Source organism: Lytechinus pictus, chromosome 7 (genome assembly GCF_037042905.1).
Source record: "Lytechinus pictus isolate F3 Inbred chromosome 7, Lp3.0, whole genome shotgun sequence".
Taxonomy (NCBI): Eukaryota; Metazoa; Echinodermata; class Echinoidea; order Temnopleuroida; family Toxopneustidae; genus Lytechinus; species Lytechinus pictus.
Window position 1 is genome coordinate 49,549,982 of NC_087251.1, and position 72,089 is coordinate 49,622,070.

General features: G+C 37.1%; 3 protein-coding genes across 3 annotated transcripts; 2 read left to right on the forward strand and 1 right to left on the reverse strand.

The window, feature by feature from the left end:
• Positions 1-14,102: 14,102 nt before the first annotated feature.
• On the reverse strand, positions 14,103-14,525 carry LOC135154672 (uncharacterized). Its single transcript, XM_064101535.1, has one exon. The coding sequence runs from the start codon at positions 14,523-14,525 to the stop codon at positions 14,103-14,105; it is 423 nt and encodes a 140-aa protein (XP_063957605.1).
• Positions 14,526-14,998: 473 nt separating this feature from the next.
• On the forward strand, positions 14,999-31,253 carry LOC129264081 (protein MEMO1-like). The gene is made up of 6 exons (XM_064101536.1): positions 14,999-15,101; positions 20,032-20,110; positions 23,865-23,933; positions 25,774-25,886; positions 29,413-29,524; positions 31,025-31,253. The coding sequence occupies exons 1-6, from the start codon at positions 14,999-15,001 to the stop codon at positions 31,251-31,253; spliced, it is 705 nt and encodes a 234-aa protein (XP_063957606.1).
• A 9,896-nt stretch (positions 31,254-41,149) lies between these two features.
• Positions 41,150-47,251, forward strand: LOC129264254 (protein MEMO1-like). The gene is made up of 3 exons (XM_054902103.2): positions 41,150-41,317; positions 46,133-46,237; positions 47,029-47,251. Exons 1-3 carry the CDS (start codon positions 41,165-41,167, stop codon positions 47,164-47,166), a joined length of 396 nt encoding a protein of 131 aa, XP_054758078.2. The 5' UTR covers positions 41,150-41,164; the 3' UTR covers positions 47,167-47,251.
• The last annotated feature ends 24,838 nt before the right edge of the window (positions 47,252-72,089 follow it).

The window sequence follows — 72,089 nt, forward strand, 5'->3', positions numbered from 1 at the left end:
TGCCCTAAATAAGTTTATTTTTAAATTAAACGGAAGTACTCCCCAAAGTGCAAATTTTGTAATTAATTTGAAGTAACTATGGTTCACATTATTTTTGCAATTGTGAAGTAGTTCTCGGCTCCCCATTTTGACAACTGATACATACAATAATAAACATGATTTTAGTTTTACCATGACCAATTTTGAAAACTGACTATTTGGAGTATCACTTGATAAGTTTTTGTCCTATTTATTTTTACTGGCTAAATATTATATATTTATTTGTAAATTCAAAGATGTTTTACCAAACATCGAGGCCTTTAAATTGTTTGTTAAAAACATAAAGACTTGGAATACTCCTCAGCATGGGCGGAAATCTCTCCTTGAAGGTATAAGGGGGGACACAATTGAGTTTTCCGTTTTTATGTTCTACAGAATTACTAACTCAAACATATATATATATATATACAGTATATATATATATATATCTATACACATGTATATATGTATATTTACATGTATGTATATATATATATATATATATATATGTATATATGTATATATACATGTATGTATATAAATGTGTGAAGTTATACATGTACAACAGCTTTGGCAACTCTTTTTATTTAAATATTAACCCGACAAAGGAAATTATAATTGGTATAGTGTCGAAAATATGTCTATCTGACGGTTAATCGGATCGGGGTCGCCCAAGCCACTAACCCGTCTCTGTGGTCTAGTGGTTAAGGCACCGGCGTTCAAAGCTGGGGGCCCGGGTTCGATTCCCGGCAGAGACATTTTTCGGCATTACCAATTTTTCCAAAGGGTAGATAGCTCTGGGGAACCTTGATTTAAGCTACGCCTATACCATTGTTCTCTTCATCCATTTCTTTATTACATGTATGTATATATATATATATATACATATATATATTTATATATTTCAAGAGGGGATGTATTCATATATAACTATAGATGAAAGGCCTCAATAAATAATGCGAGCGCGAAGCGCGAGCCCAAATATGTTGATATTTCATATTGTGACCTGGAAATTGAACATTCTGAACATTCTTTGTAATCATTAAAGGTCAAGTCCACCCCAGAAAAATGTTGATTTGAATAAATAGAGAAAAATCAAGGAAGCATCATGCTGAAAATTTCATCAAAATCGGATGTAAAATAAGAAAGTTATGATATTTTAAATTTTCGCTTATTTTTCACAAAACAGTGATATGTACAACTCAGTGAAATGCAAATGAGACAGTCGATGATGTCCCTCACTCACTATTTCTTTTGTTTTTTATTGTTTGAATTATACAATATTTCATTTTTTACAGATTTGACAATAAGGACCAACTTGATTGAACCATATAGTATTAAACAATTCTAATTGCACATGTTCAGGGAGGAATAAATCATTGTTTCACACGACAATAGGGCAAAAATGGGATATTTCATATTTCACATAATAAAATACAAAAAAAAGAAATAGTGAGTGAGTGATGTCATCAGTCTCCTCATTTGCATACCGACAAGGATGTGAATATAACTGTTTTGTGAAATTAAGCGAAACTTTAAAATATCATAACTTTCTTATTTTGAATCTGATTTTGGTGAAATTTTCAGTGTTATGCTTGTTGGACTTTTCTCTTTTTATTCGAATCAACTTTTTGTTGGGGTGGACTTGTCCTTTAACTAGATTCGAACCTACCTAAACCATTAATGCGAGCGCGAAGCGATAGCTGAAAGTTTTTGATTTCCAACCTAAAAACTAGACATTCGTAACACTATTTCAAATCATGAACAAAATAGGAATTCAACTAAATAATAGATGCGAGCGTGAGCTGAAAGTTTTTGATTTTCTAACCTAAAAACTGGACATTCGTAACACTTTTTCAAATCATGAACAGGATAGGAATTTAACTAAATGATAGCTGCAGCGAGCGCTAGCTGAAAGTTTTTATTTTCCAACCTAAAAACTGGACATTCATAGCACCTTAAAAAAATATGAACAGAATAGGAATCTAATCAATGCGAGCTCGAAGCGCGAGCTGAATTTTTTTTTTGATTTTCCAACCTAAATACTGGACATTCTTAGCACTTGATAATGAACGGAATAGGAATCTAAACAATGAATTCAAGCGCGAAGCGCTAGCTGAAAGTTTTTATTTTCCAGCCTAAATACTGGACATTCATAGCACCTTAAAAAGAATATGAACAGAATAGGAATCTAATCAATTAATGCGAGCGCGAAGCGCGAGCTGAATTTTTTTTCATTTTCCAACCTAAATACTAGACATTGTTAGTACTTTAATTAAAAAAATTATGAACAGGATAGGAATCTAAACAATTATTGCGAGCGCGAAGCAAAAGGTGAAAGTTTTTGATTTTCCAACCTAATATACTGGACATTCATAGTACTTTGAAATATGAACAGGATAGGAATCTAAACAATTAATGCGGGTGCGAAGCGCGAGCTGAAAGTTTTTATTTTCCAACCTAAAAACTGGAAAATCGGAACATTTTTTCAAATCATGAACAGGATAGGAATTTTACTAAACAATATTAGATTCGAGCGCGAAGCGTGTGCTGAAGGTATGTCATTTCCGGCCTAAAATTGGTATTATTAGCATATTTTAAAACGAAGGACAGGTTAGCTATTTAACTAATTTTAATTAATGTGAGCGCGAAGCATATCCTGATTTTTTTTTTCCGACCCAAAAAATCATTTTCTTTTTACCTTATAGCAATAAACAGGATAGTATCTGACTCAACGATATTACTGATGCGAGCGCGAAATTGATTTTTTATATTCAGATTTATATGTCAACAGGCGTATCCCGCCACAAGCATGTGCTTCTAGGGACCTACGCCTTCTTCTGTACACATAAGCTGTATATATTTATATTCTTTATGGTAATTGATTTCTTATGAATTCTTGTTAACAAAAATGAAGAAATTTTGTAAAATGGAGGAAAATAAATGTTTATTTGAAATGAAAACTGGATCTTTCAAGCACTTTTGAAATAAAGAACAAGCAGTTTATCTCAATAAGCAATGCGAGCGCAAAGCGCGAGCTATTTTTTTTAAAGATTTAAACCTACAAATTATGAAAAAGATGGATATCTTCCTAAATAAATTATTTGATTTTATATATTTCGATCTAAAAAGTGAACAAAATTCTAAGCACGTGTTGAAATAAAAAGATGGCTGTGTATTAATGCAAAGCGCGAGCGAATTTTTTTATTTTTGTACTATGACCTGAAAGTTTTTTTTTTTCCAATTATCCTCTCCCTTCCATCATTTGAGGGGCCCACATTGTACAAGCACTGCTTTTTAGTGGGTCCCCCCATTTCCATCTTAATTTAATTTCTATTGAAAAATTAGTATACATATTTAAAACCTACAATGTGTTGCCGAAATTGTCTAAGTGTTTTTTCACAACATAATGTATCATTAATTTTGTTTGCAACGGATACAAATATTTATATTTATACATGGTATACAATTTGTTTTTGTTTGATGGAAGTGAAATAAATAAATTTGAATTTGAATTGAATTTGAATTTAATTTTCTTCCTCGTCCTATCTTTCTTATTTTTCTTCTCACCTTCCAATTTTAATAAATGATTTGTAATCCAAAAGTAAAACAAAGAAAATCGGCCTCTTTGAATATGACTGGTTATCTATAGCACATGTTATCCCAACGACCTAGATTTTAGCTTTTAATCATTAATACCTGTTAAAAAGTTTAAGGCCTCCTCTCGCTAGGAGTACAAGTGTGAGAAAGTTCAATGGGGGTGCCGGGCGTGGAGCCTAGCATGAGAGATGCGTAATAAGATTAACACAATAGAAACGCTGTTTAACTTTTAAACAGCGTTTTTACAGTGAGGGGTATGATAGTCACGTAACAGAAGTGTATACGAGAAACAAGGTGGGCCCCAAAAATGTCCCGACTAAATAATTCATTGATAGAAAATTTAGAATCAATAAGCGTTAAAGATTAAACATCAAATTTATAACTAAAAAACTAACAATATACCATTTTTTTTTCAATCTGAAAATGACTGCCCAAAGGTTTTTTCAAGAAAATCTTATATTTTCTTTCGTTTTTTAATGAGAAATTTGGTACACTTACTCTTAATAATATAAGGAACACTATTAACCAAAAGATTTTGTGAAATAAGAAGAAATTCATGTTAAATCTTAACTCAAATTGTTAGGTGCGCAGACTTGGGGCCCACCATCATACAATGCTATATTGTTAGTGTGTTTGCATGCCTAGTATTATTTGGGTTTTTTTTTTGTTAAGCTAAATTTATTTTTGTTGATATTACTTTTTGTCACAATAACTTTGATCTGTCTCAATAAGTTGTAAAATTACAACATTTACAACTTATTAAACATACAAATATAAAAAAAAAAGTTTTCAACCTTATTTTCTCTTTCCTTCTTTCTTGGTCTCCAAAATACGCTCTCTACGTTCGACGTTTTTCTTCTTCGCGACTAATCTTACCGTAATAATAATATAGAGCTAGGTATCCTTTGTTTTGTTTGGGAAATTAGAGCTACTGCAGTCAGCAGTTATTTATCAAAATGGAAACCAGTCGACGAGCAACACATTGTGGTACATGGTATTCCAGTTCAGGTATGTATTCTTTATCTTACTTTGGATTGATTTAAATTACTGCTTCATTTGGCTTAATTCATCGTCGACATCGGTGACATTGATGCCGATGATTTATCCTACCGTCACGCAGAAGGCCATTCCCATTACTAGCGTGTACGATTTCTTATACACAAAAATAAATAGGCGATAACACATTTCCTTGAATCATTGAGCGTAAAAAGAAAAATCACTGGCTGTGGAAGTGGCTTAGGAAAGACTTCTTTACTATTCAATTCATTTATTTGACATCCTTTAAAAACATACAAACATATATGGTTGGAACTACCCCTTATCGACCACCTAATTTTCTAAGCATCATATCTGCGAAAATATTTATCAGTTTTACCTAGTTTTCGTCTCATTTGTCATTTTGTGCAGAAAATTGAGCAGATCAGATTCCCATGTTTCGATCGGCGACTCCGATTCAATTCGCGTATATATCGGCGAACAACGAATACGACGGTTTTAAATTTGCTCATTTGCACCCTTCTTTTGAAACCGACCACCCGCGATCCACTAAGTTTACGGCCGATTCTCGTCGCGGTGGCGAAATATTTTGACTCTTCCAAATCAGTTCTGTGATGTCAACATGCTAAATGATCGTCGCACTACTTACTTACTTGGATTTACTTGGATGTAGAGATGTAAAGCTTGTAGCTTATTTGCCCCTCGTCACGTTGGATAGTCTCTGGTAGGGTAAAAACTTTAGTGGATGGTTTTTCCAGTGCCTCTCATTCTCAATAGCTGATTTGAACATATTGACACTTGATGCTGAAACTGCTTCCTCTGGTAAAGCATTCCAGTTATTTACACTCCTAATTGAAAAGGCATTTTGCCTTATTTGCAATTTGCATCTGTTTTTTCTTAATTTCATGCTGTGACCTCTGGTTCTACTGCGAGCTCTGGCATATGATTCGACGATTGACGACGGATATTTGTTCTAAAGCCGTTTCCTATCGGAAACGGGGGCGGGTTTGGGTCGAGTCAAAACAATTTTGATAAATTCTACTAAATTTTTACCATTTCCCCCTTCTTTTTCTCTCGTAAAATCGATTCTTACCGTTCATATGGACACTGCGCCTACTCTCCCGCGCGTATCGTTTGTAATACGCAATAATTTTAATGCGCGCAAGGTGGTCGGTTTCAAAAGAGGTGGTCGATATGTGGTGGTCTCACTATACAAGTATAATATGATACAACAACAAAGGAGTAGAAGAATTTAAATCACAGTAAAATGGTAGAAATATATATAAAAGAAATGAAAAGAAAAATGTAGCGGATGTAGGAAGGAAGTCAGAAAGGCCATTGACCTGTCAAAGCCGACTCCCTTGATTATTTCATTATTATGGTACGATTAAAACAAATAGAATAGTGGCAAAAAAATATAACAGACATGAACATATTGGCATCACCCCCCCCCCCCTTTAGATAGGCAGTTGGAATTTTATCTTAACTATATAAGTAGACAGTTGGTTTCAGGTGTGTGAGAGTTCAGATTTTTTTGTTTTGAATTTCAGCTTAATTTTAGCTTATATTTGGCCTTCCTCTGTACAAAAAGTATTGGAGCTCTTTCTATTTCAGACTTTTTCAACACTCTTCAGCTTTTTTCAGTTTTTTTTTATTCGTGACCACTCACACCCCTGGTTGGTTTTGTTTCAATCTATGTTTCAATGATTAGGATGTAACAGACAATTTTAAAGTATCGGGTAAATTATTCCACAAGCTTGGTCCTTTTATAACGAATTGTAGATTAAAAAAGTGTATAACGAAAGAACGGTATATATAGTTTGTTTGAATTTCTCGTAACATAATTATTTATACTGCTATTAAATATAAAATAAGTATTAAAACAAGATGGAAAAGTAGAATTTAAATTGAAATATTTGTACGTAAATGAAATAATTTGTGATTCATAAAGTTCATTTAGCTTTAAAATTTTGAGCTTAAAAAATAAAATCTGTGTATGAGCTCTAAAAAAAGAATTTTTTATTACCCTTATTGCACGTTTTTGAATCACATATATCCTTTGGAATAAATATGGTGCACAGCCACCCCAGATAATCAGACAATAATTTAAATGTGGCAAGATCAAGTATTATATTTACAAGGATGCGTAATGGTAAAAATTTTTTGACTCTGTTCAATACTCCAATTACTCTAGAAATCTTTTTACAAATCTATATGATATTTCCATGTCATATTTTCATCAAGAATTACTCTACATGTATGGGTACAATTGCCTCTGTTTAGTGTAATCTTTGTACGAGTTTCGTTCTCAAGTAGTTTTTTGATAATTTGGAAAAATATTCTCTGAACACTTTTGTGCCAGCCAAATATGTGTCATCTACTGATTCATAGACGCAGTGTGATGTAACATGAAGAAATAAGAGTAAATTATAGAATCAGATGAGGCTTTATTGCTTCAAACAAGTTTTCAGCAATCAAATTTGCATAAAAGGTGTACTGGCTATCTGTTATGTTACCAGAATAATCTGAAGATTCGGACACATCAAAGTCATCATTGTCAGTCTACACTGTCAAAATTGAAACCATGAGGTCATAATTAACAATAGATTGATTTATCTCCTAAGACTTTAATTAATTTGTGCTTTTCCTTTTGAAATTTTTGCAGCTTCTTTTTTTTTTTGAAGGTGTAACCTACAACTATATAGTTGTATTTTTATTGAAGGTGTAACCTACAACTATATTTTATCTCTCCTCATTTTCTATACATTAGACAGGCACAATTTCTATCGTGTTAATTTCATGATTTACATCAATTAATTATACTAATTAGCTTAATAAGGTATCCTTTAAACTTAAAAGTTCTAATTTGGCCCATTTATGATTAGAGAATAAGCCAGTGAGCTCCAAAACTATTCATATTTAGGTCCTGTGATGTTACATATTTAGTTTCTTAATGAAATAAAAATTTATGCTCACCTCGTCATGTCTACCACTATGCAAAAATGGCAAATTGATGTTACATAATCGCTAATTACTGGTAAATGAAGTAATCTCAGTTATTTCTTTTTCTTTCCAGTAATTGGTATAAAGATTCCCTTTGATGTGATACCAAATATACCCATGTTGCACATGTATTTAAAGTTAAATTATAACATTAATCATTTCTGTGCTTGTCGTGAAAATGTAAAGATACCACCTATTTGCGGGCCCAACATAAAACGCATGGCCTAATAACTTTTCAATAATAACAATGGAGTCCCTCTAATTTCATAAAAATACAATTTATGGAATAAAATATTAAAATCAATTCAATCAAAAGCTTTTGATAGATCTAAAAATATACTGATTAAAAATTCATTGCACTCAAAAGCCTGAGATATGCTATCAACAAATTTAAAAGTGCATGGCAAGTAGTATGGTTTTTTTCTAAAACCAAATTGCTTTTCGAATAAGATGTTATTACTTTCAATAAAAGCAAATATTATATATGAATTTTTTCAAAGACCTTACTGAAAATTGATAGTACTGGTATAGGTCTATAATTATTTAGTGAAGATGTATTACCACTTTTAAAAACCAGAGTTACTCAGGCGATTTGAGTGCATCAGGAAATATACCATGGTTCTATGGCCAAGTTAATGATATTACAAAGAGAAGTCAAGACTATATGAATAGATTTCTTCAAGACTTTGGGGTGAACGTTATCATACCCTGGACCTCATATCAAGTTTTAGGACAATGTTTAAAATATCCCTCTCCGTAGCAGGATGTAAAAACAACGACTTTTCAAAATTACCAGTCATGCACTCTCTAAATTAATTTTCTATGCTATTTCCATGATTACTGTTGATGTTTTCAATTAGCTTCACACCTACTGAAGTGAAATGGTTATTGAACTCATTAACTATTTCCTGTTGATCAGTTATTGTATTACCATTTATTTCTAACTCTCTTACAATTGTTTTCGATATATTTCTGCTTAAAGTCTGGTTTATAACATTCCATGTCCCTTTCATATAACATGTACCTTGTAGTTTGGCACATTTCGTGTGAAAATACTCGCGTTCCTTTTCTCTTATCAAGTTACTGAGATCATTACGGCACCTTTTATAGGCGTTTTCACATGTATCAGATTTACTCTTAAGGTATTTTTGGTACAAAGCATTTTTCGTTTACTTAGGTTTATGATCTCTTTCGTTATCCATGGTTTTCTTTTTAAGTTTACTTTCTTTTTCTTTATCCTTGCACTAAAATATTGATTATAAACATCTCTATATAGCTTCAGAAAACAATCATACCTTATGTACATTGTGTTCAAAACATCCCAATTTACTTTGCTTAGTTACAAAATAGGTTTATATTTTCATCACTGTAGTCTATTTTTTCAGTTTCAATATATTTTTCCTCATTAAAGTTATTATTTTCCAGTACAATAAATGGTGACAGATGATCACTAACGTCCGTAATTACAATACCACTTTGAATAACTTTGTCAGAAAAGTTATGAAATATATTATCGACAGTCATCGCAGTAGTGTTGGTAATTCTTGTTGGGTTATGAATAAAAGGTAAGTATGAGAAAGTAACAAAGCTATTGAAAAAATCTGCAGTGTCAATGTCTTCATTTCTTTTGAGAAAATCGACATTAAATTCCCCTATTATTATGCATTCTTTATTTTCTCCTGCAATCTTACCCATACTTCCACTAATATCGTTTAAAGCATCTACAATTTTCCGATTTGGCGGACGATACATCGCAGCTACAATATTATTCTTAATCTTATTTGGGATTTCAGTGAACAGGCTTTCAATATTTTATGTCCCCTTCACTAATAAAAAAAACACTTATCTCCGAAACCCCCTTCTATCATCATTCTCTTCTTTTTTTTTCTTCATGTTCTTCTGGTTGGGAACTTGGTGGAAAAAGATTTAGCTTGGACGAAAGCTAGACCTGGAAACTTGGCTGCAGCTTTCTGCATTTTTCCAGTACATGCGGTATTAAATAGGTAATAGGTTGGTTGGATTTGAACCTGTCGCTGCAAAACTAGGCATCTCCTTTCTGTCGCCTTAGCTCACTGAGCTTAGACAGCTGGCTGCCGTCTGTTTCGAGGAGTTTTTGTCTCGCCTGCATAGCAGAGCGAGACTATAGGCACCGCTTTTCCGACGGCGGCGGCGTCAACATAAAATCTTAACCTAAGGTTAAGATTTTGAAATGACATCATAACTTAGAAAGTATATGGACCTAGTTCATGAAACTTGGGCATAGGGTAATAATCAAGTATTAGTGAATATCCTGTGCAAGTTTCAGGTCACATGACCATGGTCAATGGTCATTTAAGGTCAATGAACTTTGGCCGTGTTGGGGGTATTTGTTAAATTACCATCCTAACTCTGAAAGTTTATGGATCTAGTTTATAAAACTTGGACATAAGAGTAATCAAGTATCACTGAACTTCCTGTACGAGTTTCAGATCACATGACCATGGTCAAAGGTCATTTAAGGTCAACGAACTTTGGCCGTGTTGGGGGTATTTGTTGAATTACCATCCTAACTCTGAAAGTTTATGGATCTAGTTCATAAAACTTGGGATATAAGAGTAATCAAGTATCACTGAACATCCCCTGTGATTTTCAGGTCACAAAACCAAGGTCAAAGGTCAGTTAAGGTCAATAAACTTAGGCCATGTTGGGGTAATTGTTGAAGTGCCATCATAACTTTGAAAGTTTAAGGATAGAGTGAATGAAATGTGGACATGGGTGTAGTTGACAGTCTTAAGTCTCCGTTCAAATGTCATTTATGGTCAATGAACGTGGTATTATGCCATTATATGAATGGTGTTTTTGTGAATGATTATTTTATAGTAGTTTTCAAAGTTAGCACTGCTGCTATATTAAATCGCGTAATGCAGGCGAGACTGCCAGAGGCGTTCCACTTGTTTAACATTTTTAAACATTTTTTATTTCTCCTCGTACACAGACGGCTCGCTATCGTGCAGCCACCATTACATACCTTGTAACATACCTTGTGGGCTTAAAGTTTTACCTATAAAACTAAAACTTGTTTGCCCCTCTCCTTCCAATTTCTTGAAGTCAGTAAAGTGGAAGATAGACTGGTACTGGTTATATGGCGATGTGTGGTTTCAGCAGATTAAGGTATTAATGAGAGCATGGGCAAGTAAAAGATTGGTCAGGGTTAAACTTTTCCTTTTTGAGCTCCCAAGTTTTCTCTAGATTTGACTTAGACGGGTCAATATACCAAAAATACCCTTACCCAGAACAAATTGCAACAAATGATTTTTCAATGGTTTTTTGTACTATTTGACCTCAGGAATAACATACTAAAAATCTACCAATATCCACATCCGGGAAAGTGGTTATTTTCAAGATGGCGTCCAAGATGGCCGCCATTCACTGAAAATGGATACAACGGACTCATTATCCACCCTACACTGTAGAATCCTATTTCGGTTCACATTCTATGGTCTAGGGGTTAGAAAAATGGTTGATACAGGCTAGAGTGAATTATAAGCCCTCCAGTGTACCTGAAAATCCAAGATAGCGCCCAAAATAAGCTGCCGTTGGCTAAAAAATCCACAATTCATCTAAGTGGCTTTAATTTGGTTTTTATTCAATGATTTAACGGTGAGGTAGTACATTAGAACAAGTTACAAGGGCAGCCAGTGGTCTGGTGTGTCCAAAAATCCAAGATGGCTTCCAAAAATGAAGTTTAAAATGGCTGTTGATAATAAAAATGGACATAGTTCATTTCATATCTGCCTGGGAAATAATGATTTTGGTGTCTAGACCATGTTTTCAATGGTCAAATAAGACATGGGACAAGTTACAAGGACATTCAGTGGTCCAGTATGTTAAAAATCCAAGATGGCTTCCAAAAATGGAGTCTAAAATTACTGTTGCTACTTTAAAAAAAAACGACATAGTTTGCTCAATATCCAGAAATATGATGTTTGTATCTATACCATGGTTAAATGGGTTAAATAATACATTGGGACAAGTTACAAGGAAAGTCAGTGGTCTGGTATGTGCAAAAATCCACGATGGATTCCAAAACTTGATTCTGAAATGGCTGCTAATACTTAAAGCGGACACAGTTAATTTCATTTTGGCCTGGGAGATGTAATTTTTATGTCAAAACCACTGGTTTCAAGGGTCAAATAATTAGACCTCCCAACATTTCCGCTTTTGGCAGAAAATTTATGTTTTTTTATTGTTTTAGGATTTTCTGATAATTGTCCATTATTTTCCGCAAAATAAGAATTTTGAGCAATGTACATGTACATGCCTTTATCGAAAGAGGGCAGTAGACATATTCATTCAGCAGGTTACGGTTGTATAGCACGTATGCACGCGCACGCCATATGGCGAACACTGAACCATACCACTACGTACCATAGTGTACCATAGTGTACCATATAGTATTAAAACAATGCTAATTCCACATGGTCAGCGAGGAATTAGTCGTCGTATCTTTGACAATGAGGAGAAAATTAGAATATTTCGTATTTCATATAATAAAATACAAAAGAAATAGTGAGTGGATGACATCATAGTCTCCTCATTTGCATACCAGCCAGGATGTACATATAACTGTTTTGTGAAATTAAGCGAAACTTTAAAATGTCATAACTTTCTTATTTTACATCCGATTTTTACTGAAATTTTCAGTGTTATGCTTGTTGGATTTTTCTCTTTTTATTCAAATCAACTTTTTGTTGGGGTGGACTTGTCCTTCAAAAATATCACTGACCTCAGATTTTACGAGCGGGCTTATCGTGTTATGTAAGTGGGCTCTTACCTTCGCCTGGCGGCTCGCCGATTTATGTTAGATATTGTTCCTTCGCCAGAAGGAAGCGATAACAAAGGATTAACAGAGGAATGGAAGAAGCATAGAGCTATTATTAGCTCCATGGAAGAAGGATCTCCTTCTGTGTTTTATACATGTAGCTTCATGATGTATCCAAGTCCCCTGGTGGCTAAATTCATATCCCTGCAAAATCTCGTGAATTATGAGACTTTTTTCTCAAAGAATTTAACCATGTTCTCCTTGAGTAAAATTGAATATTTTTGTACCATAGGAAACAGTAAATGTTACTCTTTTATATTGGTTATTTCTTTTGAATAATATATTTTGATAAATAAGTGAATTTCAGGCCTGAAAAGATGCCTCAAACAGAGTTTTCTTCCTCTGTTTTCTCTTGCAAATTGTTTTGGGCACAAACATATCATCAGAAAGCTCAAACTCTACACATTCTTACAATGTCACTCTTGATATGTGTCACCTTTTAGATGGGTCAGCAGCTTGCCTTTTCTATCAAGATGCAAGACGAGATTTCAGAAATTTCAGAGTAGCATAAAATCTAGAGTTCTGATTGGCTGAATGTTTTCAAAACAACAGGCACGGTTAATTTGAAGAGATTACCACATGGTGAGTGTGACCTTGCAGAGGCCCAGTGTGGGGAACATTGGAATTTGCGTGGGTGTGTGGTCTCTATGACCAATCAGAGCGCAGTATTCTTGTTTTTGAGCTGCTAAATGTACTTGGCCTATTAAAAGCTGACTGCTGACCCATTTAAAATACCTCTTCTTAATTATAGAATTATATCATATTAAAGCTTAGATCTTCAGCTTTATCATAATCTAAAAATCATTTGGGCTCAAACAGAAATTAAGTGTAAAAACAACATCTTTAAGAGAGAGTTCACAACATTTCGTTGGCTGCTGCTCAACTTTGTCAAGTGATGGAGACTTCGGTGCAAGGGCGAAGGTTATAGCGAGTATGCGGACGTCGGAGGGATCTGGCCGAAAGGAAAGTGGGGGAGGTTGCCGTACATCGGTATGCAGACATGGGTGACGGCTCGGTGTTGGTGTTGTCGGCGGTGGTTGTTGTTGGTCGGTTGAGGGCGTTCTTCTTCTGTGGTGTTGTCTGATACAGCGCATCCATGATTCGGCAATCTCGAAGCCTACGTCTCGATTGAGTGTGTTATAGTGTAGTCGAATCTGGATGGCTTCCTTTACACGTCTGGTATGCCACCGCTGTGCAGAGTCAATGCATCTGACGCCAGACCAATCGGGTTGGTGTTGTTGTTCCCATGCATGTTCTGCTACTGCCGAAAGTACAATGTTCTGCTGCTTAACGTCTCTCTGATGTTCAGTTAGCCTCTTTTTTACTGGTCTGCCTGTCTCTCTGACTTATGATAAATTGCAGTCCTTGCATGGTATCTGGTAAACAACACCGTCTCTCCTGTGATTTGGTACTGGATCTTTGGCTCTGATGAGTTGGTTCATAAGAGTGGTGTCCGGCTTGAAGACAGCGCGGATGTTGTGTTTCTCCAATCGCCGTCGCAGCTGATGAGCTATGGAGGAGACGTAGGGCAGAACTATTGTTGAAGTGAACTGCTTCTCCTCTAAGATAATCCGCTCCTTAGGTTTGCTAGACTTCTTGAAAGCCTTGGGGTAACCATTCAGAGCTAGTGCCGACTGGAGATGGCGCTGTTCTGGTGAAAAGTCCGATGGTTGAGAGACAATTCTATTTGCCCTGTCGTAGAGGCATTTGACAGCATGTGGGTGGTGAAAGTCGTAGCGTAGATACTGCGAGTGGGTTTTCTGTAGACCGTCGTCTTGAGGGTGCCGTCTATCTGCCTGTGTACCTCAGTGTCTAGGAAGGCTAACGATCCGTTTGATTCATGTTTGGCGGTAAACCTGATGGTGGTTTCCCTTCTGTTCATGAAGTCCATGAGATCGTTTGAGCTGTGCTTGTTGACGGTGATGAAGGTGTCGTCGACATAATGTTTCCAGATCTTAGGCTTGAGTTTCAGAGGGCAGTTGTTGGCAGTATTTTCAAAAGCTTCCATATACATGTTGGCGATGACGGCTGATACTGGGCTACCCATGGCGGCGCCCTCTGTTCGTAGAACTTGCCGTCGTAAAGGAAGTAGGTAGACGAATTCTAGAAGAGGTTATTTCATCTGGTGTCAGGCTGGTCCCTGCGGCAAGCTTGGGATCTGCTGTGAGGCGATCCCGGGCGACTCTGCATGCTCCTTCGATTGGGACGTTCGTGAATAGAGACTCCACATCGAAAGAGATCATTGCATCGTCATCTTGTATCGATTGTGTGGCAAAAAAGTCTGCGAAGTCTGCGGAATTCCGGACGGTGTGTGGCGAACCCCCAGTGAGGATGTTGGCTAAAAATTTGGATAACTCATAGGCAAAAGAGCCGATGCAGGATACGATGGGGCGTAGCAGGACGGCTGGTTTGTGTATTTTTGGCAAACCATAGATCCTTGGTGGTTGTTTCCGTTTGGGTCGTTGAATTCCGTTGTTGCCTCTCTATGCATTTGCTGAAGATGTCATTGCAGACGGCGTCATGTGTCTGGAAGACAGCCTCGGAGTCTTGAGAAGAGAGTGTGGTTCGAATTTCCTTGGTGGTGGAAATGACTTCTCTTCTGGCTTCATTCTTGGTAAGACGGGTAAGAAAAATTCTTGCCCGGAGAAAACGTAGAGATGCGTTGTCTGCTGCTCTCCTTGCTCCCCTGGTGTGGACCGCAACTGGTGTGGACAACAACTTAAGTTGCATGAAAATAAATATTATGTTTCATGTGTTAAATAAAAAGTTTCCCCTATGTTACAACATCCTTTTAAAAATCCAAACACAAGATCTGGTAGAATGATTTTTCTTCTTTATAAAGATACCAAAAACATGAAATTTGGTCAATATTTAGAGCAGCAATGGCCGAATAAAAAGAGGTGTTTTGGCCCGCACCAAGCTCATTAACAATGCAAAAACCCTCTAGCTATGAATATCACTTGGATAAAAGAAGCTACTTTTTGAGGGCTTGCCGACTGACTGAAAGCTTTAACTCAAAATCATGATACTGATTTTATAATCAGAAATATTATATATCAAGTTAATTTAGTGGATTGGATGTTTTTAATTAGTCTTAAAGAGACTAATTGCATTTTGAAGAAAAAAACGTGATTTGACTATATTAGGATTATAATAATAGCTGGATTTATAAAGCACTTTTTGCCTGAGAATACAAAGCGCTGCTATTATTACCCCGGCTTTAGCTCGAGCTACCATCCCAGGCGCTCAGTGCATGCAAGGAATTACTCCTGCCGGGTACCCATTCACCTCACCTGGGTCGAGTGCAGCACAGTGTGGATAAATTTCTTGCTGAAGGAAAACACTCCATGGCTAGGATTCGAACCCACGACCCTCTGTTTCAAAGGCGAGAGTCAGAACCACTAGACCACGGCGCACCCACAAGTAGAAAAATGACCCTGGTGGAAATTTGTCACTGGTGACTTATTTCACGATACTGCCAAAATTACTTATAAGTTACAGAAATTCCATATTCTGAAATAGTAGCAAAATAGATCATTTTCATATGCAAAAAATACGTAGAAGAAATTGTACCTCGCTTAACTCAGGGGCGGATCCAGCTTTCGCAAATAGGGGGGCTGAAAAAAAATTTCACCCATGCTTTCCCTGATCGGTTGCTCAAAAGTTGATTTTTGTTTGTTTCTTTGAAGGGGTAGTCCGAACAGTCACTTCTTAGCTTTATTCTTACGATATATAAATAAATCATCTCATATAAGCCCTTATTGAATAGTGTGAGCGCGAAGCGCGAGCAAATTTTTTTGGAAATTTCATGTACATGTATTTTGTCCTGGAAATTGAGCATTTCTGAGCATTTGTGATCATGAACAAGATATGTAACTAAATAATTACTGCGAGCTTGCTTCGCGCTGAAAATTTTTGACATCCTGACCTAAAAATTTGACATTCTAAGCACTGGATATGGATCGCACTTAACAAATGATGAGAGCGCAAAGCGCGAGCTGATTTTTTTCACGCCTTCATAGCAGAGCAAGACAATAGCGGCGTCAGCAATATTGAAATCTTAACCAAGGTTAAGTTTTTGAAATGTCATTACTTAAAAAGTATATGGACCTAGTTCTTAAAACTTATACACATAAGGGTAATAGTGTATCACTGAAGATCCTGCCTGACTTTCAGGTCACATGATTAAGGTCAAAGGTCACTTAGGGTCAATGATCTTTGGCCATGTTTGGGTTATTTGAGGAATTGTCATCATAACTTTAAAAGTCTTTGGATCTAGTTCATGAAACTTGAACATTAGAGCAACCACGTATCCCTGAATATCATGTGCGAGTTTAAGGTCACATGACCAAGGTCAAAGGTCACTTAGGTTCAACGAATTTTGGCCATGTTCGGGGTATCTGAGGAATTGTCATAACTTTAAAATTTTATTGACCTAGTTCATGAAACTTGGACATGAGAGCAGCAATATATCCCTGAATACCCTGGGCATGTTTCAGGAACATGGCCAAGGTCAAAGGTCATTTAAAGGTCAATGAACTCTGGCTGTGTTGGGAGTATGTGTTGCATTGGCATCATAACTAGTTTATGGATCCAGCTCATGAAACATTGACATTAGGGTTATCAAGTATGAATGATTGTTTTGCACATGTCTTTGGTCACATGATCATGGTCAAAGATCATTTTGGGTCAAAGGACATTTTCTGATATAAAGGACTGAAAACGAGGTATTTTAAGCATTTTCAAAAAAAAAATTGTCTTACGGCCTACTTGAGAACATATGGTAATCCTCCTATGCAGAGCTACTCAGCCGTTGATGAAGTGCAGGAAACCCATGCGCAGGAGAATCCATTGATATGGGTGCGCAGGTGCGGTATTCGCGTGGTTTGCGTACATGTGAACCAACAGATTGCGATGCCAGGCGAGTAGGCCTTTTTTGGGATCGGGCCAGCAGCCTCTACCGGGCCGTAAATTAAACATGGGTATAATACCTCCTTCGTACATTTCAGCTTTTCTTTAAAATAAAAAAGGACACCTTTTTTGGGGGGGTACCTGAAAATAGGGGAGTCGGCTTGACCCCCCTTAGATCTGCGTATGTAACTGTATGTTGCACGGATGCGCCTACGCACGTTCATGACGTAAACTGATGTAATGTACCTATTTCGTGTGTAAACATTGCGCCACACGTCAGCGAAAATCCATGAACTTCCTAATGCAAGCGTAGACCCTATGGCCCGTATTCTGAACTTGAATTCAATTTAAATTAAACCCTGGTTTAACTATGGAGAGCCAATAGGGGCACAAATCCCCAACAGTACACATAAACTCATTTGACTCTGAAATTCTCCATAATTGTCTGTGAATGATATCTTAAGTATTTTTTTTCAAAAGGAAACATAAATATAAATATAAATCATAAACAAACTTTTTGAATTTTTGGCTACCCATAATTTCATTGCCGAGTTAGACCGTGGTCTAAGTTAAACCTGACTTCAGAATACGGGCCTGATATCTATGACTTCAGTGTGCATAGGGCGATTCCCTGCGCAGGTCTATTACGGCTCACATCGAAACTTAATCAATTCAAGTTTCGAAAATGATCCATATTTTTGCACCCATTCGCACCCAAAATTCATAAAATGCAAAAAAAAAATTGCAAAACGTAAAATGAGCTGTTGGATTCTCCGAATCATCGATAGCTTTGAGCTTATTTTGAGCAGATTACGCTGGACTTTGAAGTTACGTTTGGTAACAATGCCGCCGTATGCATTGTACAGGGGTACAATCACAGAGGGGGAAATTGAGTATCCCTCTGCCCTGCCATAGTCTTTAACATTAGTGATTCAACGCGATATTGGCATCAACGCATTGACAAGCGAACCAATGCACCTATACAAATTTTGTGCACATCCGCAAGAGCGCGCTATGGCCGTGCCTAGTCTTATGCCCAGTCATCAAAAAGTAGTCTGCTAGGGCCCACCCATGGTTGCATTACTGCCGCCGTGGACGGTAAAATCAAGGCATGTAGCATGTAACTCACTCTATGAGCTGATCCTTCCATAGAATTTGGAGATTCCTGGAGTCCAGATTAACCACTTCCATGCACATAGCCGAATCGATATTGCTACATCTATTATTATATCATAAAAATTATTCCATTTCACTTACCGATCCATATGAAGTCCATTTGGAGACTTATTTGAACACTCTATTCCCCTCTGTTCCTCATCTTTTCTTGCTCTTGACGTCGCGCGGCTTGTTGAACGACAACATCAATTTTTGGCCTAAAGAGGGCGCGCGATTTATATTCATATCAAAGACATGACAAGGGAAAGACTAGGCACCTTAACTATTTTACACACAAATCGACGCAAAGCATTACGCGAAGTCCGTAAAGTGACCAATCGTTTCATCGTATAGACTTCGGTAGACCGTATTGTTGACGTTCATTATAGCTTGTACTGCTGGTTTCGCTAAAAGTACGTAGATTTTTTTTAATTTTTTTTTTATTAGTCATCGTTTTAAATTATTTGCAAAAAAGTGTTATCATCGCCAATAATAATCTTGAATTATGTTTATGAAGGTATTCCATTTATTGGTGCCCATAATTAGTCAAGTAATCATAAGAATTGCGCATTCAAAGAATTTAGATACGGTTATAAAATTACCGAGGAGCTGAATCAAGGTTGTGAAATTTATTAGCGCCACCAACGGGCTTCCTTGTATTTCCGTAGAAGAGACATGCAAAGTCACTTTCCAGGCCGAGGTAAGCGAATTTGCTCTTTTTTGTACGATTTCGATTTTCAATTACAATATAAAAATTATTATTGTATTGCTACTTACCGGAAAGAGCCCCGATGAGTAGCGAGAAGGAGTTTCGGCAAATATTACTTCTGCAATGAAGCGATGTTTGCCAACTACTTAGAAATCCAGGGTCAAACGCGGTACGGTGTACGAGGTTAGTATATACTAACCTCGTACTAGTGTGAGTGGCTAGGGCCTAGCCCTAGATGCTATGGCTATGCCTACCATGGCATTGTGTTTTTTAATTTTTTTTTATCATGTTTAACTTTCTAAGTCTTGGATGAGAATTCTGATTATTGTTGGGTCAATTTTTTCATATATATCTTCAACATATTGGGGGGTGGGTGCATTTTGTTTCCAAAGCTGTAAAGGGATTTGATTAATGGGTTTGATCATATGTCGAAAGAATTAATTGAATGTTGACCTTAACTTTCATCATAATTCCATATCTTGCAGGTTGGTGGCTTAATTAAGCAGACCAATTAATGCTGTTATTAGCAGGAATGTAATGGAGGCAACATTCCGCCGGTCTTTGCTTTGCTTCGGCCTCGGTCATGAGAAAGTTTTATCCAGCGGCCATGCAACTCGTAACTTTTGAGTAATAGGCCTTGACTACAATCCCTGTTTGATACTGTGTGTGGGGGAATTAAATGGATAAGAATAAATCAAATTATTATAAGCATTGAATTTGACAGATGAATTGTTAACCTTTTCACTCTTTCTTTTTATTGTTAATTTATCTCCCACAGTTAAAACATTGAGTGGGGAATTAGATGGATGGCTGAGTAAAGCAGACCAGTGCTCTCGTGCGAGGGCTATTATTGCTCCGTAAGTTGATCAGATTTTCTTTTGTAAAAATCAGAATTTGTAAGTAATGTTCAGGGGAGTGTTCTTGTCAGTGATTTTCACTAACTAATTTGCTCTACAAGCCAATCAGATGCAAGGATTTCAGTAGCTTATGACAACTGTCAGTGAAAAATCATTGACTATTTGTTTCATGCAATGTTTCCTTGTTCGGGGGGGGGGGGGGGGGTACTTAGTATAAATGAATGATACCTATGTGCCGTGGTTAAGACCCCCATTTTCAGCCTAAATTTTCGTTCCAAAGTATCACTAATTCAGAAAGCCATAGAAATCTCTGTTTTTTCTGTAACGAAGACCCTCAAATTTGTGATTTCTCGTTCCAGTGCACATCATTATGAACTGACTCATCAGCCGGTCAGAGCAGCGAGCTCGATCAGCGCATAGCCATAGCGGCGTGCTGCTGAAGCTCCAGCACCCGTAGCAAGCATGCGCTTGCCCTACATGAATCTAGCAAGACGCATGCGCGTTCTTGTCTCACCTGCGAAGCAAAGTGAGACTTTATGCGCCACTTTTCTGACGGCTGTGGCATCAACACCAAATCTTAACCAAAGGTTAAATTTTTGAAATGACAGCATAAGTATATGTTCCTAGTTCATGAAACTTGGCCATAAGGTTAATCAAGTTTCACTTAAGGTCCTGTGCGAATTTCATGTCACATGACCAAGGTCAAAGGTCAATGAACTTTGGCCATGTTGGGGTATCTGTTGAATTACCATCATAACTTTGAAAGTTTATGGATCTGATTCATGAAACTTGGACATAAGAGTAATCATTTATCACTGAACATCCTGTGCGAGTTTCAGGTCACATGACCAAGGTCAAAGGTCAATGAACTTTGGCCATGTTGGGGATATTTGTTGAATTACCATCATAACTCTGTAAGTGTATTGGTCTAGTTCATAAAACTTGAACATAAGAGTAATCAAGTATCACTGAACATCCTGTGTGAGTTTCAGGTATCTTGACCGAGGTCAATGGACTTTGGCCATGTTGGGGGTATTTGTTGAATAACCATCATAACTCTGAAAGTGTATGGGTCTAGTTCATAAAACTTGGACATAAGGTTAATCAAGTTTCACTGAAGGTCCTGTGCGAATTTCATGTCACATGACCAAGGTCAAAGGTCAATGAACTTTGGCCATGTTGGGGTATCTGTTGAATTACCTTCATAACTTTGAAAGTTTATGGATCTGATTCATGAAACTTGGACATAAGAGTAATCATTTATCACTGAACATCCTGTGCGAGTTTCAGGTCACATGACCAAGGTCAAAGGTCAATGAACTTTGGCCATGTTGGGGATATTTGTTGAATTACCATCATAACTCTGTAAGTGTATTGGTCTAGTTCATAAAACTTGAACATAAGAGTAATCAAGTATCACTGAACATCCTGTGTGTGTTTCAGGTAACATGACCGAGGTCAATGGACTTTGGCCATGTTGGGGGTATTTGTTGAATAACCATCATAACTCTGAAAGTGTATGGGTCTAGTTCATAAAACTTGGACATAGGAGTAATCAAGTTTCGCTGAACATCTCATGCGAGTTTCAGGTCACATGACCAAAGTCAAAGGTCAGTTAAGGTCATTGAACTTTGGCCATTTTGGAGGTAATTATTAGATTGCTGTATTAACTTTCAAAGTTTATAAAATGTGGATATAGGGGTAATCAAGTCTTAGGTCGCACGATCAAGGTCAAATGTCATTTATTGTCGATGAACGTACTATTGTATCATTAAATGAATGTTTTTTTTGTGAATAATTATTATTTAGTAGTTTTCAAAGTCAGCACTGCTGCTATATTGAATCGCGCGGTGCAGGTGAGACTGCCAAATGGCGCTCTACTTGTTTTACATAGCTGCTACCAATTACGCCTACGATCTCGTGAGTTCTGGACACGCCGGTTTTTTAGGTAGTAAGTTCCGGAGCTTTGCATTTTTAGCAATTGTAGATTCAAGAGCCGTTCCGGAGACCCTTGTTTTAAAACCATATTTTAGTTCCAGAGCCCCAACTTTCGACTTTGGCGCGGCACATAGGTTTCATGTTATAATTTGAGTGCTCCCCCCACCCACTGGCTTCTTGGAAAGGGGCAGACTTTTTTGTCAGCGTTCACACTCATGTCAGTTATACCTTGGTCACATTTGCTCTACGGCGGCTGTACGGTGAGTCGAAAACAGCCGTTTTAACATTTATGTACGAGCTACATATAGGTGGTTTGTATAAAAATGAATAAAACAGCTTTTTTTTACTTGCCGTACGGCCGCCGTAGAGCAAATGTGACTGAGGTATTAGTAAAAAAAATTGTCATGAAAACTCCATCCTACATCTCAAACTTGATTTGTAGGCACAATGCAGTATGTACACTCAGGGACGTGAGAGGGTACGCTTTGGTTCTGTTCACAAGTTTTCTCACATTATACCCAGTTAATTTAAAACGTACCTCTCCGCCCTTATAAGAAATAGTTTTTTCCTTACTCAATTTAAGAGCACTCTGAAGATTAGCTTACCCAAGACCCACCTTTTTATTTCCTAATATGAATGCTTTGAACTCTTATTAGCCGCTGAAATAAAGGCCTGGTCACACCGTGCAAACTTTGTTGGAGCGTTCCTTGAATGGTAGGGAGAGGGTGCCGAATTTCGACAATGCTCGTCACCGCGCAAAAAATGGGGGGGCAAAATAAAAAACATGTGGTGCACCGCTGAAGCCGGCGTTGCTTTAGCGTTGGTTTAACGGTAGCAAACATTGGTTTAGCGGTGACACGAGCATTAAGCGCCAAACCAAAGTTCATCACTGCAATGGATCGCTGCTTCAATATTTTGTGCAGCTCAAAACTTTCGGAGTGGTAGCAGGGACCATCAGCGGTGGCCGAGCGTATACGGCATTGCCTTAACGGGGACCAACTTCTGTTAAACGGTGGTGAACGGTAACGAGCAGTGATGAATTTCTTTCACTGCTCCAGCAATTCTCCAGCAAAGTTCTGTCGGTGTGACCATGCCTTAAGTTAATTGTAAAGAGCATTCCAAATCCAGCTTTTACTCTCATGCACATAATAAATTTTGCATTTATTATTATTATTATTGTTATTATTGTTATTGTTACTATTATTATCATTATTAATTTTTATTATTGTTATTATTATAATTCTTATTGATATTATTCAATTAGCTTTGTATTATGAATATAAAATGATATTGCTCTTATATAAATATAAAGATATAAAGTTCATCAAAAAAGGAATATTTATATAATATTGGATGGCTCTGGGATATAAGAAATATTGCAAGAGTCAAGACAAATATATATCGCACAAATCATGAGCAAGTGCAATATTCTCAGGACTATCAACTTTTCCCTCATGAAAAAGAGTATTTTTCCAAACTAAACACAAAGTTTTTGTAGTGTTATTATTTTTATTAATTTATAATTTTATTATATTTTGGGATCCAAATTTCCTAAAAATCCCATCAATATGCTAGTAATTGAGAAGTGCCACTATTTAAATTGTGCACTGCAAATATACAACTAAGTACATTCCATTCCGCAGTATCTCATAAAAAAAACACTTTGTTTTCCGTTTGCAGACAGGCTCATTCAGAAGTTAGAATTCACTATCAAGTATTATCCAGTATCAACATTTTATGAATAAAAAAAATCTAGATTATAGTAGTTATATCTTTTTATATGTACTGACAAAGACTTTTTTTTTCTTTTTGGCAGACATGCTGGCTATAGCTACAGTGGAGCATGTGGTGCATATGCCTATAAACAGGTCGACCCTACTAATATGTGAGTATACAGATGCTGTTAAAAAATCTCATGAACATTTTACTGCCATTCTATCTTATTCTAAAGATATTTTTGAATGAACATGCTTTTTTAGGTAAATTTGATATTTTCTTCAGTTGCGCTCATCTTCATTTAAGGCAATCTTTCTGGGATTCAAGGTGGCACTGTTGGACGTATGTACTTGTTGCGGATGGCGCCAACTGCCCGTTGACACAAACATTTTACAGCTTTTACGCAGACGCCATGTTTTGAATACCCCAACTCAAAGGATTCTCAGTTTGCATATTCTTCGGCTGCTATTCAAAGATCTTGACAAGTTCGCTCTGCCACCCCCTGCTTTGTTGTGTCAGGACTCGGGCGACGATTAAGCCAAAAGCAGCGCAGCGTATGTGTACTGTGCATGTGCTGCGCGACTGGCCAATGTTTAAGAGCTGCATACAAATTACATTGATGATCTTTATAATGTGAGGTGAGTACAGCACGTAACAAAATGGTCCAACAGCACCCTCTTGAATCCATTGAACGATTACCTATGAGATACCATTTGTACTGAGATCAAATTTGAACTAGTGCTGTAATGTCATTTTCATTTAATGAAGCGTCATAGCTTATTGGTTTTCAATATCGCTGCGCCAAAACATGACACAAATTTCTATATGTGGGACAATCATAATTCAAGGGATCAAGACACCCACTATTAAACATTTGAACACTATAGTATAAGGCCCAAGTAAAGATGAGAGAAAAATCTTGCAACAAGCAGGAACTCTGTTTGGTAAAACCTATATTTTCTTGTTTTTGTATTTATATTTTTTTTGCCTTTCCATTGTTTTTGCCTTTCCATTGTTTTATTTACCATATTCTTTGAAGAGATTAACATGTAATAAAAGAGTCTACTCTTTGTTCAATTCAATTTTTTTTTTCATTTTCAGTCAAACATACATGTATGTATAATATAAATCAGATACAAATTAAGTGATCGACATCTTAAAGGTCAAGTCCACCCCAGAAAAATGTTGATTTGAATAAACAGAGAAAAATCAAACTAGCATAACACTGAAAATTTCAGCAAAATCAGATGTAAAATAATAAAATTGGACATTTAAAGTTTCGCTTGTTTTTCACAAAACAGTGATATGCACAACTCAGTGACATGCAAATGAGACAGTCGATGACGTCACTCATTCACTATTTCTTTTGTTTTTTATTGTTTGAATTATACAATATTTCATTTTTTACAGATTTGACACGAATGACCAACTTGACTGAACCATATAGTATTAAACAATGCTAATTCCACATGTTCTTGAAAGAGGAATTAATTGTTGTCTCACTTGACATTGAGGAGAAATCAGAATATTTCACTTTTCATATAATAAAATACAAAAGAAATAGTGAGTGGATGACATCATCAGTCTCCTCATTTGCATACCGATCAGGATGTGCATATAACTGTTTTGTGAAATAAAGCGAAACTTTAAAATGTCACAACTTTCTTGTTTTACATCCGATTTTGATGAAATTTTCAGCGTTATGCTTGTTGGATTTTTCTCTTTTTATTCAAATTAACTTTTTGTTGGGGTGGACTTGTCCTTTAAAGAAAAGTATTATGAAATAGAGCATATGGAAATCTGTTAATTTGTATTTTATATTACAAGTACTTTATATTACCATATGTTTGGATAGAAAAGAAATAAAGATAAGAATTGAGTTGAAATACTTTTCGTTCCCAGTAAGCCTCATTAAATATGACAACATTACATGTATCATCACTGTCATCGCTTGACAATTTGAAGATTGTTATTGCCATAATCAAACTTAAGGTGGTTTTGTTTTTCAGAGAGCGTGTATTTATCCTTGGCCCCTCCCATCATGTATATCTACCAGGGTGCGCCCTCTCAACATGTACCAAATACGAGACCCCTCTATATAATCTACAAGTTGATCAAACAGGTAGGTTCTTAAGTTTTTATACGCCCGACGCCCGTCCTAGACGGGACGTATTATGGGATCACGCTCAGTGTCCGTCCGTCTGTCTGTCTGTCCGTTAACTTTTCCTTGTAAATGTGATAACTTTAGTTTGACTTAACCTAGGCTCATATAATTTGGTGTGTATGATACTAGCATGGATCCCAGTAAGCCTATTGATTTTGAGGTCAAAAGGTCAAGGGTCAAGGTCACAGTGACATATTTTTATCGTACCCTTCTGCAGTCCTTGTAAACGCGATAACTTTTATTTGATTTGATTTGATTTATTTTATTTCCACATTTCAAAACAAAAACAAAGTATATACAAGTATAATAATTTTTTTTTTCAATATTACATAATAGGCAAATATTTTTTTAACATAATGAATAATGTATATAAATCATTATAAAATATCAACTGTACTGTGAAAATTTTATCTATATATACATTTTCTTTAATTACTGAACATATATATATATAGAAATATGGGAGACCTCCATCTTAAGCTTGGAAATTGAAAGTGATGGAGGCCTCGAAAGGAAAGGGGATAGAAAACCAGACTGTATAGTGCAATAAAAGAGACTTATCTTTTATTGCACAAAATAATAGGAATATATCAAAAGTGGATAGGGAAAGGAAATTTGATTGAGAGAAAATTAATAACGTTGATAAAAGTGAAAGTGCAAGTGCAGGTGTGTATGATGCTAGCATAGATCACAGCAATTGATTTTGAGGTCAGAATGTCAAAGGTGAAGTCTCCACCTTCCACTTTCATTGCTTGACCAATAACTCCATTTTCCGTGTTACAGGCTGGCGTATTATGTGCTCGCCTTAGCGACACTCTTGTTTTTATTCATATAGCACATCATTCATAATCCTTTTTGAGGGTAACACTTTGATTTGTACTAGTAATAAATTTCATGGTAGTTTCATTGTTGCAGATTTATGAATGTGCTCATGAAATGAACCTATTTTGCTTGAACACTTTCTACATGATAGAACCTATGATAATGAAGTAGGGCTGTTATTGTTAAGAAAATTCTCTGTTGATATATCACTATAAATATCTTACCCATATCGATAACTATCGACAAAAGAACATAATCAATACGCATATTTACGCATTATAGCGACAAAATAGTCGCGTTGGTCAAAATTTGTATCTGCAACGGTACCAAGAATGATTTAAAATCCGCTTTCTTTGGATGTAAACGATTGCATAACATCTTTTAACAAACATTCAGCATAAATACATCCTCACCTTTCACGTTATTAGCATTACTTTAGGGTTGGATGAAGTTTTATCAATAATTTTGGGTTTTTTGGACATCATTCTGAGCAGTCAACGTCTTTCGCCTATCCGCCATTTTGATATCATGCTGTACTTCTTCAACGTAGAGGGCAGCAACACACGGCCTTGTGTTGCCTCGGCCGTGAACTGGCAGAACTATGTATCTCCTTTTACGCGATTCCGAGATATTCGAGCTTAAAAATTCAAAATTGCTTCTTCAGCTTTCTTTGAAAAAATGGAGAATGGTGTATCAGACTTTTTTGTTTTCCTTTGTCCTGTGGAACATATATAAGGAATTGGGACCCAAAAAATATTTGATTTCCTCATTAAATCTTGTAATTTTCTTCAATTTTCAAAACTTACGAGCTTTCACCTGAGTAAATCTACGACTACACTCCTAGCTTTTGATCAGGCAAAACTATGTATATCCTGCGCATTTCAAAGTGCATCTGGCAAAACTATGTATGTCCTCCGCATTGCAAAGTTTTATCGGGCAAAACTATGTATAATGGCTCGTATTACCAGGGAGCCCCTGGTATTAACAAACACTTATGAGTTCAATATCAAACAAAACATTCTAATAAAATGCATAAAACTTTCACCAAAAATACACAAATACCTACAAAATATAAACATGTAGAAAATTTGCCGAATTCGTTTGTCTTTTTTTACAATATCAGCTTCCAATCGCACCCCACTTCGCATGTGAAATATTTTGGTCACTTGAAAATGTTATTGGTTACCGCATGTATGTTTTCGGTGGGAAAACTTGAGACTGAAACAACAAAATCAGTCTATCAGTAGTAGATCTACCATGTTATAGATCTTACAGTAAAATTATAGCTAAGTTGGATCGCTATCATGTCATTTATTATGAAGACTTTGTGTAAAGTTGAGTTAACTTGTACGTGTATTTGTTTCAGATTGCTAATTCTAAAAGTTAATTTTGACGCCAACTAATTTTTTGCAGAAGTTTCCCTTTGGAAGGTATGGTACAATGGCGACTAATTCTACTTACAGTGTAGATCTAGAGTCTAGATTTAATTTGATGCATAGATCTATAAAAATATAGTTTATAAACCTTAATACTCTAGGCCTACCTTAAAGTTTAGAGATGATGATCGGTGTTAGACCTCTAACAAGTAACGCATGATCTAAATTAGATCTAGTCTTTGATAAAATCTCATGTTCATCATCTGAACAATAAAGTATACTAGAGACAGTCTAGCTTACCTTGTTTCAGTTGGGAAATTTTGATTTTCTCTAAAGCTAAATTCAAATCCATTTCCCTCTCCAGGCTCTCGAATTTGAAGCCATGGCACCACTGTGACTGTGAGAAGTTTAAATGGCGGTTCCTTATTGCGCTAAGCAACATGCAGTAAACTAGCTAGCTGCACTTGATGCGGTTCTCTCGACCGTTACTGACAATACAGAAATGTGGGAGATACATAATTTTGCCTGATTAATTAACTTCTACTTTCGAAGCTATTGTTCTAATAAAACTATGTAAGCAGACATACGTACATGTAGGTTTGCCTTTTCATTATCGTCAAAAATGGAAAAACTACTTTTGTGAGTCGACTTACGTAGTTCTGCCTTTTAAATTTTCAGATTTTTTAGACAATTTTATAAAAACTGGTTTTCGAATCTAAAAAAATGGTTAGAGTTAGAACTTGAAATATTGCCAGATGAAAGAGCATATTCAAAACTCTAAGAAACAGAAAAGCACCAAAAAATGACTTTCACGGTTTTGCCTGATCACGGCTGTGTTGGTACTTTGCTAAAATTGAGCTTGTGCTTGTGAATGTTTTCGATATACGATCGAATGGAGTGGAGTGCAGTCACCATGTTTGGATAGCGAAGTGAGATCGTGTTTCGTGGCTAGTAAATATTCGTATTTTGTTGATATTTTGGAGTAATTTCTGATGCTGTTCTGTGCATTTTGCGGAAAAATACGTTATCCGTGTTTTTCCGTCTGAAAAGCCACTTTCAAAAGGCTGTTTCCGTGAAATCGCGGAAAATCACTGTCATGTCCCTACATAATAGCGGGTATTATCGACGAGAGAAAGGTTATCAATAACTGCCCTATAATGAAGATATTGTTGAACAGTTGTATCTTGAATTGGAAATTCATTTCCTCTTATTTGACATCTTCATGATATGAGTACTGGTATGAATTTATTGGATAAGTTGTTCAATTTTCGTTATTGTATTTGCAGTGAACCGAGAACTGATGAAGACCAAAATGTTTGAGACCATGTCAGTACAAGTAGATGAAGATGAACACAGTATAGAGATGCATCTACCATACATAGCAAAGGTCATGGAGAGGTAACACTTTACTTTTAATCCCAGGATGCTGTAGGCATGTGTACCTACTCAATGAGTATATACCCTCTTTTGTCTCGCCTGCATAGCAGAGCGAGACTATAGGTGCCACTTTTCGGACGGAGGCGATGGCGGCGGCAGCGTCTTCAACATTGAAATCTTAACCAAGGTTAAGTTTTTGAAATGTCATCATAACTTAAAAAAATTATATGGACCTAGTTCATGAAGCTTGGACATAAGGGTAATCAAGTATTACTGAACATCCTGCTTGAGTTTCAGGTGACATGACCAAGGTCAAAGGTCATTTAGCATCAATGAACTTAGACCATGTTGGGGGAATGAATATCGAAATCTTAACCAAGTTTAAGTTTTTGAAATGTTGTCATAACTTGGAAATTATATGGACCTAGTTCATAAAACGTAGGAATAAGGGTCATAGTGTATCACTGAAGAAACTACCTGAGTTTCAGGTCACATGATTAAGGTCAAAGGTCACTTAGGGTCAATGAACTTAGGCCATGATGGGGGGTATTTGAGAAAATGTCATCATAACTTTAAAAGTTTATTGATCTAGTTCATGAAACTTAGACTTAAAAGCAACCATGTATCCCTGAATATCATGTGCGAGTTTCAGGTCACATGGCCAAGGTTAAAGGTCATTTAGGGTCAACAAACTTTGGTAATGTTGGGGGTATTTGTGGAATTGTCATCATAAATTTAAGAGTTCATGGATCTCGTTAATGAAACTTGGACATAAGAGCAGCAATGTATCCCTGAATACCCTGTGCGTGTTTCAGGAACATGTTCAAGATCAAAGGTCATTTATAGGTCAATGAACTCTGGCTGTGTTGGGAGTATGTGTTGAATTGGCATCATAACTTAGAAAGTTTGATGTAGCTCATGAAACATCGATATAAGGGTAATCAAGTATGAATGATTGTTTTGCACGTCTTAGGTCACATGATCATGGTCAAAGGGCATTTTGTGTCAATGGACATATTTTATTATCATAATAGTGTTTTCTTCTGTGAATAATTATTCATTATCTGTTATCAAAGGCAGCACTGCTGCTGTATCGAATTGCGTAATACAGGCGAGAGTGCCAGAGGCGTCCACTGTTTTTGGTGGTAGTGTGCTACCCAAGAATCTAACATTCAACTTTAATATGATGTGATGGTGCGCTTAATCCGCCAGGTTAGGCAGCAGGTCACTGCCTGCTCACTATCATGCCGTTCCATGTTGTAGACTGATAATTAAATAAAAAGTCTCTTCATCAATGGACGAACATGAACTTATTCTTCTTATTGATGAGAACTATGGTCATATCCAGACAATCAAATAATACTCAAACCTGGCCGTTTTACTAATCTAACCCATAAGGCAACATTTTGAACAGTCAGTGTTGTCTTGTTATTCATGCTCAATTCAGTGACGACACTACTCAATGTATTCATAAAGAATGTTACATGTATATAACTTCTCTCTCTCTCTTTCTCTCTGCAGGAGAAGGGGTAATTTCACCATAGTGCCAGTGCTTGTTGGCGCTTTAGATGGTAAAAAGGAACAGGAATATGGTCATTTTTTTAGTTCTTACCTTGCTGATCCTAGCAATCTTTTCGTAGTTTCTTCAGATTTTTGCCATTGGGGTGAGTTTTTATTCAATTTCAATTCAATTCATTTCATTTTGCTTATATGTAAGAAAAGTTCCTCAGGAAATTATTTGCGGACTTGACGGTGTGTAATTACGTAACTTGTCTTTATTTAACCCTAAATCTCCCGGGGTATTTTGATTCTTGTCATTCCGGGGGGGGGGGGGGGGGGGGCATTATGCCCCCCCCCCCTAAGATCTCAGCCGTGGATTGCGCGATCACAACAAAAATTTGCATGATGGTAGAAAATGACGTGATCTACACAATTGCATTGGTAAATTTCACTGAATTCATATATTTTTATTTTATATGAATTAATTATGCTAATTTATTTGTGAAATCATACTTTTTTCTCTGATTCACTAAATAAAGCTCCTAGAATGCTATTTTTTGGTGAAAATATTCTCTATAGCATTCCTAACAATTGTGAATGGAAAAAATTCTGGTACCAAGACCGATTTCTTATGTATTTTTTTTTTTTTAATTTCAGATTTTTGTATCGTTTTTACCCAATCAAACTAGTGCCACACAAGCCCTGTGTAATCTTGAAAGATGCATAATGGACATTGACACTTGGTTGAAGAAAAAACTCGTTACTTTTGAACCATAGTAAATGTGAGTTTTTAGTTTTTGGCTCAAAGTTTCAACTTGACAAATTCAACATAGATTCCATTTCTATCTCAGGTAATGATATCCCCTTGTCAAAATCATGTCGCAATCTTAGAGATATTTTTGATTCTCACATGTCCATGTCTAACCAGATTACAAACATTTGCAGATCAGTTCGTTATCAGTTGCGCAATATTGGCTTCATAAGAAAATATCTCACTCGCTGAGCAACAGAGAAACTGGTACATTCACTCATTTCTTCACGATTTGATTTTGGTAATAGCCTCCTTCACAACTTACCTGATTCTCAACTTGGAAAATTGCAAAGGTTGCAAAATGCAGCTGCACGTATTGTAACTCTATCTAGCAAGCGCAGCCACATCACCCCAATATTGAAAACTCTTCACTGGTTGCCCCTGAATGAACGCATAGTCTTTAAAATCCTTCTTTTGATTTTTCATATAGTCAATGGAACTTCTCCCAGTTACAATAGGTCTTTGATGCATAATTACCAACCCTCAAGAAATTTACGATCCTCATCATCTAATCTCTCCAAATTCCAGTTGCTAAGAAATCATGCGGGGAACGGGCCTTTTGCTCATGCAGGGCCTAGCCTGTGGAATTCTCTCCCACACAGTGTGAAAACCCAGACTTGAGTGACCACCTTCAAGGGCAACCTGAAAACATACCTGTATAAGAGTGTTTTTTGATAGACATTGACTTATTGTTCAGACATGTATTATATGTAAATAGTTTTTGTTGTTCTGCTCTGAAGCGCCTTGAGCATCTAATCAAGATGGAAAGTGCGCTATACAAATCTCATGTATTATTATTATTTCTTATGTATTTCTTTGTTTTTTTACTTTTTGTTTTTTTATTGTTTTTTTCGATGGAAATCGTTCCAGACTTAATTATGATCATAAACAAGGCAAAATTAATTAAGTTTAATCAGTAAAAGTAGAAATGATACATTTATGAATTTTGGCTAAATACACAATTTGCATTGGATTTGTACATGAAATCACGTTTATGAGCATTTTTTGGTCTGACATGCACTTACATAATGTTGCGTAATGTCGTAACCGCGTACCCGGGCGTCACAAATTTGGTCTCAAAATTTGCGCGAGACTTGAAAGTATAAAGTCAGTGAGCGGAGAGGTCAAAAAAATTTGCGCAGCAGATATATCGCGAAAATTGTCGAGGGGGGGGGGGCCATTATGGCCTTTCCCCTCGGGAGAATTTGGGTTAAGAAGTTATTATTTTTTTTAGATGTACATGTACATGAGCAATTAAAACATAAATTTCAATTGATAATGTTCAGATATAATGAATCATTGAAATGATAATAGGTTTTTATTAGCGTATTTTAGTTTGTCTCTTGGAATACAGATGAATTGAAAAAATGAAACATGAATTTGAAATAAAGCTGCATACTCCGGTCCTTTTATTCTACCTCTTCATCTTATTATATTTGGATTTAATACTATTGGGTTTTTTTCATGAAGTGTTATCTGAAATTGATCATAGCTATGATTGCAAAGTTAAACATATAGAAGTGTACTTGTGCCATGTACAAATTATCCATTCTGTCCCTGTTGCTTTTGTTACGATACTCCAACAAATAACAATGAAAATTTAGTTTTAAATTTGATTTCCTTTTTTTTTTATTACAGGAAATTAAATGTTGAAGAAGATAAATGTTGTATTCCAGTTGGAAATAAGCTATGCTCTGACATAAAGTCTGGTGTGAAACTCTGAGTTCTGATCTGATATGATGTCCTTGAAGGAACTACCAGCTTATATATATAAATATTCACTCTTCTGGGTGCTTCTAGTATTGTCTTTAAAAAGAACATTATCCTTCTTTCTAGAATAGTCCACTTCTAGAAGACTCTTGAATGACCTCAGTGAAATTAACAATGTAAACAACATAGCTAATCATATTGTCCTTTTCACTACCTCTAGGTTATTGTCTACATTCCATAAATAACAAAGATTACTCAGCCTATTAAATAGACATGCCTAACAAAGCTTAACTGAGACATTTTGGAATATTCTTAATAATTATATGCTATGAATATCCTTAAAGAGGAAATAACTAAATAAATGAATGTAATTGCTCTTACAATTCTACTTATATATAACACCTTCCCCACCAGGAAAAAGAAAGCTTTACCGTAGTTAAAGGTTTCTTTAAGATTACTTTTTTTTCTTTAACTTTTCAAAGTCATCTTGAAAAATCATCTACAATATTGTGTACAAAGGTATAGTACTAACAAACATGTTTAAATGAATGTACATCAAACACGTTTTCTTCAAATGACACACTTGGTCAAAAGCATGAATCATTTCAATTTTATACTCTTGAAAGAGCATCAGCAATTACATTATTCTTTCCTTTTATGTGTACAATTTTCATTGGGAATGGTTGGAGCATAAGGCTCCATCTATACAGTCGTTGATTCTTTGTTCTGAATTTCTCCAAAAACACAAGAGGATTGTGGTCTGTATAGACTGTAATCTCTCCATTGGTTAGATACACCTCGAACTGCTGAAGGGCTAGTACCAGACTCAGGGCCTGTTTTTCAATAGTTGAGTACTTCTTCTGAAACCGACTGAGTTTCTTAGAGAAGTAGCACACTGGTTTTTCGATGCCTTCTTCATCTTCTTGGAGCAATACTGCTCCTACTCCAACATCACATGCATCAATTGCTACTTTGAACGGCTTTGTGAAGTTTGGAGCTGCCAAAACAGGCTCATTCACCAAAATGGCCTTTAATTTCTCAAATGATCTCTGACATTCGTCAGACCAAACATACTTCACTTTTGCCTTCAGCAGGTTTGTCAGAGGACTAACCACTGTACTGTAATTTGGAACAAATTTCCTGTAGAAGCCACTCATACCTAAGAATCTGAGCAATTCTTTCTTAGTTGTGGGAATTGGGAAGTCTAAGATAGCTTGTATCTTGGCTTCTCTTGGTAGCACTTGTCCTTGACCAACCACATGACCGAGATATGTGACCTTTGCCTTGGCAAATTCACTCTTCATCAGATTCACTACTAGGTTGGCTTTATCCAGCCTGTCAAACAGTGCTCTCAAATGATCCAAATGATCATTCCAAGTATCACTGTACACTAGGATGTCATCTATGTATACGACACAATTGTCAAGACCAGCAATCACTTGATTTGTTAACCTTTGGAAGATTGCTGGTGCATTTTTCATTCCAAAAGGCATGACTTTGCATTGAAATAAGCCTTCAGGTGTAACAAAGGCTGATATCTCTTTGGCTCGGTCAGTCAGTGGCACTTGCCAATATCCTTTAAGCAAGTCTATCTTTGTGATATAGGCAGAATTTCCAACTCTATCAATACAACCTAGGAATTGGATACGAGTCAGTCTTACTTACTGCATTTACCTTTTGGTAATCAATGCAAAATCTCTGAGAGCCGTCTGGCTTTGGAGTTTGGAACCATTACAATAGGGGAACTCCAACTACTCTGACTCGGTTCGATTATGTTATTATCTAACAAACTGTATTCCCTTATTCACCATTTCCAACTTGCTTGGATTGAGCCTATAAGGATCCTGTTTTATACGTCTTACATTGCCTACGTCTACATCATGTACAGTTAAAGGTGTACGACCTGGTTTGTCTTTACACACATTCTCATATTCTCTTAACAGGCCAGATATATAATTTCTCTGATCTTAGATACATCTGTATAAGACAATTTATTATCTGTCTTTCCATAGTATTCATCTCTATGTACATCTACAATGTACATGTTTCAAGATTGTCTTCTTTGACCTGTGTTGTACCTTTTGGCTGACTAGCCTCTCGCTCAAAGTATTCTTTCAACATGTTTACATGACAAACTCTTTGAGACTTTCTTCGAACAGGGGGTACTGATCACATAGTTGACATCATTCAATTTCTTTTTTTACTATGTAGCCCTGGACCACTAAACCTAGCTTTCAAGGGCTCACCTTGCAAAGGCAACAATACTAACACTATGTCTCCAGGCTTGAAACTTCGCTCTTTTGCATTTTTGTCAGCTTGAGCTTTCATTATTCCCTGGGACACTTAAGTGTTCCTTAGCCACATCACAAGCTTTTGAGAGCCTTTCTCTAAACTTTGATACATAGTCTAGAAGGTTTTCATCATCATCCTGAACCATAAACCTCTCCTTGATAAGCTTTAGGGGGCCCCTAACCTCATGACCATAGACCAATTCAAATAGACTGAAACCTGTGGACTCATTAGGGGAATCCCTAGTTGCAAACAGTAGGAATGAGATCCCTTTATCCCAGTCATAGGGATAGTCTTCACAATAAGCCCTAATCATGGTCTTCAGGGTCTGATGATAGCATTCTAACGCTTTTTGGGACTGTGGGTGATAAGCAGAGGACTTGATCTGCTTTATTCCCAACTCCATAACTTGCTGAAATATTCCTGACATGAAATTTGACCCTTGGTCACACTGAATTTCCTTAGGCAGACCATACCGAGTGAAAAACTGCACTAACGCTTGTACCACTGTTTTTGCAGTGATACTCCTCAAGGGTATCGCCTCTGGAAAACGTGTAGACAAGTCCATAATTGTCAGGAGAAATCTGTGACCCGACCACTTTCTGGGTAAGGGTCCAAAACAATCAAGAACCCTAGTAAAAGGTTCATCAAATGCAGGAATGGGTATCAATGAAGCAGGCTTGATAACTAGAAGGCTGTGCCTTACCAATAATCTGACATGTATGACATGTCTTACAGAAATGCACCACATCCTTGTGCATCTTAGGCCAATAGAAATGCCTCATAATTCTATCTTCTGTCTTCGAATGCCGACATAACCTGCCCTACTACCTAGGTAGCTCATGAGCCATTTTTAGAATCTCTGTGCGATAACAGGGAGGAACTACTACCTGGTGGATTATACACCAATCTTCATCAGCTGGTCTCCGGGGAGGTCTCCACTTCCTGATCAAAATGTCATCTTTGACATAAAAGCACTCAGGAACCTTATCAGCCTCAGGACATGCTTTCTGTGACAAGCTTTTCAATTCTGGTTCTGCCTGTTGTGCCTGTACAAGGGAGGATTTACTAAACAAACTATCATTGTTAGCAACAGAGCCTTCAACACTATCCCCATTCAAATCCTTGAAAAAGGTTTCAGCTAACCAGACATCAGCACTCTCCTCTACATCAGCAGAATCCGCATCATCCTTGTCAGCTCTACGAGTTTGAGACCTGGGAGGCGCGATAGCTCAGTCGGTAGATCGGGGGTTTCGGATTCCGGTGACCCGGGTTCGATTCCCAAGTGGTGCGCTAGTGCCCTTTGGTAAGGCATTTATCCACATTACCAGGTCCCTCGGAGAGGACCTTAAGCCGTCGGTCCCCTGGTTGCTTGCTCACAGGCATTCGTGCTTTCTTAGCAGTCAGGTAAAAAAAAACCTTGGTATAACATAAGCTTTTCCTACCTAGTAACAACACAATACGGGAAAATCCCTGGAAAATTTTCTTGCAACAATTCAGTTTCAGCTACCTCAACCGGCTTCTCCGAAACCACTGGAGATGCAACAACTCTATCTCCAGCCAAGTCGTTACCTAACAAGAAATCAACACCTTCCGTGGGTAATTCTGGGACGACACCAACATTCACAGGACCACTAACTAGGTCACACCTTAAGTCAACCTTATGCAAAGGAACCGACATGAAATTTGGGCCAATACCTTGAATTAAGACTGGCATTCTCTGAACTCTCCGGAGGAAGAGCCAAATCCCCTTGCACCATCAGGGACTGTGCAGCCCCTGTATCCCTAAGGATCACCACTGACCTACCAGCAGCACCAGTCGAACAAGGGGATACTTCACCATCATACAAAAAGCTTCTAAAGCTTTCATCAACCTGCTTGACTTTATCAGCAAATACCAAAGAAACACTCTCAACATCTTGAATGGGCTCTGATGGGACAAACTCCATCGAGGGAACACTTGTTTGCTTGACAAAACCCATGTCTCTTAGTTTTGGTTGGCATTCCAACTTATTTCTAACGTGATTCTTTCGAATGTCCTGATTTATGACAATGAGTACAAATTTTAGAACTACGACTCTCAGACCTTTTGGTTGATTCTGTGCCCCCACAAGCCTGATTCTTGTTAGTGTCATTGTCCTTGCTAGCATATTTTCCCTCACCAGGTTTATTGTGGGATTTAAATGACCCTTTACCTTTCTTTTTCCAATAATTCTTGAAAGGAGGCCTATCTCCACTACCCTTATGTGTGACCTCAAATTTATCAGCTACTATGGCTGCTTTGCTGACTTCAGTAACTCTATGGTCATCTAAGTGAGATTTAATGCCAAAAGAAAGACTCTTTTTTAATTCTTCCAAGAGGACAACTTCCCTAAGGTGAACAAAATCTTTGTCAACTTTCAATGGTCTGTACCACTTATCGAACATCATTTATTGTTCCCTAGCAAATTCAACATAAGTCTGGCCTGATTGTCTTTGCATGTTCCTAAATTTATGTCTGTACGCTTCTGGTACCAAGTTATATGCACTGAGAATTGTTTCTTTCACTGTAGCAGTCACATGATTGCATTTCAGAGAGCGAAGAATAGACTTTCGCAGCCTTTCCAACAAAAATACTTTGGAGGAGAAGAGTCCAGTATTCTTCAGGCCAATTCAGTCTCTTGGCCACTTTTTCAAATGACACAAAATATGTATCAACCCCCTCTTCATTAAACTTTGGCACAAGGCGAATTTTTTTCGCCACAGCAAAGCCTTGGGGAGATTTATCTTAAACGGAGTTAGTATTAGCAATTGCATGAACTAACTCCATTTCTTTCATCTTTAACTGGTACTCCAATCTCATTTTCTCAATTTCAATGTTTTCTCTGATTCTTTCCTTTTCAAGCTCGATTTTCTCCTTTTCCAATTCAAATTTTTTCATTTGAATCTGAGCATCATCTGAAATATTGATAAAAGTTTCAGACTCCTCTGTAAGCTTCATGTGACTAGCTAACAAGTCAAATATCTCTGCCTTCTTTAAACCTGGGGCTAGAGATACACCCAAATGATCACAAACTGTTATCAAATCATCTTTCTTCAGTGACATCAAGTGATCATATAGGAGTATGACAATATATGATCATTGACAATAGTGTACAATATGACAGCTTTTGATACTGTGGATCATACCATATTACTGAATCGCTTAAAATCACGATTTCACATATCTGGTCTAGCTCTTAAATGGTTAAAGTCTTACCTGACTGGTTGGTCATCTAGGGTAAGCATAGCCGGAGAGTTGTCTGACCCGCGGGTCACTAAGTTTGGGGTACCCAAAGGGTCAGTTCTCGGGCCGATTCTGTTTAGTTTGTATATCACTCCCATCTCTGACATTATTAAAGGAGAATGAAACTCTTGGAGCAAGTTAGCTTTTGTGAAAGCAGAAAATCAAAGAATAAGATCAACCAAAGTTTGAGTAAAATAGGACTAGCAATAGAAGAGTTATGAGCATTTGAATGTCGAGATCACTAATGCTATGGAGATCCTCCCATTAGCAATGCGACCAAGATCTATGATGTCACAGATGAACAACTCTCCCCTTTTGGACACTGAAAATATACCCCAAAACATCTCTTTTTGCTCATTCTAATCATATGACAAACGATTCATCAATGATATAATGTTGTGAAACCTCTGTACTTGTCCTCTCATAAAAAGAACACCTCACCTTGTGATAGATTCTATAAAAGTGAGAATATAAGTGAAATAAGTACTAAAGTAATGAGGGAGTTGTACGTGTGTGACATCACAGATCTTGGTCGCATTGCCAATGGGAGGATCTACATGGCATTAGTGATCTCAATATTCAAATGCTCATAACTTTCTTATTATTCATTCAATCTTAAACTTTCAACAATATGTTTCTTTGATTTTTCTCTTTCATATGGATTCAGCTGGTTTCAAGGGTTTCATTCTCCTTTAATAAACATGGTCTACAGTATATTTGTTATGCAGATGATATACAACTGTATTGTTCCTTTGACCCGCGCTCTTTTGAAAATATAAATGAAACACTTGAGAAAACCTCTCTTTGTATTTCAGAAATTTGTAGGTGGATGTCATCTAATTATCTCCAGCTGAATAATAGCAAAACTGAATTCATAGCTCTCTGTTCTTCTCCCCGCCATCTGCAATCAATATCACTGCAATTACTGCAATAGTTTATTTACTGTTTTGTCAGCTAGGGATAGAAGAAAGCTTGAGGTTATTCAGAATCGTGCCGCTCGATAAATATTTGGCTTTTGATCCCGAACTCATACTACACCCCTACTTAAGGAACTCCACTGGCTACCTCTATTCCAACGTATTCAGTTTAAAGTCTATTTATATGTATACAAAACTCTAAATCAATTGGCACCTAAATATCTTAATAATACCATCAAATTATACACACCCTCTTGTAATCTTCGTTCAATCACTGACACCTGCAGACTTTGCATTCCCTTGTCAAAACTCTCCTCTGCCGAAAAACATTTTGCTGTAGCAGCTGCCAAGACTTGGAATGCTATCCCTCTTTCAATAAGAAATGCTTCCAGTGTACTTGGCTTCAAATCTTCCCTTAAGACATACCTTTTTCCTCAATAATTAATTTTCCTTTTTATCTTGAATATTGTAGTTGTTAAATTATTATTCATGTTAAATTATTATTCATACATTGTACGCGCTATGGTACTTTTTGTTTTTAGCGCCTCTAAATATCCATTATTATTATTATTATTATGACAATTCTTTCATTGCAAGAAACTCTTCAACATCAAATGCAGCCATAGTGGAATATACAGAAATACAAGCAAGTAATAACACAGTATATTCTAGAACTTTCCAAAAATTTTCAAAATGTTTTCAATTCAAATTGTCTTTTGTTTCGAATTGGCTTTTGTTTCAAATTGGCTTTCGATTCCCAGACAAGCCACCAAAACTTGCATTAACTGCAACGTCATAGATTTATGCTATGCAGTCTAACTTGCATTAGTAGATATATGTATAGAAGGACCACCTGTCTAGGAAAACCATGAGTTTGGTTTTCTTGTCTCCCTTGCACAGACCTTCTTCATGTGAAGGCATCATGGTCTAGTGGTTAAGATTACTGTCTTTCATTCTCAGGGATGTGGCTTCGATTCCCAACCATGGCACGTTTTCCTTCAGCAAGAAATTTACCCACATTGTGCTACACTCGGCTCTGTTGAGGTAAATGGTACTACTGGCAGGAAGTACTTCTTCAAAAAGCGCCTGAATCTGTAGACTAGCTCAGCGTGAGCACCGGGCTTGAGCGTTTATCTAGGCAGATAGGATATACAAATCCTATATTATTTATGTATGATCTCAGTAGTAATTATTTTGTTTCATCCGATAATTTTTTTAATATTACATTTTCCTCTCTTTTTGCAGGTAAGAGGTTTAGGTATACATTTATGGACAAGAAGTATTCACACATTTTTGAATCAATTGAAGCAATAGACAAAATGGTAAGTTAACATTACAAAGGCCTTTTTTAAAGAAAAATACTGAACTTTCATGTTGTATTTATATTGTCCGTGTCATGGAGGCGCGATAGCTCAGTTGGTAGAGCGGGGGTTTCGGATTACGGTGACCCGGGTTCGATTCCCACTTGGTGCGGTAGTACTAGCCCTTTGGTAAGGCATTAATCCTCATTACCAGGTCCCTTGGAGAGGACCTTAAGCTGTTGGTCCTCTGGTTGCTTGCTTAAAAACATTCATGCTTTCTTAGATACCATTCTCACTACCTTCCTAAAACTAGTTTAGTGGAAACTAGTTTAACGTGTAATGAGAACAGTTGAAGCTATCTTGGAAGCGATTTTCCAAACCGGTTCATAAAACCAACTTGTAATGTATTTTTAAGATCGCTTTGCCTCGTTAAACTGGTTTTAGCGAAAGTGAGGTCACAACCGTTCTTTGGGAAGCGATCTTTGCACATTTTGATTGCACTAATCTACACACTGTGTGTAGAATGCCTACGATGCGGTTTTGAATTTCGCCCGAAACGTGTCTCCCCACTGAGAGCGTTCCCATAGCCACAAGATTATTTTACGTGAAGTGATTTTGAAAACCACTTTCGGGTGATCAAATGGGAACGTTAGCAAAGCGATCTTCAAAACTGGTTGGTTTACTGACAGTTGGTCTAATATCACTTGGTCTAATCATCAGATGGGCTAACAACATTCGGGCTAAACCCACTTAGTCCAATTCTCTTTTGGTCTAATGACCACTTGGTCTATTAGCCAATTGGTCTAATGACCAGTTGGTCTAATAGCCTATTGGTCTAATGACCACTTGGTCTAATAGCCAATTGGTCTACTACCCAATTGGGCTAATCGTCACTTTGTCTAATTTTTATTTGGTCTAATTGCCATTTCGTCTAATGTATTTTATTGTCACTTGGTCCAATTGCATTTGGTCTAATACCAGTTTGTCTAATAGTCGGTTAGTCTAATACTAGTTGGTCTAATACCAAATCTTCGCACACGCGCCCCTCGATATTGGAGTACAGTTAGAGTAACGTATATTTCCATCCCCAAATTTTGAAAATATGGGGATTTTCAAAAGCCTGTGGGGATGAAAAAAAATATTTAGGGATTAAACAAACTATGGGGATTGTCTGTTTCAAAGGATTTTTTGAGGTTTTGGTCAAAAACAATAAAATTTGCTATTTTTCTGTAAACTAATGCTAATAGGGCCTATACAATCATAGAGGTGGAAAAAATAAGATTTTCATTTATCCACCTCTATGTATACTATCTACTAGTTAACGGCTGGCTTAACCCAATCAGGGTTCCCAGCTTTTCAAGAAAACAAAAATCCCTGATTTTCTCTGATTAAAAAGTTTAAAAATTCCCTGATAATTATTTAAACCCATTCCCAGTTTCTCATGTTTTCTAAGTTGTTGCAGTGAATTACATGTATTATTGTCTCGCCTGCGTAGCGGAGCGAGACATAGGTATCACTATTTCCGCTGTCGGCGTCGTTGTCGTCGTCAACAATTGTGTTGTACACCCAATAACTTTCTATAGCTTCAAGGTGGGATCACCAAATTCATACCAGAGGTCCTTCTCCTGAAGGCACAGGTCAAGTTCGAATATGAATCGAATTTGAATAAGGTCAAAGGTCAATGAACTTTCCATGACTGGCACTGTGCTGTGTTGTACACACAATAACTTTCTATAGCTTCGAGGTGAGATCGCCATATTCATAACAGATATCCATCTCTTGAAGGTGCAGGTCAAGTTCAAATGTGAGCCGAATTTGAATAAGGTCAAAGGTCAATGAACTTTCCATGACTGGCACTGTGCTGTGCTGTACACACAATAACTTTCTATATCTTCGAGTTAGGATTGCCAAATTCATACAAGAGGTCCATCTTTTGAAGGTGCAGGTCAAGTTCAAATGTTAGTTGAATTTGATTAAGGTCAAAGGTCAATGAACTTTCCATGACTGGCACTGTGCTGTGTTGTACACATAATAACTTTTTATATCTTCGAGGTAGGATTGCCAAATTCAAACAAGAGGTCCATCTCCTGAAGGTGCAGGTCAAGTTCGAATGTGAGTTGAATTTGATTAAGGTCAAAGGTCAATGAACTTTCCATGACTGGCACTGCTGTGTTGTACACGCAATAACTTTCTATAGCTTCGAGGTGGGATCGCCAAACTCATAACAGAGGTCCATCTAAGTCATATAGCATACATGTAGTTTTGACATGCAGTCTCTTCATGACTGCAATATGCAGGCGAGACAACGCTTGGCGTTTGCCTTGTTAGATAACAACAGCCATTTTAGGCTAGGATTTTGAAAGCAATCTTGGATTTTTGGACATAGTGGATCGCTGACTCTCCTTGTAACTTTCCTTAATTTTCTACTCGACCCTTAAAACCACCATTGCATAAGACCCAAATTAAAGACACTAAAATAGGTAATAGATAAATTGTGAATTTGTAGGCTATGGCAGTCATTTTGGACGCCCTCTTGGATTTTCAGGTACCCTGGCGTGCTTATGTTCACTCTACCTGTATCAGTAGACCTTGTACCCCCTACACCATAGAATATGCATCGAAAATGGATGTCTAAGTGGATAAAGAGTTGGTTATGTTAATTTTCAGTGAACGATGGCCATTTTAGACGCCATTTTCAAAATAACCACTTTCCCGAATGCGGATTTTGATAGATTTTTAGTATGTTATTCCTGACATCAAATAGTACCAAAAACAGTTGAAAACGTTATTGTTGCAAGTTTTTTTGTGATCAAAATAGAGCAAAAAAGGGTGTAGAATGGCAGCCATATTGTTTTTGCCATTTTGAGGATTTTAACATTAAATTCAAGGTTGGCAACAACATATTTGGACTCAGCGCCCTCAAATTATGTTAAAACACTTCTTAATTTAGCATTAACACGATTTGCCTAAGGCAGTCTACTTTTCTCAAATCTGGACCTGACTATAAAGATGGGCAAGACATATTTTTTTCTCATTCATTGCAACTGTTGCCATGGTAATGGCATAGGGCAGGGTATTAATCACCTTCAGTGATAGTTCTAGTTAGGACATATTGAAAAAAAGCTTTTTCCCAGAATACAATACTTGTATCATTGCATCTCTAGAAATTTCTAATTTATTGTGTCTGAAACTGTTGGACCACAAAAAGTTTCAAATTTTCTAATAAAAAGGTTAAAAAATTTATGGGACAACATGTTGTGTATGAGACATTTGTACACAATGTCAATGGGGAAGTGAATGTTAAATTTGTGTACAAAGTAGGCTTGGGCAATTCCCACCTTTCCCAGAACCGACTCCGGCTCTGACCTAAGGCTTCGGTTCCGAGAGGAGTCGACTCCACCATCACTTAACACACTAGAGAATGACGAGATACATATCAAGCTCTTTTTCATGTCCATAAAGTGAACAGAGCTACTGTGTACACTGGCAAGATATCCCCCTCTCTTTCTCTCTCCCTCCCTCTTTCTCTTTTTTTAAACCAACCTCTTGGCTTTCTTGTTATTGAAACCTTGAAAGTGTGTATTACTTGAAGGGGGCAATTACTTGTATGTGGTCAGTAGATAAGAGAAGCCAGAATGCAGATATGTTCTGTTTGGATTAGTCTGCTTGCACAGCAAAGTTTGAGAAATTTCGGACAAATAATGAGAAAGTTATGAGCATTTGAATATTGCAATCACTAATGTTATGGAGATCCTCATATTGGCAATGCGACAAAGATGTGTGATGTCACTTGTGAACAACTCTCCCCATTGCTTTAGTTTATATTTCACTTAAACTGCCTCTTTTATCACATCTATCAGTAGATCATGTGTTCTTTCTATAGGAGGGCATATAATACAGATATTGAAAGAATACATCATGGATAAAGAGTTTGTATCGCCATAAGAAAAAGCAAAAAGAGACATTTTGGGGATATTTTATAGTCCATCAAAGGGAAAGTTGTTCACATGTGACATCACACATCCTTGTCGCATTGCCAATGGGAGGATCTCCATAGCATTAGTGATTGCAATATTCAAATGCTCATAACTTTCTCATTATTCGTTCAATTTTTCTCAAACTTTTTTTGTTCTTATTCTTTGATTTTCTGTTTCGACACAAGCCTACTTTTTTCAAAGGTTTCATTCCCCTTTAAACTATCTACCTCCATGATTAAACTAACTTGTGTATTAGATTTCCGTACAATGATTTAAGCATGCAATTATAAACGAAGTCTGGAATTCCCTTCAACAGGGCTTTTATGTGTTATAAAACATAATTGGTTCTCTTGTATAGAGTGGATCCCTCAGGCTAGAGTAATGGGCCTTGAAAGAATGGGGGTCGACTTTTCGACTCTGGTGACAAGAATCGGGTAGACTCGATTACTCGGCTCTGATGCCCAAGCCTAGTACAAAGTAAAGGGAGAAAAACAAATTTCAAGAGTGCTCTGAAAGTGAGTTATTCCACTTTTCTGGAGTTCTAAAGACTGCCTAGTCATAATTTTTTTTTGTTATATGATTTCTAATTTCATTTTTGTTTTGTATATCATGTATGTTCTACATTGTCAAGCGATTTGATATGGATTTCATGAAAAGCGCTATATAAGACTAAGTTGTTATTATTATTATCAAAATTTATTCTATTGTTTTTACCATATTTCCATTGGATCCTAAGGGACTTTCTTGGGACCTATTTTAGTTTTCCAGGGTTGTTTTGGGCATTTGGAATTCACTCCATGCCCCCGTATTTTTTTTTTTTTTACTGTACTAAGCAATGCTTTCTTAATTCTTTCTTTAGGGTATGAAGCTGATTGAACAGTTAGATCCTGAAGGCTTTGCTTCATACTTAAAGAAATACAGTAATACAATCTGTGGAAGACATCCCATTGCTGTTCTTCTAAATGTAAGTTCGAATCTGCGGAACAACCTTTATAACTCTAATGTAGAAATCCCATTCTTTCGATTTCTATTAAAGATACCAATTCTGTGTTCTTCGTTGTTCAATACGTCACATTCGTGTTCTGCAGTGATACGTACTAAGCATATAAAAGCTTGAATAAACTTAAGTTTCCATGCAGATGAAGCTCAGAAAACGCATACTAAATACTAAGGCTCAGTGTGCATATAGAATAGATGATGTTCTGATTAGTTCATGAGGTAAAAGGTCACAATGATCATTATACAATGTACCTGAAAATATCTCTTTCTCATGATAATTAAATAAACTTTTTTGAGGAGTCAATTTCAAACTTGGCTGTTTATGCATATGTGACTGAGGATGATCTGAGCGGATTTTGGGCTCACACGGTCACAGTTTGAATATTTTCGAAGGTAGGTGTGTAGTAGATTTCGCTCTGACAATTCATATTTCTTTAAATTTTTCCTTTCATAGGCAACCTGGACTTGTACTGTAGACTTCCTTGTTCCTTTCCTCTGTTGTACTCACATATTTGTTTTGTAACTTGTTCCTTGTTGAAATGCCAAATAATAATAATAGCGGAAGCGTAATTACAGGTGCTATATTTTTTGTGTTTTTGTGGGGGGGGGGGGCTTGTTTAAACTCTTCTCTTCTTGTAACATGATGTAAACATGTATGTTTAATATAAACATTATACAGGTACATTTTACATCATAGCTTGCAAAATATTTAGTGTCGAGTGATTGAATTTTGATTTTGTACCTTGTTCATTTCAGGCCATTGTGGCAGTAAAAGAACAGAAGAACGGAACCCAGTATGATATGAAATTCCTCCAGTACACCCAATCCAATAAGTGCACACATAGCAGTGATAGTTCCGTCAGTTACGCTTCAGCCGCCTTCACCATGAGCTAATACTCCTATCTGTGTGGCGCCCTCTTTGTTTGTGTGTAGATAAGCTGTGAACTGTGTTAGAAAGAAAAAAGGCACAGACTGTTTGCAGACTGGAATGAATGACGATGTCCTGTCAACGTTTTGCCACACTACTCACTCCAGAACAAAGGGAAGTGAGTGGTCAGTTAGGGTTTCGCTGATGGACTGAAGAATGCTTTCTCTCCATGGTGAACTCAAATAGTACATGTATATTATATTTCATTAGTTACAAAGCACAAAAGAAAGAGGGTTATTTCTTTCTGCTTGAATGTGTCATATAAAGAGTTGAAACTACAGTCAAAACAGTGTCAGCAACAACCTGTAAAAAGACCACCTGCTTTCTAACACTGAATCCTGAGGCACATTGGCTTGTATTCTCAAAAGATTGTACCATGGTAGAAAACTATGGACTTTGCAGATTTCTTTTATTATCGGGCTTCAATTAGGCACCCTTTTCCAAAAGCAGGCATTTTTCTTTAAGTGCGGGATGGAATAATAATTATGTACAAAAATCTGCATAGTCCATGGTACAAATGAAATCTCTGTTGAGAATATGGGCCATTATGTGTATAAGAACCCACCAATAGCAATCGCCTCTTATAAAGGCCACATTTTGTGTCTCCCTTTGATGGTCATTATTGACAAGCTTCACTGTATTTGATATCAATCTCAAATATGGAAAGCCAGTGGCATCATAATTCATCATCAGGGCATACACACTGTCCCTAAGAATGAGTGTGTTGATTGGTTGAATCAATGAGGTATGCCCATTGGTCGAATCAATGATGCATCTTCTAGCATGGTGTCAAGAGAACATTGCTTGAACACTCTTATTCAAGCTGGAGAATTGTGTCATTTTGTGTCATCTAATACCCCGTTTAGATCTATCTCTTTCTGGTGTCACACTAGACAATTGTCTTGAGCTAACACAGCATAAAATTCCTTGTCAAAACACGAGGTGCACTTTGGGGCCGTTTAGATCATCTGCAGTAATCGTGAGGTGCATCGTCTCCCTTTGCATTGTCGTGGCAAAATGTCAATCAAGGGGAATGCGCACGCTGCACAATGATCGCTTAGATAAAGGACTTCCGTTTTCTATGCCGAATTCACACAGAGACCGTTTTGATCTACAATCCAACAGTGGATTACGCCGTGTGACCTCACGATTATGACAGACTGTCTAGGGAGTATTTTACCTCGCGATTTCCTCAGATTCATGCTTTGCGCTTTGTGCCGAGACAATTTAGATCTACAGTAGACAAATGACAACCTGCAGTAGCATCCTAGGTTACCTTGCATTCATTGGTAGATCTAAACGGGGTATGAAATTCAATTTGATTAGAAATAGGTGTAGAAATTATGTTTATGTATGAACTTCATAATTTGCCAGACATTTGTTGGTTATAATTTATTTACGAAAATCAAGTATTTACAAATTGTATTTTTTAAAATTAGTTGCAGGCCTGAGTTGTTTAACAATGTTGATTAATTAGCGGGTGGTTGCGGTTAACGGGCTGGGGGTAACAAAAAGAAAATGTATGTGAAGTTTACATGTCACATCTTTACATCCATGAAATACCCATTTGTTTTCCATGTTCTTGAACTTGACATTGTTTTGATTTAGTTGGAAATTATCAAGAAAGGGAAGAATATACAAATAGCGAATAGCCATGAGTGCGATGGTGCGAGATTTCGCATGAGGTGAAAGAAAGATGCTCTATTCAACGAGGCGATAGCCGAGTTGAATAGAGCGTCTCTTTCTTTCACCGAATGCGAAATCTCACACCTTTGCACGAAAAAGAATATTCGATATTTGTGTTGTACAACGTCTCTGAATCTAGCAAAAATATGAAAAAAAAGAGTTTTTCCCTGCAGTTATCTATGAAAAGGGAGCAAAAATACCGAAAGCGAAAAGCAAAATCCCACAAGCGCACATGACCTTTGGGCAGCATTGCGCATTTATAACCAGAAGGCTATACGCGTTTTGCACCTTCATTTTTACTGAGCGCAATGAATAAAATCGTATTGTGACGTCACCTCCTGAAGCCGTGCAACGGTACATTTTGGATGGTACGTCGTGCGTGCAACGGTACGAATGTTTGACATTCAGTCTCCAATTTGCTCGTGTACAACAAGCTAAGTAGGCGTTGTACAATATCCCCTTTTTCTTGACTCTGAAGAATCGTTTCTAATTGATGACACTTTCGGTTTGCCTACATGAAAGTCTACATGTGAGACCACAAGAAGTACCATAATACCATTCCACATACATAATTTTGTGTAGGTCAAATGTGACATAAATTGAAAACTATCTTTTGGAGTCACGATAGAGGGGAATATTGTTCATTTTCTTGATAGTTCAAACTAAATCGAAACAATTTCATGGAAATATAGAAAAAAAATATTAGCATATCATTAATGTGAAGAGCTGGAATGTGAAATTTCAACAATTTTATACGGGAAGGATTTTGTATTCTAATATGGTCAGATGGTTGTCAAAATAGGAATATGTTTATGCTTTTAATGGTTGTTTTTGAATGGTGTTTAAGCATTTTAACTCAGCATTGATTTGTTGTATATTGCCAACACTAACAACATTTTATAGACTGGGCTGAAGATGACATTTTCTTCTTTTAAAGCAGAAACAAACCTACAGCCTTAATAATGCCCCCTCAAGTCTACTCGTATCTGACCAGCATAATGCAGCATTCTGAGAGCCTATGTAGTCTTGTAATATAATCACACAGTAATTAACTACTCAATTCATTCAAGCCTCACTAATTAGGTTACAATGTAGCAAAATAATGTAGGAAGTGTCGAAACATTTAAGATTAAGCTAAAAACTTACCTCTTTAACTCACTTTATCGATGATTTTCTGTTACTTGTAATTTTGCTTGCCCCCCTTCACTTGTGCGCCTTGAGTATCTCTTACAAGATGGATATGGCACCTAACAGATTGCATATATCATTATTATTATCATTAAAACAATTACTTTCCGCTCAAAACATTTAAGTTTCTCTGTATGAAAGCTCATTTATTCTCTGTATTATTGATGTTATCTCAAAATATATGTGTTTTAAACTAGTTATTTATAACACACAGTCAATCAGAGATCACACAAAGTTTTGATCAGCCGTGGTAAATACCACAAAAATTAAGGTCAATTTTTCAATGAATTACCAGATTATATTAATGTGTGTGCCCTAAAATGGTTATGATGTGAAGGATGAAAAAAAAAAGTAATTTATTTGATAAATTTCACAGCAAATTTCATTTTCATTTGGCCCCAGATCAAAATAGAATATTTTTATTTTGGTCTTTATATATAATCCCTTCTCAAGCAAGGAATGGCTGACAATTTCAGGATATAATATTTGTCTATAGCTTTCTGATATCAAATTATTAAATTTGTAAAGCAAGTGCTCAAAGGGCTATTTTTTTAATAAAAATACATTCAGAGAGGGGATGATAATATTGGAATGTTAAATGATACTCGAGTATGAATGACATTACTGACCCTTTACTAAAGCTGTAGAGGGGCTTTAAAATAATTTTACTGCTTTATGATATTTATACCATGCATTATACTGGTTGACAGCACGGCATCCTAATTCATAATTTCGGACAGCATATGATCAGGGTATGATTAATCTTACCATTAAACTACCATGGCAAATTTGCATGGCAATCATTCAAAATCAAGTTTTCATGGATAGAAGAAGAAAACATTCAGTGACCACTACACTTGTAGTAGTGGAATTTTAGATGCTATTTGACTATGATTCACATTTCCGAAGCTTTAGACAGGCTTTAAATATGTTTTTAAATATGAAATTACAACATACAGGCAAATGCATTGCCAGTGTTTCTAATTTCACTACAGCCTTCATCATACGTGTACGTTGGTGGTTGGAGGGCTTCTCATTATGAAGTGCATAGTCCTAGTTGTCATGTAATCAAGAATTTACAAGGAGTCTTAAATAATGCTTTTATACATATGTATTCTATATCTCATGTAATGTGTCATGTATTTATTTATGGTAAAAGATATAAAGGAGGAAATTTTCTTAGTATGGAAGTTTCTGAAGTAGATAGGTGAGTCCACACTAGTTAGATATATCAAGATGTATCAAATTCTTTTTTCTTTTTCTTTTTTGAATATTCATAGCTTGCCTTGTTACAATTTAATATGCATAAAAAGATGAGTCATAGAATTTGTTTATTTTTCCTTTGTTAACTCTGCATAATTATTGTCAGAGAGTGAAAGGTTTCAATTCTAATTCAGGATATTGTCTTTTGCATTCTGATGAAAGGAAAGCTAAATAAAAATATCTGCAATGTCCCTCATTCCAACCTGCAAAACAAGGAAGAAATATAAATGCATCCAAATCATAACATTTTCGTCTTGCAACAAATCTGACGCTTGAACTTGAAGATCAGTTTTGTACTAGTTAATAGTGTATTATTTATGCAAAATTTGGGATTTTGTAATAAACTTGGAAGATTATAACATTTCGTCTCATAATATTGGTTTGTCTTTCCTTTACTGTGAAATCAAAGTAAACATAATCGACATGTACACAAGTGGTGCTGCGATTGTCTTGGACTGGAATAATTGTTTTTCCTGGGGATTTATTTTAAAATTTCTGACATTTATCTACTATACCTATCACAGAGGGTAGTACTAGTTTGATATGAGCACCATTCAGATACACACAATTTCAAATGTTAGTGATTTTAAATGTTTTTCAACATTTAACTGGGTCTAAATAAATGATTGCTGATGTAAAATGAAAGGCAAGAACAAAAAGTATTCAAAGGTTGGGTCATTTTTAAGGATAAATATTATTCAAAGTTAGAATTAAGGGCATTTTGAAAATAACCATCTCTTCACCACAGGACTTGTGATATTAAAGGGATGCTCCGGGCTGAAAATATTGAAATCTATATAAACAGAGTAAAATTCACAAAGCAAAATGCTTAAAATTTCATCAAAATCTGATAACAAATACCAAAGTTATTGAATTTCAAAGTTTAGCAATATTTTGGTCAATGGTCAATGGTAATGGTTTATTTAAAAAATTCAGTAGCAGCCAAAGGCTGAATTGCAGAATCTTTTTACAAATAATAATATAAACATGATAATAAGTCACATTATTACACAATTCTTAACAAATCAAAATAGTTATACGATCCTTATAAAGAACTTGCCAAGACAAATAGTATGTGATATATCATGCATTATTTGAAGAAGAAAGTATAGACACACAAAAAAAGACAATTCATTTAAAACACACACACTATGTCTATCAATTAAAACTTCGAAACGGGCATTAGAGCAAGAACAGTTTGATTTAGGAGAAGTGAAAAAAAGAAAGAGCAGAGATAGAACAGGAAGATATGAAAGAGAGAGAGAGCAAAGGAGGGGAGGAAATTTGAGTTGAAAGTTGGGAAGACAGGAAGTAATCTAGAAGAGGTAGAAATAAGAAGTTTTAAGGCTGCAAAGTTAAAATAGATAAATGAAAACAAATTTGGAAGAATTTGAGTAAAAGTTATAATAGATTATCCTTGTACAAAAACATTATGTATAGCCTACACAGGTACAGATTGAAATCTGATTACACATTAAAAGAATGAAAGAGTAGTAGTAGTAGTAGTAATTGTAGTAGTAGTAGTAATAGTAGTAGTAGTAGTAGTAGTAGTAGTAGTAGTAATAGCAGTAGTAGTAGTAGTAGTGAAAACAGTTATATGCATGTCATCATGAATATTCATTAGATTGGCTGGTGATGTCACATCCCCACTTTCCTTTTTCTTATGTTGTTACATGAAATCATAATTGTTTCATTTTTTTCCACACGTGTGAATATGTCTCCCTTGTAATAAAATAAGTTGCAGCAATGAATGTCTAATGCACTTAATCAGTTGTTATTCCAATATTTTTGGTTCTTGAAGGAAATATTTGAATAAACCTAATTTCATATGGTAAAATACAAAAGAACGAGTGGAGATAATTATGACATCAGTTTGGTCATTGAATATTCATGAAGATATGCCAAGAACTGTTTCACCATAATAATGCAAATCTTCAAAATGCCATAACTTTGTTATTCCTTGTCCGATTTTGATCAAATTTCCAGTATTTTGTTTGATTTTTCTTAATCTCTTCAAATCACATTATTTTCAGCCTGGAGTACCCCTTTAAAGGGGAATAATTTGTTTCAATAAGAAATATGTAATGTAAGATATAAATCTTTCAAAACAAAGCTTATTTTTTTGAAAGATTGTTATCAAAACCCTACAAAATAATTTATCCGATAAATTTAAATTAAAATCACATGAATATTGTGAAGGTTTCTGTCAAAATTCCTTTGTTTGATCTGGTATAAGTGTATAGACCCTTTAAAAAGTCAACAACAAAAGGACTAAATCCTGCTTTAAAAAAAAACTTAAGAAAGATACAACATGTCAGTGAGGTGAAAGGGAAGAAGAGAAAAAGGATGGAGTTTACACTACAAAAAAAAAATAAAATGGTGTTGATTGGTGTCAATAAAGGACCACACCCGTCATTTTACTCTGGACTGCGTCTTACAAAGAATTGCAATTGATCCGATCATCAACATCTGAAATGCATGTTAGTTCAGTAAAATTTCTAGATATGCTGTATACTTAGTGTGCTGAGCTTCGTTTACAGTGGACATTGTGCAAATTTCCTGTGGAAAAGAATTACGATACTGATGGATTTCCATACAGTTGAGGTTGATAGGATCAATCGTAACCCTTTGTAAGACAGGGCCCTGGTGTTATATTTGTGGTGTTACTTTCAACATACCTCTGGTTGGTATAATACGGAGCCCGCCAGGTGACATGAGGAGAAAAAATTATCCGTACATTATTTCGTTCCCACGAAATATTATTTCGTGGCCACGCAATATTATTTCGTTCCCACGAAATACTATTTCGTTCCCACGCAATATTATTTCGTTCCCACGACATACTATTTTGTTCCCACGCAATATTATTTCGTTCCCACGCAATATTTTTTCGTTCCCACGCAATATTATTTCGTTCCCACGAAATACTATTTCGTTCCCACGCAATACTATTTCATTCCCACGCAATACTATTTCGTTCCCACGCAATATTATTTCGTTCCCACAAAATACTATTTCGTTCCCACGAAATATTATTTTGTTCCCACGCAATATTATTTCGTTCCCAGGAAATATTATTTCGTTCCCACAAAATGTTATTTCCCCTCTCTCCGATCCGCCGTACCGCACCAGCCGTGTATAACACGTGCAGCATAGCAACATGCTTTGGTATGGTATAAAAAAGTGCTTGAAATGTACAGTGTTCAGGCCATATGTTATCATATGAATATGATGACTATATATCTTCCTATTTATCTTGCTAAGCGCGAGATTAAACAAAAGGAACAATATAATTGTTAAATTGATATCTTATTTATTATTGCATAATGAGGGCGCGGAATCTGATGACCTTATGGCCTGAACACTGTACATTTCAAGCACTTTTTTATTATGAATAGGATGCATCAGAAATCAGTTGATATATTTTTAACCATTAATGCGAGCGCAAATCGCGAGCCGAAATTTTGATAAACTGTCATAAAAAGGGGATTTTGAGTAGTTTGTTATATAATCAATATTGAGACATACATAACCCGCCAATCAAAATGCAAGCATGGCAGCGCTAGATACGTTTTTACCATCAGACCTGAAAAGGGATATTTTGAAAACTTTATGAAATACATGAAAATAGTAGGTACCTGATAAATAAAAATTCGCGTGCGCGCAGCGCGAGCGGAAAATATTAATATTGAGACCATAAAACTGAAATTTTTTACAGAGCACTTTTTAAAAATCAATTTGTAAATCACACAAATTAATGAAAATTTCGATTTCAGAGGGGAAATATGTTTTGTTTATTGACTTCCAAACTTGATATTTATGCTCCATGTTGAACAAGATATGTATATAAATGCAAACAGACAAGATATATGAATCACTTAACAGACAATACGAGCGCGAAAGCGCGAGCGAAAATTTTATTTAGTGACATGAAATATTTTTTTCCAAGTCTTCCTCTCATCTTATTTATTCATACGTCTTCCTCCTCTTTTTTTTTCTCTTTTCTTTTCCTTCCTTTTTTTCTTTCTTTCCCTTGTTTTTCTTTTTTTGCTCCGCCAATAGGGGGAGGGGCGGGCACCTCGGGCCCCCACCTGGATCCGCCTATGCATCATAATCACCACCTTCATCATCATTACCACCATCATCATCACCACCATCATCAGCGCCCCGATCAGTGCATACCATACCAAAGCATGTTGCTATGCTGCACGTGTTATACACGGCTGGTGCGGCACGGCGGATCGGAGAGAGGGGAAATAATATTTCGTGGGAACGAAATAATATTGCGTGGGAACGAAATAGTATTTCGTGGGAACGAAATAATATTGCCTGGGAAATAATGTACGGAGAATTTTTTCTCCTCATGTCACCTGGCGGGCTCCGTAGTATAAAACACATTTAGCTGTTACTTCTGCATCTCTAGATGTAAATTGAATGGTTACAAACCCTATAGTCAGTGGGTCCGATACCCGCGGGTCTGATAGTCCGCGGGTCTGTGGGTCCGTTAGTCCGCAGGTCCGATCGTACGTGGGTCTGATAGTCGGTGAATTATCGGGTGGTCTAGTACCACTTGGTCTATACTAATCAGTTCGTCCAACTACACATAGCCTAAACTCATTTCGTCTACAACCAGTTCGGCTAATTTCCAATTCGTCTAATTCCCATTTGGTTCGACCAGTTGAGCTAATTCTCACTTGGTCTAAAATTCAATTCGTCTAATTCCCACTTGGTCCAATATCCAATGAGCAGTTGGACTAAAACCATTCAGACTAATTTTCCGTTGGTCTAACACCACTTTGAATAATTTCCACTTTGGCTATAATTTCCACTTGGTCTAATTTTCATTTTGTCTAATGGTCTAATGACCGTTTGGTCTAATTTACACCTGGTATAATTTCCATTTAGTCTAATTTCCACTTGGTCTAATATCCAATTGGTCTAATGATCATTTTGTCTAATTGTCATATGCTCTAATATGATCGTTTGGTCTAATTTACACTTTGTCTCAAGTCCATTTGGTCTAATATAAAATCATTCATAATTTATGATTTATTTGATCTAAAATTAACAAATATGGTCATGGATAAATAAATACACCATGCATCAGTTAATGCATGTTGCCAGGATCCAGAGGGGTAGAGCCGGGGTAGGGATGGTGGCGGGTGCAAAACCTCTCTGTGAAGGATTACCAATGACGAGATAGTATAGTCGTATAGTAGTGTAGTATAGTAATCAAATATAATTCTTATAATTAGGCATATGTCGAATTTCTATGATGATGAAAATCATATCTTACTCATAATCATCACATCACCGCATGCACATGTAAACATTCGTAGTATTGGGTGAACAATAAGTTAGGGACCTCATGGTCGAATCAGAATAACATTATTATGAAGGAATGAAAATAAACTTTAAAAAGTTTGGAAATCTGACTTTGATCGATAATCCCTTCACGGTTTTAGTGAATATCAATGTGTGATTGATATCAATGAATAGATCATTTTATTCTCTTTAAAATGATAGCCTACATGATATGATTTTGGTTCACATGGAGGTGCAGTGCCTTAAAATGCGGGGCTACTTCTAATTCAAAAGTTGCAAATTGACACAGTATTGAAAATCACTGTTTTTTCTGCATTGATGAGCGAGTTTCTCAGCGGTTCTTTGTTTTCATGCACCTTAACATCAACATTAGTATGGAATCAAACACACCTCTGCACAAGCAAGTACATAACAAATAAACAAACAAACATGCATGCATGGGTATTTAAACCACGACTCAAACCATGTTATCGGTTCTAGGACAACTACCCCCTGGACAATTACCCCCCGGACAATTACCCTCCGAGGACAACTACCCCCCGAGGACAATTACCCCCCGGACAACTACCCCCCCCCCCCCGGACAACTACCCCCCGGACAATTACCCCCGAAACAATTACCTTCAGAAAATCCCCCCTTCTCTCCAGCATCAATGTTAGAATTAAGCGAGACCCATTGTAAGTTTTGGTCGGTGGCACAGGTTTCCGAAATATTTTCTCCTTTATCTTAACTTTTTCTTTCTCTTTTATATTGCTCTTTCTTCTGTTCTCTCACTTTCTTCTTTTTTCCTTTTTTGTTTTTGTTTAGCGGCGCCTTCTGCATCATGAAAAATGGGGGGGGGGGGGGGGGGGGCTTGCACCCGAAACCTCCCGTTTGGCTATGCATATATACATCAGAAAATTTGTAAACTGGCCCTCATTCTAAGTTTTCATAGAACAATTGAACACGATTAGTCATAATAATCACAAATGCTGAATATTTCTGATTCCAACTGATCTGATTTTTTAAAATATTTATTTTGGGTTTAATTTCAGGTAAGAAATCAGGCAAATATATAAAACGTAAAAAAGACACCTTTATAGGTAGAAATATTGAAAGTCGATAACGCAACTATCAACACTAACACTGTCAAGTAAACCTATAAATCTGTTATTTTAAAACAGTTCAACTAACAAGAAGCTAAGAATTATGAAACATTCCAGATTAAGATGTGGCTTTATAACTTAATACAGTAAGCTAAAAAACTTTATGCAAAGATAATACACACAAGAACACCTTGTAAATTACAAGGTGTTTTTGTGTGTATTATTCTTGGGTGAAAGCAATTAAACATTAAAGAAGGAAATTAAGTACCAAATTTACTAAATTGTAAACAATATGACATAATCAAATACAGTGTTTTTTCTTTACAAATTGGCAATCATGATAGTATACAATTTGTTTAAGGTGCATTTTAAGGACGGTTTGTAAGAATTTATGAAGAAGTAGGCCTATGCAAATCAAATAATGCGACCGAGCACCGTGAGCTGAAAATATTAATATTTAGACCATAAAACTGACATTTTACAGAGCACTTGAAAAATCAATTTGTAAATTTAGAAATAATGAAAGCTCGATATCCGAGATGAAATTTGTTTTGTATATTGACTTCGAAACTTGATATTTTAAGCTCCATATCAGCCTATATTGAGCAAGATATTAATCTCATCGAAAAAGCAATGTGAGCGCGAAGCGCGAGCGGAAAATACTTGATATTCCGGTATGAAAATGGTGAATTTGAGCTCTATCTAAAGCATTGTGTATGGAAATTGTGAAGTGGATGTGGAAAGCACTTAATAAATGATGCGAGTGTGAAGCGCGAGCTGATATCTTCATTATTATTTTGACCTAGGACCTGGACATTCTAGGTCTAAGGACATTTTGTCATCATATGAAAATGATGTTAACTTTCTTATTCCTCTTCCTAAGCGCGATATGAAACATATGAAACTGTGATATTGTCGATATTCTTTTCTGAAAAGGGACAATTTAGTCATTAACAATTCATGAAAATTTTATTATCATATTTATTGATGTAATAAGCCTAAATGAGTGAGTAAAATGTGTTGACACTGAGGCCTGAAAACTGGATATTTTAAGCACTTTTGTAATCATGAATAGGATTTGTGAGTTGATATATTTTTAACAAAAATGCGAGCGCAAATCGTGAGACGAATTTTTTGGTAAACTGTCATAAATGGGGGGTTTTAAGTAGTTTGTTATATAATTTGGCAAATCAAATAATGTGAGCGCATAGCACAAGCTGCAAGTTATATTCACACCATAAAACGGACATTAAACAGAGCACTTAAAAATCAGTTTGTAAATCAATCAAAATTATGAATAATGTCCGAGCTGAAATATGCTTTATAATATCGACTTCGAAACTTGACATTTTGGGCTACATATCAGCCTATTTAGCAAGATGTGTATCTCATCGAACAGGCTATGCGAGCGCGAAGCGCAAGCAAATAAATTAATATAGTGACATGAAATATATTTTTTAATCATTTTCCAAGTCATCTCCTGACCTTTTTTTTTCACTCGTCTCCCTCCTCTTATTTTTCCTCCTTTCTTTCCCCTTCTTTTTCTATTTTTCTTTCTTTCCCTCTTTTTTTCATTTTTTTGCTCTGCCGATAGGGGGGGGGGGGGGCCGGGCCCCTCGGCCCCCCTGGATCCGCCTATGGATGGAACTAAATTTTACAGCTTTCTTACGGCGTACGTTTGATGCCAAGATACTCGAGAATGCCTTGAGTACTTCTTACGTCAAACGTACGGCCGACGTATGACTCTGTGCACTCCCTTTGTCTAGGGGGTAATTGTCCAGGGGTAGTCGTCCGGGGGGTACCGGTAGTTGTCCGGGGGGTAATTGTCAGGGGGTAATTGTCCGGGGGGTAGTTGTCTGGGGGGTAGTTGTCCGGGGGGTAATTGTCCGGGGGGTAATTTTCCGGGGGAAATTGTCCAGGGGGTAATTGTCCGGGGGGTAGGTGTCCGGGGGGTAATTGTCCGGGGGGTAGTTGTCCGGGGGGTAGTTGTCCTCGGGGGGTAGTTGTCCTCGGGGGGTGATTGTCCAGGGGATAGTTGTCCTGATACCGAAATGTACAGATGTGTTATGTAATGACCAATTTTAATGTTACTCCTATAGTCTAGTGCCCTATGGATTTACACACATCCTACCTGCCTATATGTAGCTCGACAATGGATGCAATGTAGGGCCCAACATCCTATAATGCAAAATTGTAGATATGCATAGTGTGCATATATCTGGATGCAAGTACTGCCACAATTATAAATACCAGATTCACACGAGTTAAATGAGATAATAATAAAACGAAATGAGAATTAACATACAAGCGTACTATACATTCACATCTTCCTATGACAAGGGGTGTAAGAGAGAGATAGGGAGAGAGGGGGGTTAGATGGCTTGTATTCTAAAGGAATGGGGGCTAGTCTGGCCAGAAATAAGTAAAAGTTAGAACAAGATAGCAGTAGCACTCTTTCTCAGCCACGTACCCCCCCCCTCCAGACATACTTACCATGCTTTTCTCTACCCCCCCCCCTCCTTGAATCCACCACGATTCAGTCAAATACTAAAGTTCTCTGTTCAATTCAATTCAATTCTTTTTATTTCATTTCCATTCAAAACATAATACAAAGTAATATAAAGTAATACAAATCAAGTACAATTTAACAGAAGGGCATTCTTACTTCGTAAAAAAAACACAGAAAAAACAGTATAATATAGAGCATAAATCTATCTGTTCTCCATCCCTTTCCCATGAACCAATTTCACAATTGCAATTGATCAAAGCCTATCTAATGTTTAGTATCCTGTAGTGGGTGCTTTACACGAATACAGCACAGGGGCTGCGGAACCGGGGGGGGGGGGGGGGCTGGGGGGGCTTCAGCCCCCCCCCCCCCACTTTTTTCCAAAACCGTGTACAAAAATGTAAAAATTACCATATTATTGTGATTTTTAGCATGGTCAGCCCCCCCCCCACTTTTGGCTCAGCCCCCCCACTTTGAAAACCGTTCCGCGGCCCCTGCAGCAGAGCTCGTTGGTATACAAAAACACACGAAAACATGCAACGCAGAGGTAATATTAGCCTACACAGCCTAGCCTAGCCTCGGTATACAAACACACATGATCTACTAATCACTATTTGTTACCTGATATACCCCCTCTGTAGCCTTGAACATAACCATTCAGTTCAGTTTTTGGACCTCTTGATGGCTCAAACATGCATACTAGTGAAAATAATTTGATACTGAAGAGTTTGGGCTGGTGTTTCATCCACTAGGGAATTCCCCTTGTAATATAGGCCTAGTCTTGGTTGTATTATATGGCACATGAAGGTTTCTTTTTAAATTACCTTCCTGGCTTTTCTTTAACATCTGTACACTCACTTTATCACAAAGAAATGCATGAAATATACAGATGTGTTATGTAATGACCAATTTTAATGTTACTCCTATAGTCTAGTGCCTTATGGATTTACACACATCCTACCTGCCTATATGTAGCTCGACAATGGATGCAATGTAGGGCCAATCAATTGAACATCCTATAATGCCAAATTGTAGATATGCATAGTGTGCATATCTGGATGCAAGTACTGCCCACAATTATAAATACAAGATTCACACGAGTTAAATGAGATAACAATAAAAAGAAATGAGAATTAACATACAAGCGTACTATACATTCACATCTTCCTATGACAAGGGGTGTAAGAGAGAGATAGGGAGAGAGGGGGGTTAGATGGCTTGTATTCTAAAGGAATGGGGACTAGTCTGGCTAGAAATAAGTAAAAGTTAGAACAAGATAGCAGTAGCACTCATTCTCAGCCACCCCCCCCCCCCAGACATACTTACCATGCTTTTCTCCCCCTCCCCCCCCTCCCTCTTGAATCCACCACTATTCAGTCAAATTCTAAAGTTCTCTGTTCTCCATCCCTTTCCCATGAACCAATTTCACAATTGCAATTGATCAAAGCCTATCTTATGTTTAGTATCCTGTAATGGGTGCTTTACACAAATACAGCCGTGCTTGTTGGTATACAAAAGCACACGAAAACATGCAACGCAGAGGTAACATTAGCCTACACAGCCTAGCCTAGCCTCGCTATACAAACACACATGATCTACTAATCACAATTTGTTACCTGATATACCCCCTCTGTAGCCTTGAACATAACCATCAAGTTCATTTTTTGGACCTCTTGATGGCTGAAACATGCATACTAGTGAAAATAATTTGCTACTGAAGAGTTTGGGCTGGTGTTTCATCCACTAGGGAATTCCCCTTGCAATATAGGCCTAGTCTTGGTTGTATTATATGGCACATGAAGGTTTCTTTTTTTATTTAATTTCCTGGCTTTTCTTTAACATCTGTACACTCACTTTATCACAAAGAAATGCATGAAATATACAGATGTGTTATGTAATGACCAATTTTAATGTTACTCCTATAGTCTAGTGCCCTATGGATTTACACACATCCTACCTGTCTAGATGGAGCTCGACAATGGATGCAATGTAGGGCCAAACATCCTATAATGCAAAATTGTAGATATGCATAGTGTGCATATCTGGATGCAAGTACTGCCCACAATTATAAATACCAGATTCACACGAGTTAAATTTGATAACAATAAAAAGAAATGAGAATTAACATACAAGCGTACTATACATTCACATCTTCCTATGACAAGGGGTGTAAGAGAGAGATAGGGAGAGAGGGGGGTTAGATGGCTTGTATTCTAAAGGAATGGGGACTAGTCTGGCTAGAAATAAGTAAAAGTTAGAACAAGATAGCAGTAGCACTCATTCTCAGCCACCCCCCCCCCCAGACACACTTACAATGCTTTTCTCCCCCTCCCCCCTCCCTCTTGAATCCACCACTATTCACTCAAATTCTGAAGTTCTCTGTTCTCCATCCCTTTCCCATGAACCAATTTCACAATTGCAATTGATCAAAGCCTATCTAATGTTTAGTTTCCTGTAATGGGTGCTATACACGAATACAGCAGTGCTCGTTGGTATACAAAAGCACACGAAAACATGCAACGCAGAGGTAACATTAGCCTACACAGCCTAGCCTAGCCTCGGTATACAAACACAGATGATCTACTAATCACAATTAGTTACCTGATATACCCCCTCTGTAGCCTTGAACATAACCATCAAGTTCAGTTTTTGGACCTCTTGATGGCTGAAACATGCATACTAGTGAAAATAATTTGCTACTAAAGAGTTTGGGCTGGTGTTTCATCCACTAGGGAATTCCCCTTGTAATAGGCCTAGTCTTGGTTGCATTATATGGCACATGAAGGTTTCTTTTTTTATTTAACTTCCTGGCTTTTCTTTAACATCTGTACACTCACTTTATCACAAAGAAATGCATGAAATATACAGATGTGTTATGTAATGACCAATTTTAATGTTACTCCTATAGTCTAGTGCCCTATGGATTTACACACATCCTACCTGTCTAGATGGAGCTCGACAATGGATGCAATGTAGGGCCCAACATCCTATAATGCAAAATTGTAGATATGCATAGTGTGCATATCTGGATGCAAGTACTGCCCACAATTATAAATACAAGATTCACACGAGTTAAATGAGATAACAATAAAAAGAAATGAGAATTAACATACAAGCGTACTATACATTCACATCTTCCTATGACAAGGGGTGTAAGAGAGAGATAGGGAGAGAGGGGGGTTAGATGGCTTGTATTCTAAAGGAATGGGGACTAGTCTGGCTAGAAATAAGTAAAAGTTAGAACAAGATAGCAGTAGCACTCATTCTCAGCAACCCCCCCCCCAGACATACTTACCATGCTTTTCTCCCCCTCCCCCCCCCCCCCCCCTCCCTCTTGAATCCACCACTATTCAGTCAAATTCTAAAGTTCTCTGTTCTCCATCCCTTTCCCATGAACCAATTTCACAATTGCAATTGATCAAAGCCTATCTTATGTTTAGTATCCTGTAATGGGTGCTTTACACGAATACAGCAGTGCTCGTTGGTATACAAAAGCACACGAAAACATGCAACGCAGAGGTAACATTAGCCTACACAGCCTAGCCTAGCCTCGCTATACAAACACACATGATCTACTAATCACAATTTGTTACCTGATATACCCCCTCTGTAGCCTTGAACATAACCATCAAGTTCATTTTTTGGACCTCTTGATGGCTGAAACATGCATACTAGTGAAAATAATTTGCTACTGAAGAGTTTGGGCTGGTGTTTCATCCACTAGGGAATTCCCCTTGCAATATAGGCCTAGTCTTGGTTGTATTATATGACACATGAAGGTTTCTTTTTTTATTTAACTTCCTGGCTTTTCTTTAACATCTGTACACTCACTTTATCACAAAGAAATGCATGAAATATACAGATGTGTTATGTAATGACCAATTTTAATGTTACTCCTATAGTCTAGTGCCCTATGGATTTACACACATCCTACCTGTCTAGATGGAGCTCGACAATGGATGCAATGTAGGGCCAAACATCCTATAATGCAAAATTGTAGATATGCATAGTGTGCATATCTGGATGCAAGTACTGCCCACAATTATAAATACCAGATTCACACGAGTTAAATTTGATAACAATAAAAAGAAATGAGAATTAACATACAAGCGTACTATACATTCACATCTTCCTATGACAAGGGGTGTAAGAGAGAGATAGGGAGAGAGGGGGGTTAGATGGCTTGTATTCTAAAGGAATGGGGACTAGTCTGGCTAGAAATAAGTAAAAGTTAGAACAAGATAGCAGTAGCACTCATTCTCAGCCACCCCCCCCCCCCAGACACACTTACAATGCTTTTCTCCCCCTCCCCCCTCCCTCTTGAATCCACCACTATTCACTCAAATTCTGAAGTTCTCTGTTCTCCATCCCTTTCCCATGAACCAATTTCACAATTGCAATTGATCAAAGCCTATCTTATGTTTAGTATCCTGTAATGGGTGCTTTACACGAATACAGCAGTGCTCGTTGGTATACAAAAGCACACGAAAACATGCAACGCAGAGGTAACATTAGCCTACACAGCCTAGCCTAGCCTCGCTATACAAACACACATGATCTACTAATCACAATTTGTTACCTGATATACCCCCTCTGTAGCCTTGAACATAACCATCAAGTTCATTTTTTGGACCTCTTGATGGCTGAAACATGCATACTAGTGAAAATAATTTGCTACTGAAGAGTTTGGGCTGGTGTTTCATCCACTAGGGAATTCCCCTTGCAATATAGGCCTAGTCTTGGTTGTATTATATGGCACATGAAGGTTTCTTTTTTTATTTAACTTCCTGGCTTTTCTTTAACATCTGTACACTCACTTTATCACAAAGAAATGCATGAAATATACAGATGTGTTATGTAATGACCAATTTTAATGTTACTCCTATAGTCTAGTGCCCTATGGATTTACACACATCCTACCTGTCTAGATGGAGCTCGACAATGGATGCAATGTAGGGCCAAACATCCTATAATGCAAAATTGTAGATATGCATAGTGTGCATATCTGGATGCAAGTACTGCCCACAATTATAAATACCAGATTCACACGAGTTAAATTTGATAACAATAAAAAGAAATGAGAATTAACATACAAGCGTACTATACATTCACATCTTCCTATGACAAGGGGTGTAAGAGAGAGATAGGGAGAGAGGGGGGTTAGATGGCTTGTATTCTAAAGGAATGGGGACTAGTCTGGCTAGAAATAAGTAAAAGTTAGAACAAGATAGCAGTAGCACTTATTCTCAGCCACCCCCCCCCCCCAGACACACTTACAATGCTTTTCTCCCCCTCCCCCCTCCCTCTTGAATCCACCACTATTCACTCAAATTCTGAAGTTCTCTGTTCTCCATCCCTTTCCCATGAACCAATTTCACAATTGCAATTGATCAAAGCCTATCTAATGTTTAGTTTCCTGTAATGGGTGCTATACACGAATACAGCAGTGCTCGTTGGTATACAAAAGCACACGAAAACATGCAACGCAGAGGTAACATTAGCCTACACAGCCTAGCCTAGCCTCGGTATACAAACACAGATGATCTACTAATCACAATTAGTTACCTGATATACCCCCTCTGTAGCCTTGAACATAACCATCAAGTTCAGTTTTTGGACCTCTTGATGGCTGAAACATGAATACTAGTGAAAATAATTTGCTACTAAAGAGTTTGGGCTGGTGTTTCATCCACTAGGGAATTCCCCTTGTAATAGGCCTAGTCTTGGTTGCATTATATGGCACATGAAGGTTTCTTTTTTTATTTAACTTCCTGGCTTTTCTTTAACATCTGTACACTCACTTTATCACAAAGAAATGCATGAAATATACAGATGTGTTATGTAATGACCAATTTTAATGTTACTCCTATAGTCTAGTGCCCTATGGATTTACACACATCCTACCTGTCTAGATGGAGCTCGACAATGGATGCAATGTAGGGCCCAACATCCTATAATGCAAAATTGTAGATATGCATAGTGTGCATATCTGGATGCAAGTACTGCCCACAATTATAAATACAAGATTCACACGAGTTAAATGAGATAACAATAAAAAGAAATGAGAATTAACATACAAGCGTACTATACATTCACATCTTCCTATGACAAGGGGTGTAAGAGAGAGATAGGGAGAGAAGGGGGTAAGATGGCTTGTATTCTAAAGGAATGGGGACTAGTCTGGCTAGAAATAAGTAAAAGTTAGAACAAGATAGCTGTAGCACTCATTCTCAGCCACCCCCCCCCCCCCAGACATACTTACCATGCTTTTCTCCCCCTCCCCCTTCCCCCCCTCCCTCTTGAATCCACCACTATTCAGTCAAATTCTAAAGTTCTCTGTTCTCCATCCCTTTCCCATGAACCAATTTCACAATTGCAATTGATCAAAGCCTATCTTATGTTTAGTATCCTGTAATGGGTGCTTTACACGAATACAGCAGTGCTCGTTTGTATACAAAAGCACACGAAAACATGCAACGCAGAGGTAACATTAGCCTACACAGCCTAGCCTAGCCTCGCTATACAAACACACATGATCTACTAATCACAATTTGTTACCTGATATACCCCCTCTGTAGCCTTGAACATAACCATCAAGTTCATTTTTTGGACCTCTTGATGGCTGAAACATGCATACTAGTGAAAATAATTTGCTACTGAAGAGTTTGGGCTGGTGTTTCATCCACTAGGGAATTCCCCTTGCAATATAGGCCTAGTCTTGGTTGTATTATATGGCACATGAAGGTTTCTTTTTTTATTTAACTTCCTGGCTTTTCTTTAACATCTGTACACTCACTTTATCACAAAGAAATGCATGAAATATACAGATGTGTTATGTAATGACCAATTTTAATGTTACTCCTATAGTCTAGTGCCCTATGGATTTACACACATCCTACCTGTCTAGATGGAGCTCGACAATGGATGCAATGTAGGGCCAAACATCCTATAATGCAAAATTGTAGATATGCATAGTGTGCATATCTGGATGCAAGTACTGCCCACAATTATAAATACCAGATTCACACGAGTTAAATTTGATAAAAATAAAAAGAAATGAGAATTAACATACAAGCGTACTATACATTCACATCTTCCTATGACAAGGGGTGTAAGAGAGAGATAGGGAGAGAGGGGGGTTAGATGGCTTGTATTCTAAAGGAATGGGGACTAGTCTGGCTAGAAATAAGTAAAAGTTAGAACAAGATAGCAGTAGCACTCATTCTCAGCCACCCCCCCCCCAGACACACTTACCATGCTTTTCTCCCCCTCCCCCCCCCCCCTCCCTCTTGAATCCACCACTATTCAGTCAAATTCTAAAGTTCTCTGTTCTCCATCCCTTTCCCATGAACCAATTTCACAATTGCAATTGATCAAAGCCTATCTTATGTTTAGTATCCTGTAATGGGTGCTTTACACGAATACAGCAGTGCTCGTTTGTATACAAAAGCACACGAAAACATGCAACGCAGAGGTAACATTAGCCTACACAGCCTAGCCTAGCCTCGCTATACAAACACACATGATCTACTAATCACAATTTGTTACCTGATATACCCCCTCTGTAGCCTTGAACATAACCATCAAGTTCATTTTTTGGACCTCTTGATGGCTGAAACATGCATACTAGTGAAAATAATTTGCTACTGAAGAGTTTGGGCTGGTGTTTCATCCACTAGGGAATTCCCCTTGCAATATAGAACTAGTCTTGGTTGTATTATATGGCACATGAAGGTTTCTTTTTTTATTTAACTTCCTGGCTTTTCTTTAACATCTGTACACTCACTTTATCACAAAGAAATGCATGAAATATACAGATGTGTTATGTAATGACCAATTTTAATGTTACTCCTATAGTCTAGTGCCCTATGGATTTACACACATCCTACCTGTCTAGATGGAGCTCGACAATGGATGCAATGTAGGGCCAAACATCCTATAATGCAAAATTGTAGATATGCATAGTGTGCATATCTGGATGCAAGTACTGCCCACAATTATAAATACCAGATTCACACGAGTTAAATTTGATAACAATAAAAAGAAATGAGAATTAACATACAAGCGTACTATACATTCACATCTTCCTATGACAAGGGGTGTAAGAGAGAGATAGGGAGAGAGGGGGGTTAGATGGCTTGTATTCTAAAGGAATGGGGACTAGTCTGGCTAGAAATAAGTAAAAGTTAGAACAAGATAGCAGTAGCACTTATTCTCAGCCACCCCCCCCCCAGACACACTTACAATGCTTTTCTCCCCCTCCCCCCTCCCTCTTGAATCCACCACTATTCACTCAAATTCTGAAGTTCTCTGTTCTCCATCCCTTTCCCATGAACCAATTTCACAATTGCAATTGATCAAAGCCTATCTCATGTTTAGTTTCCTGTAATGGGTGCTATACACGAATACAGCAGTGCTCGTTGGTATACAAAAGCACACGAAAACATGCAACGCAGAGGTAACATTAGCCTACACAGCCTAGCCTAGCCTCGGTATACAAACACAGATGATCTACTAATCACAATTAGTTACCTGATATACCCCCTTTGTAGCCTTGAACATAACCATCAAGTTCAGTTTTTGGACCTCTTGATGGCTGAAACATGAATACTAGTGAAAATAATTTGCTACTAAAGAGTTTGGGCTGGTGTTTCATCCACTAGGGAATTCCCCTTGTAATAGGCCTAGTCTTGGTTGCATTATATGGCACATGAAGGTTTCTTTTTTTATTTAACTTCCTGGCTTTTCTTTAACATCTGTACACTCACTTTATCACAAAGAAATGCATGAAATATACAGATGTGTTATGTAATGACCAATTTTAATGTTACTCCTATAGTCTAGTGCCCTATGGATTTACACACATCCTACCTGTCTAGATGGAGCTCGACAATGGATGCAATGTAGGGCCAAACATCCTATAATGCAAAATTGTAGATATGCATAGTGTGCATATCTGGATGCAAGTACTGCCCACAATTATAAATACCAGATTCACACGAGTTAAATTTGATAACAATAAAAAGAAATGAGAATTAACATACAAGCGTACTATACATTCACATCTTCCTATGACAAGGGGTGTAAGAGAGAGATAGGGAGAGAGGGGGGTTAGATGGCTTGTATTCTAAAGGAATGGGGACTAGTCTGGCTAGAAATAAGTAAAAGTTAGAACAAGATAGCAGTAGCACTTATTCTCAGCCACCCCCCCCCCAGACACACTTACAATGCTTTTCTCCCCCTCCCCCCTCCCTCTTGAATCCACCACTATTCACTCAAATTCTGAAGTTCTCTGTTCTCCATCCCTTTCCCATGAACCAATTTCACAATTGCAATTGATCAAAGCCTATCTCATGTTTAGTTTCCTGTAATGGGTGCTATACACGAATACAGCAGTGCTCGTTGGTATACAAAAGCACACGAAAACATGCAACGCAGAGGTAACATTAGCCTACACAGCCTAGCCTAGCCTCGGTATACAAACACAGATGATCTACTAATCACAATTAGTTACCTGATATACCCCCTTTGTAGCCTTGAACATAACCATCAAGTTCAGTTTTTGGACCTCTTGATGGCTGAAACATGAATACTAGTGAAAATAATTTGCTACTAAAGAGTTTGGGCTGGTGTTTCATCCACTAGGGAATTCCCCTTGTAATAGGCCTAGTCTTGGTTGCATTATATGGCACATGAAGGTTTCTTTTTTTATTTAACTTCCTGGCTTTTCTTTAACATCTGTACACTCACTTTATCACAAAGAAATGCATGAAATATACAGATGTGTTATGTAATGACCAATTTTAATGTTACTCCTATAGTCTAGTGCCCTATGGATTTACACACATCCTACCTGTCTAGATGGAGCTCGACAATGGATGCAATGTAGGGCCCAACATCCTATAATGCAAAATTGTAGATATGCATAGTGTGCATATCTGGATGCAAGTACTGCCCACAATTATAAATACAAGATTCACACGAGTTAAATGAGATAACAATAAAAAGAAATGAGAATTAACATACAAGCGTACTATACATTCACATCTTCCTATGACAAGGGGTGTAAGAGAGAGATAGGGAGAGAAGGGGGTTAGATGGCTTGTATTCTAAAGGAATGGGGACTAGTCTGGCTAGAAATAAGTAAAAGTTAGAACAAGATAGCAGTAGCACTCATTCTCAGCCACCCCCCCCCAGACATACTTACCATGCTTTTCTCCCCCTCCCCCCCCCCTCCCTCTTGAATCCACCACTATTCAGTCAAATTCTAAAGTTCTCTGTTCTCCATCCCTTTCCCATGAACCAATTTCACAATTGCAATTGATCAAAGCCTATCTTATGTTTAGTATCCTGTAATGGGTGCTTTACACGAATACAGCAGTGCTCGTTTGTATACAAAAGCACACGAAAACATGCAACGCAGAGGTAACATTAGCCTACACAGCCTAGCCTAGCCTCGCTATACAAACACACATGATCTACTAATCACAATTTGTTACCTGATATACCCCCTCTGTAGCCTTGAACATAACCATCAAGTTCATTTTTTGGACCTCTTGATGGCTGAAACATGCATACTAGTGAAAATAATTTGCTACTGAAGAGTTTGGGCTGGTGTTTCATCCACTAGGGAATTCCCCTTGCAATATAGGCCTAGTCTTGGTTGTATTATATGGCACATGAAGGTTTCTTTTTTTATTTAACTTCCTGGCTTTTCTTTAACATCTGTACACTCACTTTATCACAAAGAAATGCATGAAATATACAGATGTGTTATGTAATGACCAATTTTAATGTTACTCCTATAGTCTAGTGCCCTATGGATTTACACACATCCTACCTGTCTAGATGGAGCTCGACAATGGATGCAATGTAGGGCCAAACATCCTATAATGCAAAATTGTAGATATGCATAGTGTGCATATCTGGATGCAAGTACTGCCCACAATTATAAATACCAGATTCACACGAGTTAAATTTGATAACAATAAAAAGAAATGAGAATTAACATACAAGCGTACTATACATTCACATCTTCCTATGACAAGGGGTGTAAGAGAGAGATAGGGAGAGAGGGGGGTTAGATGGCTTGTATTCTAAAGGAATGGGGACTAGTCTGGCTAGAAATAAGTAAAAGTTAGAACAAGATAGCAGTAGCACTTATTCTCAGCCACCCCCCCCCCAGACACACTTACAATGCTTTTCTCCCCCTCCCCCCTCCCTCTTGAATCCACCACTATTCACTCAAATTCTGAAGTTCTCTGTTCTCCATCCCTTTCCCATGAACAAATTTCACAATTGCAATTGATCAAAGCCTATCTAATGTTTAGTTTCCTGTAATGGGTGCTATACACGAATACAGCAGTGCTCGTTGGTATACAAAAGCACACGAAAACATGCAACGCAGAGGTAACATTAGCCTACACAGCCTAGCCTAGCCTCGGTATACAAACACAGATGATCTACTAATCACAATTAGTTACCTGATATACCCCCTTTGTAGCCTTGAACATAACCATCAAGTTCAGTTTTTGGACCTCTTGATGGCTGAAACATGAATACTAGTGAAAATAATTTGCTACTAAAGAGTTTGGGCTGGTGTTTCATCCACTAGGGAATTCCCCTTGTAATAGGCCTAGTCTTGGTTGCATTATATGGCACATGAAGGTTTCTTTTTTTATTTAACTTCCTGGCTTTTCTTTAACATCTGTACACTCACTTTATCACAAAGAAATGCATGAAATATACAGATGTGTTATGTAATGACCAATTTTAATGTTACTCCTATAGTCTAGTGCCCTATGGATTTACACACATCCTACCTGTCTAGATGGAG

What these genes read in the sequence shown, in the direction of transcription:
- LOC135154672 (XM_064101535.1), bottom strand. Translation starts at nt 14,525, where the DNA reads ATGGGTAGCCCAGTATCAGCCGTCATCGCCAACATGTATATGGAAGCT.
- LOC129264081 (XM_064101536.1), top strand. Translation starts at nt 14,999, where the DNA reads ATGTGTCTGGAAGACAGCCTCGGAGTCTTGAGAAGAGAGTGTGGTTCG. An exon ending in CAGGTCGACCCTACTAATAT is followed by an intron (nt 23,934 to 25,773) that starts GTGAGTATACAG and finishes TTTGTTTTTCAG; the next exon opens with AGAGCGTGTATTTATCCTTG. An exon ending in TCTACAAGTTGATCAAACAG is followed by an intron (nt 25,887 to 29,412) that starts GTAGGTTCTTAA and finishes TTGTATTTGCAG; the next exon opens with TGAACCGAGAACTGATGAAG.
- LOC129264254 (XM_054902103.2), top strand. Translation starts at nt 41,165, where the DNA reads ATGTATGATCTCAGTAGTAATTATTTTGTTTCATCCGATAATTTTTTT. An exon ending in TTGAAGCAATAGACAAAATG is followed by an intron (nt 41,318 to 46,132) that starts GTAAGTTAACAT and finishes TTCTTTCTTTAG; the next exon opens with GGTATGAAGCTGATTGAACA. An exon ending in CCATTGCTGTTCTTCTAAAT is followed by an intron (nt 46,238 to 47,028) that starts GTAAGTTCGAAT and finishes TGTTCATTTCAG; the next exon opens with GCCATTGTGGCAGTAAAAGA.